Source organism: Rhea americana, unplaced genomic scaffold (genome assembly GCF_003343005.1).
Source record: "Rhea americana isolate MKP2758 unplaced genomic scaffold, rheAme1 scaffold_111, whole genome shotgun sequence".
Classification (NCBI taxonomy): domain Eukaryota; kingdom Metazoa; phylum Chordata; class Aves; order Rheiformes; family Rheidae; genus Rhea; species Rhea americana.
Window position 1 is genome coordinate 1,638,377 of NW_028185162.1, and position 72,089 is coordinate 1,710,465.

The window sequence follows — 72,089 nt, forward strand, 5'->3', positions numbered from 1 at the left end:
CTCTCAGGTGGGATTTATGTCCATCATTCTACAATACAAAGGAATTTCAATGTGATATCTCACTAACTCATTTGGATACCCTTAAAAATTCTGCCCCCAACAGAGAAAATTTCAGGTAGTTGTATGTTTCTTATAGCCTTTAAATTGTTTCTTGAGCTCTTTGGACATAACTTTTTTTAGCAACATCTGATTATTTGAGAAGCAATAAATATGCATTCAGATGAATGTAAAGAATGATAAATAAGATACAGAGCAACTACTCCAGCAACCATAAATTTAGCCTTATTTTTCTTTCTGAGGCCTCTATATCAGATCTTATCTCCTTTAGGAGACTAGTTTTCCTTCCCCTCAACTCCCAAACATACATCCATTTTTTGAGAATGAAAGTCTGACAGCAGAACAGGACGTCCTTTTGGGAAGGTCCTCACATGTCTGATATTTAGAGCAAAAATCCTACAGGTGTGGTTTCATTAGCTTCAAACTATTTAGTCCTTTACTCCTGTCTCCGAAAACCATTTCATCCCCCCTAATATGACCATACCCTCTATTAAATCCACTGAATCTTGGTTGCATTCACACCTGCTACACCCTCTTTAGTCATAGTAACTCTGGTATTACTTAAGAGTCACACCACTGCTACTGCAGAGTCTTCGTCTTTACTTACTGTGGTATACAAAGTGAGAGTAACTGTGAAAAACTTGGTCGAATTGTGAAAAATTCACCTTGATTTCAACAGATATTTCTCAAATATATTTTCTTAAAATCTCATTACCTTCATATTTATAAGAAACCCACAAACCCATACCAACATTAGAAGTAGATTACAGAAGAACTCCTCAACAAAAGATGAGTTAATATTGATTCTTTTCTGTAGCAGTTTCTTGTGCAAAAGAACTTAATTTCTAACTTGATATTCAGAAGGACAAATCTAGTGAGCTCACCGTTTAAAAAGTACCCACTGGTGGTTTCAAGCATTGCCTATTTGTTCATGCTTTTTTGTATCTAGAGCACTATTGCATTTAAAAATGCAGTTTTACCCCCTAAAGGTACACACATGTATCTTAAAGTTCTCTGGAAAGCCAAAGCTATTGGGAGCTTCCTGAAGTACTTGTTATCACTTTGAAGCATCTGGCTCGTGGTCAGCTGTTTCATGTTACTAACTTCTACATTTGCTTCTAAAGAAATTAGCACAGCTTCCTTCGGTGCTACATTCTGCAGCGGTTTTGGTTTTGATTGTAACATCTCGTTGTTCGTCTTGAAATCAAAGTCATTTATGGAAGCTGCAGAATTTTAATATTCCTCAGACTCAAAAGCATTTGTTTAACCACCACCAGACAAGGAGATGAATAAGAGAGACTGTCTGCTCTTGATTTAGTGGGACCAGATTTTCAGAAGAGCTCAACAGCTAACGTACATCTTCAGCGTACTAACTTCTTTGCACAGTCTGGCTATCTATTGCGGTGCTTAAATGAGAATGACTCTCATGAATATTGTGACTCTAGAGAGCTGGGCCATTAATACACACAATATATTCCTGTATTTTCATCTAAATCATGAGATTTATTCATAACTAACCTGTATTTCAAAAGTGGTTTTTGATTCCTATTATTTCTGCATCTGTTTTATCACTCACCCAAGAGGCCTGTCTATATGATTGTTGAGCTCTAAGCTGTGTTTCAGTATCACTGCCTAGTACAAAAGATATGCAGGACAAAAACAGAGAGACAGTATCTTCTCAGGTTACTTTTGTTTCAGCTCTACACAGAAAATAGAACAGATTAAAGCAGTGGGAAAATAAGACATTGAGTCTTATGATGTGGCATAGGGTGCTCCTTGCAGCCAACCGCACTTCATTTTTCTCCACTGATGCTTCCAAGTGGTTTTCTAGAATACCCCTGAGCAGATCTCATTGTAATAACTGGAGGAAATAAATTAATGGAGAATTACCGCAAGGCTCATCTAAGAGAAATTTTGATAAACAACACTTCCAGGCTGAGATATTCAGTGCAGCCTAAGGAATATGGACTTTCCCACTCCTGATAAACCAAATGGGAATCAGTACCTCTGAGCCAAGCTGCCACAACCACCAAAAGCAATTTTGGATTTCAGGTGCAAAGACCAAGTAGTATCCTCAAACTGAAAAAAATCTGACAAAGGAGAAGGTGAAATAAAAAGTGTTTGACTATCCTACTGGCATCGCTACTAGACTGAGACTTAGCAAGGTAACTCTCACCCAAGTCACCACCTCTGCTCTTTGAGCCTCTGACAAGAAAACTGCGCAATCCGCAAACAGAGGAGACAGAAAAATGCATGGCAGGGACATCACAGTGCTGGTGCAGAAAACCTGAGATGTCCTGCAGGCATGCAGGAAAGGGATCTCCTCAGAACCGGGGCAAACGAGGTGCTATCGCAGAGCTGCTACCTGGAATCTCCTAGGGCAAAATCGCCCCCGTGCAAAGGGAGAGCTCAGCACTGAGCTCTTCCTCCGAGAAGATTTAGACAAACTTTAATTAGGGCCTGGGCATTAGGTTGACTCTCTGTAAGAATAAAATGTTTTCCAAGGGAAGTGGCTTTGAAAGCACCGCTGACACCTGTGCCGTCACCCAGCTATCACCTCCTCCTGCATCTCTGAACCCAGATCCCACCTCATTTGTACCCACGGGATGCTGGTGATGCTCATGACTGCACAGGACAAACCGAGGTTGAAGCTGGCCTGTTTAAATTAGGCCTTTTTTTCCCCTCTCTCCTTTTAAACCTGTATATTCTTCCCATTGCTAAATCTTTTACAGAGGCTACTAAGGCAGAGAGCTGCTGAGCTAATCCTCTTTGACTCCCTGCCATCCTGGCAGGTACAGCAAAGCCTAAGGTAAAGCGGAGCATCAAAAGGAAAATTAATGTCTTCTAACAGCAATTAGAGGAAATTATTTAGATATAAATCTTGTTTTATATCTTCTCATACTTGTTTTCAATCTTTCTCCTTTGATTTTTTTTTCCTTTCAGGCTTTTCAGAAAGAAACATTTAAAATCCCTCCTGTAAACCAGTGGCATAATTAGCTGCATGTTACACCTGGTATTTTACCCTTCTACAGAGCAATTCCTTTGAGCTTGCTTTTTTACTAAGCCCCGAGGTCTCCCGAAACCGAACCTACTCGTTCCCTCGCCGCCCGGCTGACAGCAGCTAGAGTGGGGGGGACGCAGAAGAGGGGCGGCAGCGCCCCGGCGCAGCCCCGGCCCGCGGTGCCGGCCGCCCGCGGGGCCCCGGACCCGCCGCGCCGTCGGCTGCGCTCGGCCCCCGCCGCGAAGCGACGCATGTAACCTAATTGCACGCAGATAACATCAGACAAAGTCTCTCTGATCCCGCAGCTGGCGGGCGGCCACCGTTATCGCGGGGCCCATCTGACAAGCTCGCCGATTGATCAAATCATTATCTGCTGGTGTAGGTGTAGTGTCGAACAAGAGCCAAATTCCTGCCGCGGCGCTTCGCGGCGGAGGCTGGGCGACCGCGAGAGGCACGCAGGAGAAGGCCTCGCTCTTCGGCTTTGCTCGCGCGGCACCAGGCTGCTCAGACTCCGTGCAGATAATCTGGGGGCAAGATTTCCTTCCGGGCAGGAACAYCCGATTGCCACCATTTTTTTGAGATGATTGATCTGGCACTTGCAGCTGGACAGCTACACCTAAACCAGCCGACACGAGGAGACTGAAGCTATCCAACTTATAGAGAAGCAAGGCTGGCACAGACTGCGGAGCCCGGCTGGCGAGCCTTCGTCTGGAGCCACCTTCCTTTGATCCCAAGAAGCAGGTGGAGCACATTGGGATCCAGAGTCTCAAGTGGCCACTTCTTGGAGAAGGACCTCTGGCTGCAGACCACCSCTCAAAACCCTGTGCGTGTCATATCTCTCTGTGCCTGCAGTGAAGCCATTCTGCTTCTGACACATCCCCCTTTCTAATCAGTCCCTAAGGAACAAGGCAGGCATCGGTGGATGTTTTTCCTAACTGCCTTTTCCCTCCCTTTGTAATCTTCAACTTCTGAGTTAAAGAAAGGGCTTGGCAGTGGCAGGAGATGGTATCCTCATTTTAGCACCACCAGTTCAGGTCAGTGTTTCATTTGGCCACCTCATGGCACTTCCCTGAGTCTTATTTCAAAGCAAGCTATCCAAGGTAATTTATTTGGTTTATATGCTTTATTTTATCCACATAAATCATGGAACAAAGTCCATAGGGAACAGGCACTCTATACTTATCATAATATGTAACTTAGTTCCCCAGAGACTGAGTATGTACAGAACAGCTAATAAATGGTTCAAAAAAACTGGGTCATTAAATCTTGTTTTATATCTTCTTGTTTCCATCAAAGTATGCAGGAGTGGAAATTCTCTTTCTAAGACAGGCTCCTACTTTTCAGCCAACTGGGAATAGAGCCAGCTGAAAAGAGAGAACCCCACATACAGCCCTGACAGCTGTGCACAAAATTCATGAGCTCGAGAGACAGACTGCTGCAGAGACAGGTGTCCGAGATCTAAGTTTAGCTTGAAAGATTAAAACAGCATCTACAAAGAATGTATTTATTCTAATCCTCTCTGTGCTAGAAACTACACATACATCACTGATGTGCACATCCTGGAAGCATTTGAGATATGTCTTTCTTCTGTAGGGTTTCATCCCATTGTGTCCAGGGATAAAGTAGGTTACAGCACTAAGACCACAGAAATGCACAGACCGAGCAGAGAGAGATGGTCCTGTTGCCTGAGGAAAGGTTTCCTGTGGTGAGATCCAGGGCTACAGCCTCAGCAGGATTCAGGCTTACACAGCAGCGACTGCTGCCCACCCTGGAAGTGAGTAACCCCACCCTAGATGTTCTCAACACAATGAGGATGTCTTATGTAAATAAGAGCTGGGAGGCAGATCAGGTGTGGTTCTTGCAAGACAAATGTGCTCGGGAATTATGTATGATTCCATGTTTAGCTACCCTGGTATAAATCCAGGGTAATTCTTTTGATCTTAAAGCAGCACTGCTCCGAATTTACATTAGATGGAAGAACATACCCACTATCCCCAAAAGGTACAAGACTCAAGCTTGTAGCTATGGATTTGAGGGGAGTTTATCTTCCCCTCACTGGCATAACTGGGTGTAGAATCAATCTCCTTGTAACAAATTATAGATATGGCAGATTTTGATCCTTAGAGCTTGTAGTCTCTAAATTAGAGGCAGTCTGGGAAGGAAGGAGACCCAGTTTTTGGATTCACAAAGAGCAAAGGATGAATCACTCACTTATTTAGAATCAGGTGATACAGTGCAGTTGCATATATAATTATCTATCAATACAGCTAAAAATTATCATATGTTAATGCAAATAGAATTTGATAATCTGGGGGACATCAAAGTGATGAAATAAACAACAAGACACCAGACTTAAACTTCACCTCCTTCACTTGATAAAGCAAGGGGCTGGTGCTCAGCTTTGGAAAGCTGCAAAACAAAACTCCCGGAACAACCATAAAAGATTTACAAAGTCTTTCCCCCGCATGGTACAGAACATACTGAACAGTGATGCTAGAACTTTTAGAATAATTCTGAAAGAGTAACAAGAATAACAGAGGGTAGTTTTTTTTTCAAAGGGCAAAGAGTCACTCCTTAACCACAGAATTCTTCTACATATCTAATTTCCACACATTGAAGAAAATTCCCTAGTTTTGTTCAGAGAGTGGAGTTTCACTGTCATGACGATTTGCCAATACTTGGTTAAATCAGCACTTTCTCCAGGAGACAATACATCATTTCAAAGCTCTCATGGCAAAGCTGCTCCTAAGAGCAGAGATTACTAAATTGGCGCCAACCAGGACAAAATTATAATGCACGACTGGAACTGCCATGCAATTATTGCAAGTCAAAGTAATCTCTACCCTTGCATCATCAAATCTACCAAGCAGGAGGTCATGTGATGGGTGCTCCAGACAATCTGGGGGAGGACAGAATTAAGGAGGATGTTTTTAATTTATGTACTTAATGTATCTGCAATGGGCACCTGAGAACTGAAGCCACTGAGTAATTTCTCTGCAGCCTCTGGGAAAACCTCTTGGGGAATTGACTAGATGGAGTTGGGAGGCAGAAGACAGGAACTGGCCACATCTGCCACTGCTAAATCAACCTACTAGCAGGTGGTCGCCACCACCCACTGCTGCCAAGCTTACAGTTTTGAGCATCTTCACAGCGTGCAGTAAAACCCCTTCTCATGGAGGATCATCTCCCACATATCCACTTTACCTATCACTCTAGATTGAGTTACGTTCTCCCTAATGTAACTCTCTTCTGCCTCCCTAAACACCTCCACACTAATGGCTATTTTCCTCGCAAAACTCCTGCGCAGCAGGGAAGCGCTGGCAGAGTGCCTTCCTTTGCAGAGAGGGACCTAGCGCACACAGACTAAGCATCTTGCCTCAAGCTTCCCCAGTGCAAACATGACAGATCTCCAGCGTCTAACGCTTTAACAGCAGGATCACCTTTCTGCGCCGAGGAACAGTTTGGGGCGAGGGTGGGGGGAGAGAGCAGTGGGAACTCCATGAGCTGTACGTCTAATCCTTCTCCAAGGGTTTTCCCACAGGCAGATGGCAAACTAGCTCTCAGTTAGCAACTCATCACAAAATGAAAAACATGTTCCCCTTCTCTTCTCATTCGGGGCAGACTCATGTGTTAACTGTTTAGCTTTGTTTAGAAGGTCCTTGAGGCTGAGCCTTTGTTTTTCCAGATCTTGCCTTCATACAATAGCAGACACACACAAAGATAAAAACATCAGACCAACGCTGAACTCATGAGCATTGCTTTGGTTTCCACTAAGCTGAGTGTTTGGGCTTTGCTGAAATCTCTTGATCATTGGCAGTTGCCTGTCTGCTCTCCCTCTGCCCCGGGACCCCAGGCACTCACAACTTCGTGGGAGCTCTAGCACAGGACACCCCAGGGCAGTCCAGTGCCTGCGGCACCGAGACACTCCCAGTCAAGACCTCATCAACATATTCAAGGACAAGATGTGGTTTCATCAGAGGTAAGAGATGGCAACTTAGGGGGAAGGAGCATTAGCATTAATTTTAAAAGGAGAAAACCAGGCTCAGTGGAGAATCTAACATCTGTATCCTAAAGTTAAGGCCCAAGAGCCGCTTTGTGTTAACAGCAAGCGGTTGTTTCTTCCTTCCAAGGCTGAGGACACCATTACCATCCTGCTCCACCCATCCTGTGTCAACACAGGAAATGCAGACCCAATCCAGCCACCGGGCTCATTCTTTACTCCTCCTACTCAGTAGGATCTTACAAGACCACTAAATTAAAAGGAATGCTCATTAATTCTTTGGCTTTCAACCCTTCTCTTCCTAAGCAGTACCTCTTTATAGATTTCAAACCAGTTCAACAATACATTGTTCTTTTGGTACACATGTTGGGTTTGGAGTAATATTTAACAACTAAATTATATATATGTGTAAAATAATACTCAGCAGATAGTAGGTGAGGTGTTTTATATATATAAAGGCAAGAACAAAGACCATTTATATTACAGTAAGCAAAACCAGTATACAGATTTGCGCACAGGTACATTAGTTACAAGTGAATAGCGCATGCATTTTATGTAGCACTCTTCATGAATTCATATTATGCTCTCCATATTCTTTTAAATCCTTTAATGCTAGCCATATTATTTTTAATCCATGCCATTTAGTACGTCTTAGTGGAAGAGGTCTGCACTTCGGCTTGTGATGAAGTCTCTACTGCACAGCCACATGTTTGGCAGAAGATTTCCACTATGCTGAGTGGGCAGCAGTGGGTACGTGCACCAAGATCATCATCACTTGAGACATAGCACAGCATGGCATTAGCTCAGTGTCCTCATTACGTGTTTGCGAGTAAGAAGGGGCTCACTGGCCAGAGGCCAGCACTCTTCAAACCATCCTGCAAATGGCCTAATCAGAGCTGCGATCTGTTCTGTATACTCAATTTGTTGAGTCACATCAATTTGTTGAGTTTCCTCTCCCATTAGAAATATACGCAAGTGCCATTTTCTAAACATATTAGCTCTCTTCAGGCAATTTTGTTGTGTAAACTGAAAGACAAGTGACTGGATGTTGCATTCCAGAAAACTGTGTTCACCATAGCATAACTCTTTTACAACTTCACCAGTTTTGCTAGCCTAGTTTATATGTTATATATATAAAACATACTACACACACAAATATTTTATATATATATATATATGTATATATATATATAAAATCTTATTTCATAGTAGCATTTGGGGAATTGGGCTGTGCCACCTTTCCTAGACAACTGTAGCTTAATTGCAAATGGAAAATAAAATGGTATGCTATGCAGAGGAAGGACTTGCTTGAAATAATTAGAAAAGGCTGCACCTTCTCAGCTGTGCTTGAAACCCACCTCAATACCCAGAACCAGAGTTGCCAAAGGCACAATTTATCAGTAGTCCCATCACGATCCTGGGACCTTCATTCAATTACAGATCAGAGAGCATTGCCACCTCTAGCAGTCCTGCAGTTGGGCCGCTGAGCCATGTCTGCTGCTAGCACAGGCTCAGAGCACAGAAGCCACCTCATAACCATGCTGCCATTCCCACTTCTCCCCCATCCTTTGTGGCTCTGCCTCTCTCTGCTGCTCATGAGAAAGACAAGCTGTCCTCAAAATTACTCCTAGGAGGGTCCAACTTACAAGTAAGGAGGGTAATATAACTGGTTTTGGTGCAGGCTGCCAGAAACAACAGACACAGAGTAGCTGAAGGTAACTTGAAGGTCAACACTAAGTAYGGCTGTAGACATACCCTTTCTCTTGAATTTTCTGCCAGTATCTTCCGTCAACCTCTCCCCATCACAGCCATGGAGCAACCATCTCGATTGCTATTGTCCATCGAGGTGGCTGATTTTGGAAGGGCTCTGCAGGCTGTTTGTGGAGCAAACCATTAAATAGTATTATTCATAGGTCTGCTGCCTCACAGGATGTTTTCCATGCCACCATGCACAGCTTGTACAAAGGTAAAAACCTTCAGCTTTCTTCCCTTTCCCAGTAAAGACTTAAGGCCAATATGTGTTTCTTTTGGGGTTACAAGATCATAACCAAGCTGCCAATCATCTGGCCAAGAGGGTTATGCAAGAGTCAGGTTTACAGTAAAGTTGTACAAATTTTATAGCACCACAAACACTTTAACTACCATGATGCTTAAAACTCAAGAGCTTTTGGAGAACAAGGAGAGTTATTCAAGCTCCACACCGCTTTGGCTGCATGTTTTCCAGGTGTATGATTTCACCACATGGAAAAACACAGCCATTGCCAAAGTGAACTCATAAAAACCTTTGATGAGTAAAGTTTGGATAAGCACAAATCATTTGAACCGACAGTTGGTCCAATTCTCAAAGGGGTTTGGCAGACATAATATAATTCATGGTTTCACACACAGGCCATTTTTCCCCCTTCTTCCCCCTCCCGCCCCAAATCTTCATGAATTCGGAAGACGTTGTTCTAGAAGGTGTACTGGGCCGGGTTTGCTATTTTTTCTTTTCCCCCGAAGGGTTAGGCACCACACTACTGCAACTTAAAGCCATTTGGGGCTCTGAGTAAGCTAGCAAACAGGTTTTCCAGAACTGTGTTTAGATAGTTGCATGATCTGCCTAATGGACAGGAAAAAAAAATTAAACTCTAGGTCTCTCACCACCCATTTGCTAGCAGGCAGGTAATATAAGGCAAATGCTTTAAAAATCTCTTCCTCTGACACATTTGGACATGTTATTTCAAGATGTGTGGCGTCATTTCAGGCTGTGCCATGAGATAACACAGTATTTACCTCTCTGGGCTGGGAGCAATATTGCCACAGCTTTCAGACGTTATTGACATAATATTTGATAAACAACCTATCAGAAAATGGTCAAACTCCTAACTGAGGCGAAGCCATGGGTTTAGCATGCCTCACAGTCTGAGAGACAACAGAAATAATATTAGAGAGCATAAACATGAGGAAGATGACTCCTGCTCCAAAGAGCTTATGTTAAGCCCCTGTTACGGACGAACGTGTGCGTTTAGCTTATGCAGGCTGTTCTCTGCCTAAACAGGTAGATCAGAGAGACCGTGGAGTTATTCCTGATTAACCTGCTGTAAGCAAGAGCAAAAAAGAAAAAAGAAAAAAACCACACCCCAAACAGAAATGAAGCTTTCCTCCCTCTACAAAGAAAATTTACAATTTGCCAATAATTAGCGACCTTTGGGCACTTGGATGTATTTGGGCTATGAGAATCCTGTGTTTTTGCACTCCAAGATATAAACAGGAAGAAATTAGACTTTTAACTTAATTTCTATAACATGAATCAAAGTTTTCAGTCAACTTTAAGCATCTTCAAGTCACTATGTCCCCTCACACTCGGGTGAACAGACTCACAGCAAATCAGTAGCTGTTTTCCCATTCCTCGCTTTATGACTTCTTCCATAGCTCAGAATAATTTGCAAACTGCTGCTTGCTGTTTGTAACTTGTTAATGTCAGTAAATTCACCGGATGGAATAGTCATGGTTAGTAAATGCAATGAAAGATGCTAACTGAATCACCTGTTTGTCTTTTTTTTTTTTTTTTTTTTAAGTATTTGCAGTTTGTCGTAATCCTCCCCTTCTTTCCCTCCACAAATAAATCAGATTTCCTCTTAGAGGAATTCCATGGATGTGAGAAGAGGTGCTCTTATGCAAGTCAGAGGCCAAAAGGAAATCAATTTTGAAGCACACATCACCATCCCGAAACATCGCCGTTGTGCTACCGCTGCCGACAGCAAAGCCCTGCGCTGCAGCACAGCTACATATAATGGTGTTACAATTTCCCTTATATTTTAAGATATCCATGTATTTTGGATACATGTTACGGACCCCAAGCATGCCACTTTAAAACACCCATTGAGTTCATCCCCATAACCCACGTGTCACAGCTGGCACAGCTGCTCATGAACTGGGCCGTCACCCTTTCCCTAGGACTTCACGCTGACACGCTCGCGCTGCCTTCCTCGAGCCCCGAAGTCGTAACATGCTTCCACGTTCAGCTTCTTGGTTTGTTTTTAAGTGATCAAGCTCGCACAAGCCTAACAATTCCCTTCAGTTTTACAAGCATATTCATGTTTGCTGTCAAACGCATGAGTTAGTTTTCTGGAGGCTATTGCAAGAGAGCAACCATTAATTACTGCAACTGCATAAAATGCCTTTTTATTCACAAATGTATTTCAAAATGTTTCCAGTGATTATACCATCACTTTCCCAAACTAGGTAGTCACTGGCAAACTGTTTATTTGCTCTGAATTAGCAGAAAGATAGTGTTACTTGGATTTCCTATGGAATAATATTTCCTCTGCTCTTCCCTTTCCTTTCTGTGTGAACTGATTTTTACGTTTTTTTTTTTTCAATTTATTTTATTCTGTGCCTTTAAGAGCTTAATAGATTTGCAAGCACAAGGAAATGACTTTAAGGCTAGCAGAAATGTGTATTTGCATTTTTTACTAAAGCTTTGCAACATGATTTGCTTCAATAGAGAGGAACTCAAAAGCACGGTCTCCAGCGCGCGCCCTTGGGAAAGGTGCTTCCCTTCATGCACTCATGATGGCACCATAGCTGATTTCGCAGAAGTTTGGCTTTCAAATACCTTGCAACTGCAGTTTTCAAAAAATCTCAACATTTTTAAATGCTCTCCAGTCTGATGCACACTTTTGATAATCTGACTTTTACTTAGCTCTGAACTCCTTGAAAAAGGAGTTCAGAGCCAAGCTGAGCTCTGAATACCTTCAAAAAATTCCCCCCCCCAACAGCTCGCTCACTCTCAGAAGAGACTCCAACCCACCAACAAAGAAAAAGAAGTTCAGGAAACAAAGGTCTGTTTCGTTTCAATAACTTTCCATATATATAAAATCAGCAGAGATAACAATAACTATATGTATTTTTATATATAATAACTTTACATATTTATATATAATTAGCAGATAAAAATCTTACAGCTCAAAGCTGTCCCTTCCAAGGGGTCTCATGCTTACCCTCATGCAACCTATTTCTTTGGCCATCACCGAGTTGTGTAGGTCTGTCCCAACATGATAAATAAGTGCAGGCTTAATCCCTGAATGATATCACATTTCGTAGAGGACTTAGTAACTACATAAAATCATATTTCTCTAATTTGCTATTAATCAAGCACCAGAGAGTGAATGTTTAAACAGCAGAGACCAGATTCACCTTTTAAAAATTTGCTTCCATCAGCAACTTACTTTGTAAACCTTTCCTGTTGCTCTTTTGCAAGAAGAAACCACTTGTTATGGGCAACAACGAATGAGAACCTTGTCTTTCACCCTTAGGTACGCATAGCGAATACAGGACCCTTTATCTCTGCACAGTCGAGGCTCAAGATCTTTCAGTTTTGAGTCTGAAGCCTGGTTACTGGACAACTGAGGCCCTATTTTTGCCATTGCTTAGAAGATGTTGGGTGGTGATGACCTACAGCTGGTGGCTTTGAAAAGTCAGGTATCCTCCCTCCTCTGCTGCTGTACACAAATGTGTACAGCATTACAGAGGTGCAACACCATCCCAGCAGCCACGGTAGCACCATGCAGCCTGGCGACAGCTGGGCTCATCCAAACTGCTAACTTCCTTCAAATACAGGGTTGCTAATGCTTCCTATGAAAATTATCCCCTAAATTTGGCTCTCCAAAGCGGTTTAATTAATGCCACGGTGTCTGGTTTCTTTCAATTGCATTTTTTCTTGGTTTGTGTGACTTCCTGGATTACATTCTCATCTAGTTATTTTTTTCTCTTTTATTTATGAATGAAAGCATCTTTAGGCAGAAGGTGTTGTCCAGATTAGAAGCAGGCAGAGTTTCTCAGCTCAAACTTTTATGCCTGCCCAAAGAAAACAGGCATATTTGGGTTAACAAAAACATTGCAAATTTATGTTGGATTTGTCACTTCAGCTGAAAAAATAAGTCATCAGCCTGAAAGTGCTTACACATTTTCAATTTGAAATTAATTTATTAATTTCAATTAACAAGAAAAGATTACAAGCATGTTAGTGAAAATGAAAAGGAGCATTATGTATCGAGTCAAACAATATATTTCATTCAACTAGAAGCGATTCCTTTCTTTGGTCCTTTCACTAATGTCGTCATTTTCTCCTTTTTTTTTTTTTTATATATATATATATATATATTTTCCTCTCAGCTCTTCAGAGCAGATGGTTCAGCTTGCTTTGCTCCCTGCAGCATTTCAGCTCCTTCCTGCCTGTTCCAGAGCAATTTGTGCTTACTAGTATCAAGACAACTGGTGTTTACAAAGCAGGAGGAGTCTGAGACTCTTGCTGGAGAGAATCATCTCCTGTATGCTAGCAAGATCCTGGATAATCCAACAGGTTATAAACCAGGATAATACAGTGCTGCAGTGGAAGGTGTTTTCTGTCCATGCCCAGCCTGCCAGGAGTGGGACAGGCACCTCTGAACATGAACCCTCCATACCCCAAAACATTTTGACTCATTCCAGTCAAGCAAATAGTGCTAACACACAGGAGAAAAAATAAAAGGAAGAAAAAAAAGGTTGGTTCCCCCTTAGTCACTGTCACCAAAGGGTCAGAAGCTACTTAAAACATATAGATGGATCTGAAGGAGTTTAATGGTCTGTGATGACAGATACAGAGACCCTCCAGCAAGATGTCACAAAGATTAGAGTGAGCACTCTACATGGAGATGTGGGAAGAGGGATCCCTTCCTTCACCAATTCTTCAACCAGGTAGTCAACTAATYACCAGTCAGACGGGTGCTAATGTGCTCAGGAGGGCTTGTTGCATTGAAAGGAGGCATTTAACATAACCCTTGCAGACACCAAGGGATGGGTCAGATGCTGCCCACCCCTGTGCTCCAACTTTGATTTCACATATATGCTCAGCTGAAGATGCCCAGTGCTCAGCTGTGACTCTCCCCATCCCTTGAGAGGACGTAGGATGTGATACAGATCCACTGGCCGTTTCAGCAATGCCCAGGAACATTTCTGCTCAGAACTTTGCTCTTTTAGCAGCAAGTGACTCTCTAATCTGTTCAGCTGGGCTCTCTGGGTTAATCAGGGTCCCCTCACAAGTGTAGGCCTTGAACATTGAACTCTCCCTTAGCAGCTACATTTTCCTGCATAGCCATTAACACAGCCTTTCCTGGTTGGCACAGGCTCCACTCTTGGACACACAGCAGAGAGGGACACATGTTTGAGGAGGTTTGGCCCACAGTGAATCACGAAGGAAGGGAAGGCTGGACCACTAATGTCCATTCACAACGCTTTCTCTAGATACACCACTGAGTGTGTCTAGAGACACTTGCTCTTTTGCTTATAACCCATGAGAGAAACTCCAGGTGCTCCAACAGTTCTCCATACACCTCCACCTTTCCAGCAGAACTGGCTGGAATGCTTTATTGGAAAGAACTGGGAGATACACGTTCTCTTTCTGCATAGTACAGCAAACACCTTTAAAACAAGACAAAATCCATCTCTGAAACAATAAATATATGGCCTGTTAACGATGTTCAAAACAGCACGAATAATTTCTCTAAGGTTTATGACCCTGTCGGAGGCTTCCCCCGTAACATCCACAGAGACTCTGCAACACAACAGACGTGGTCAAGCCAGGCCGACGGCACCGTGGCTAGTCCGAGCACAAGAGGAGCATAGTCGGGGAATATCTGCACATCCAGCAAAGTTTGAGACAAGGTTTCTTGCAAATCTTTTCTCAGTACGGCTCTACTCACAGTTGCTCAAAAAAGTCTTTTCATAAAAGAGAAAGCAAGATGGAGAGAAATAAGAAATATCTCTGGGACTCTACTCTTACAACATCTCCTCATCCTCATTGTGACCGACCTATTATCTTACAGCCACCGATGCTTTGCAAAGTTCATGCACTTCACCATGGCTTGCTGGACTACAAGAGACGGCATCTGAATGTGAAACAAAACCTCACCATCTCAACAAGCACCTCACCCTTTCACCAAGTCAACTTTTGGCCTGGCAAGTTTTGTCCAGTTAAGCTGAGCAACATCATAAATTGCAGTATGCAACTTTCTTTGAGACCACACCTGAAAAAACGAAAGCAATTGATGTGCAGAGCCGGAGAGTGGAAACCAGACAATAATTTCTATCACACAAAAGCTGCAAATCAAAGTTTAACTTGTCTAACCAGCTCCTCTACATCACACCTAGAGCACAAATCTAATACCACTCCAAAATTTATGCTCTCACATCTAAACTCCTGGGTTGCCAGCACTTACTGCATGTCTCATGTGAAACCAGAAAAAAAAATCTTGTAAAATTAATCTTCACCCAAGTGCATAGATGTAAGGTGGTAATTCGCTGGGATAACTCAGAAGTCGAGGGTTTGTGGACTGGCTCGATGGAACAAAATTCGCTTCATCCAAATTCACAGGAGATCAAACTCAGATCCTCGAGCAAAGTCTAGAGGGACCCAATGAAACCAGTGGAATAACTGAAGATTCATGGCAGAATTTGACTGAAGATGGTAAACATTACTGTCTCTGGAAGCGGCAGAATTTTACACAATGTCTGTCTTGCTGAGAGATCTTGCGGGACACAGAGACAGCAGAAGCACCATGAAAAACTAGCATGAGAACTCTCTCTGACGGGTACGATAAAATATCCAGAAATACACAGGTGGATAATAACCCTAGTAGAGGACAAAAGAAACTATTCCAGTCACACCTCATCTTTCACACAGAGCACCCCTCCTTTAGCAAGGTTTTGCTGACTAAACAGAGAAGTTCAAACACCAACGATCCAGGTAGAAGCCAATTTGGCTCAATGGTTTCTGATATATGGTTGACCCAGAGCTAAACTAATTAACCCATTTCCTTTTAAACTGTTTTCAAATACTATTTGGCCGTGTCACTCCACGCTGGAGAATACTGAAGTAGATTAATTACACTGGCAAGCGTTGTTTGACTACAAATTACACCAGAACCATGTAGACTGCAGAAGGTTATCTCCTCCCAAGACAAAATGCCTGACTCAGGGGCAGCTCTCCTTTAAAATCAGTGTAGTGCTGCAAGTCCAAAAAGCACAGTAACAGAGACAAAGTAAACTTATTTTTGGCAGACAGGTCAGATTCATTTTGCTAACTGTCCCCTGCTGATGGCGATGGGGTCAGAAGGAGCCCGACGAGCTACAGCTCGGATGCGGGCAGCAGGAGGGAAACACCGTTGTCCATTAGTGACAACGGCCCAGAGGCACAGCTTGGCGAGACTTTTAAGTAGTTAAAATGCTAAGTGTTGAAGTGAGATTCTGTCCCAAAACTTCCTGTGGGTTACTTTTGCACCTCAGTTTCTCTACCTGTAAAATAATAATTACCCAACACACCAGTTCTTGTAGGACTTAATTAGCACTTGTCAACCTCTTTGAGATCCGCGAGGGAAGAGGAGCTATGCACCACAAAGTACTAATTAATGGAAGAATCCTTTGTAACAAAGTATACAATTCTGTTGTTGTCAGATCTAATAGAGTCATAAAAAACAGGGCTGGAAGGGATATCAAGAAGTAACCTAGGCTGTTCCCTTGCCCTGAGGCATGATCAAGTATATCTAAATCATTCTTGATAGATGAATACCCCTAAATCTTGGGATGCTCAAATTGAGGATTAAAATAGACAAAGATGGGCTCATGTTACATGCACGTCCACTCTTTGGCCCTGCTGAACTGAGATTAAGTTCTCCCTTACATGTGGCCTCACAAGGGGCCTTGCTTAAGCGCTCTCTGCACTGGCTGGAAGAAGCTTTACTGCACTTACAGAGAAAAATGGATTGCAGGATCCTTCCTCACTTTAACAAGCAATTCCCAATTCTCAAAATCTGAATAAAGGAGACACACACAAAACGGGGGGGGGGAAGGGGGGGGAAAAAAAAAAAAAAAAAAAAAAAAAAACCTCCAGATGGGGGAACAGAGCACAGAGGTGTTCAAAGGATCTGCTCACGGTTACGTGGGGCTTCAGTGAGAACCAGAAATTCACCGCAGCTCACCCAAGTCTCACACGCATGGCTGAACTGCAGGACTTCCCTTCCATAATGCCTTCAAATCATTTTTATTACATTCTTCCCACTTCTTTTCTCCCTCCTTTCCAACCTCAAGGGTCCATCTAACGTACAGTTTGGCCTAACGTATAATTCAGACGTGGCTACTGAAGCATTACACAGCCTTAACCGTAAATTTCCTTGTTTTTCCCCTTCCTCCTTCCTTTTTTAAATTTCTTTCTTTTTTTTTTTTTTTTTTTCAAGTTAGGCGGGTCAGATCAGGAACATTAACTAAACAATGATTTTCAGAATTTTTTTTCCCTCTTTAATGCTTTAATTGTAAAAATGTGTCAGTTCAAGCAGCCTTTCCAAGTCACACATGCAAAGTACAGTAGGAGATACCTTTTATTTGATTAGCTTTGTACAGGAAAGCTTTTGAAATTTATACTTTCTTCATCAAGCTAGTGGATAAAAGCTAAGCCAGGCAACTGATACAGCACTTCAGAAGTTTATTAAATTAAGCAATTAGGCTGCGGCAGTATACAGTACGCCGAGGCCAAGGCAAACAACAGAAGGTGGAAGGAGCTCTGGGGCTGAGCTGCAGTCGGAGGCCGCAGCGTGGTGTCAGCGTTTCCACGATGAAGCAACTGCAGCGCTATTGTGGGAGGTGTACAAAAAGGGAGGGAAAAAAGAAAAAAAGAAAAGCTGAAACCACAGAATTCAGTCATTCTAAGGGACTCCCAAGCACGCCCAGGCAGACGGAAGAGCAAGAAAACTCAAAACGGTTTATGCCGATTTTGTCACCTGAATTAGGAAGCAAGGTTTGGCGTGGAGAAGCAGGTTGGCACGTCTTGCAGGAAACGGATTTAAGAGGGATTCTCAGGAGCTCTCCTGTGCCCAGCATAACGCAGCCCTTGGTGGCTTGAAGACACTACCGTAACGGACCCGACTGACCAAGTTCAGCCCGTTTGTGGGGGCCGAGGTGCACCGAGCTCCCGCAGTGACAGGCGGTGCTGTACAGCACCTTGCACTCGGTCTCAGCAGCCCTGCACGGCACCATCGTGCCTACGGGAAAACGAGACAGATCCCCGGTGCTCTMGTCGCGTGCACCAAGTCAAACCAGACGCGTGACTGACTTCAAGATTTGTCATGTCTTAAACCATTAGAGAAGAACAAAAGCAAGTACTTCTCACAGCAGAACCGAACTCCCCAGATGTTTTGGGGGCTTGACGTTCCGCTCAGATCCGAGTTTTGGAGGTTGCTTCTTCCCTGTCCAACCTGCGGGAACCCTTTGGGTAACAGAGTCTCTCGGTTTCACATTACATTTTGCAGCACGTGCAACCCTTTTCGTTACACTTACACGCAAACCTTTTCAGCTAGTCCTGAAACAACTCACGGAGGGGTGGGGAGAGGGGAGGAAAAAAAAAGACCAATAATGGAAACACTGACACAACATTTACTGTAACAGCACGATCAGCAGCAACTATAATTCTTCTGAACGTTACACCCACGCTGCTTTCTTTGGCCTGTATACCTTGTGTATTGCCTTGGTCTAATTGGTTAATTTAATAAGCTTCAGAAATATTTAGTCGCCTGGCTCGAGAAGTTGGACGCGATTTCCAAACGGGTAGCCTCGTTTGCGACCACAAGCTGCTCGGGGGCTGGCGCGCGCGCGCTGCGGCACGGCATCCCGCTCCCGCCTCTGCCGCTTGCTGCGTTTCCTCTCTGGAAAGCAAACAAGTCCAGCTCCGTTCCCAGCAACGCGGGGCGGTCGCTCTGGATAGGCAAGCGGCTCGACAAAGGTTAACCTGAGTTAGCTGAACCCACTCAGCTTTCCAGGTCTGCCACAGCGTTTCAGAAAGGCTGGGGAACGCCGAGAGCACGCGTGAGCTTTTTGGAGGAGTCGAGATGCTGCGACAGATACACAGACTGGCCAGGACCCAGGAGACCCTCTTCTAGTCTTGTCTTTGCCAGTGACCTACTACATGACCTTGAAGAAGCCACTTCACGTGTTTTTCTTTCCTCTTACCCTTTTTCTTGTTTGATTATGAAGTTTCCAAGTGATTGCATCATCCTGTTTGCACAAAATAAGCATTTGCATAACGTCTAGCACAACAGAGCCCTGATCGCAGCTGGGCCTTCTAGATGTGACAGTTATGAAGAAAAATATTAGCAAACTCAACATGCTTAAATGCCTATTACGGGTATTTTGTAACCAGCATTTCTTCATTAAAGATTCTGCTATGTTGTTTCACCAGAGGACAGGAATGAAGGGGAAAGTCCTGGTTGGAAGATGTTGACTGAGGCCATTTCTTGAAGGCAGAACCTGAACCTCTCCTGCCATGGGGAGACAGAAAAGGGATGGACTGTGGTGTAAGCTGACAGTAAAAAATCCAGAACAGCTGGTTGGCAAAACTGCCAGCCACTCGAGATATTAGAAAACATGGCTCTGATACCATAATACAAACATTTTCCTACTCCTAGTACCGGTTTCACTAGGTCACTTCACAGGACATTGGTGCCTTCAAACCCAAATGCTTTGGTTCAGCCTTATGCAGACACACAACTGTGTCCTAGCCCCRTGATTGAAAAAATATCTTTTTGAATCATTTATAATGTTAATATTATTCCTATAGACTGTATTGCCCTTCACACCCACCTCCAAAATGGCTAAGAATCAAATAAAGAGATAGCTGAGGAAAAAAAAAAAAGACAAGAAGTGACCAGTCTTCCAATCTTCTACACCTGAGGTTTGCAGCTTGCAGCTGTCTTAAGTAGAAGGCTACAAAAGAGGCAACCGAGCTCACAGCAGGAACCTCTAGTTCTGGCAGCAGCAGTGGCAGTGCCCCAAGGACAACCCTTCGGAGGAAGGCGGCCAGCGGCTGCAGCCGCTTGGGCTGTTTAAGGGCCTGGATCGCCTCCTCATTTTCTGACAAAGTGCAACAACACTCAGTGCTGCACCCAGAAATTTGGCCTTGCAGCCTGGAGGAGGGAGTCAAACCAGCTGTGACCCTGATCCTCTTCCAAAACACCACACATCTCCTGAAAAGGAAGGAGGGAGAATGGGACAGGCAACACATGTTGCTTAACAGCGAGAAAGGAACAGCACCAGCATCAATGCTGCTTTTCCACACCCATTCCCAAAGCTTGGATTTCGGCCTTTTGTCATGTGAGCTTAACAGGCAAATTGGGTCTGAATGAGATCATTCGACACAGCCCAAGAAACAATAACGAACATGCAAGATATCATCATGTCTCTTGTCTTGTAGGTGCCCAGGCCCTCTTCTGCAAGGCACGCACCCGTACGGGGGTGAAGAACCCCTCCCAGGGCTAAGCCAAACAGATTGAAACGCAGCACTGTGAAGCACCTTGCTCTAAAGTTCATTAAGCCAATGTCAGACTCTGGCTCTCTTGATCTTCAACTCGGGTCCTACATCCTCACACTCACTTCCTCAGTTCTTGAGCCAAGATCAGATATCGCTGACCAGCTGCCACCAAGCTCAAAGAAAATGCTTCCATGATTTCTGCAAAACTGGAGATTTCCAGAGCTGTTGCGTATTCCCTGCATGTGCATCATAGCACAGCTACTTGCAGTAACAGCACTTACTGTTTGAGAGTTGTCGCTTCCAGGGGTTTTAATCCCATGTGCCACGATGTCACGCAACATTGGGGTATTCCAACTGCCTGGAACAAACCCCCCAATGCCAGCCATTCCTCCTCTGCATGCTCAGACTGACTTTGAGTGCTCTCTTCTTGTTCTCAGCACCTTGCTTTTTGCTGCTATTTTGAAATTTTTAAATTAAAATTCAAGGGTCTTTTCTTTTAAACAAAGGAGAAAAGAAGTTGCAATGTGTAAAACACTTTAACGAGCTGCAGCACAGCCAGCTGGGGCAAAGCTGGATATGATGTCAGGTTGYTGGTGCTTTAACACAACAGGGCTGTTTCCCCAAAGTATTTCTCTAACTAAGCAGAACTCAAAGATTTCCTTCTCCAGCAAACACCTGAGCTGAAATGACTCACCCACTACGTCAGCAACTGGCCCAGATCTCTCAACCCTCAAGCCAAACCTACATACACTGCTGAATTTTCCTTCTGTAGCTTCTAAAAATGTCTATCCATCTATATTTTGCATAAAAAAATAACCCTCTCCCCATTTGCTTTCGTGCAGGTGAAGGAATGACTGGGGAAAAGGATATTTGTAAGACKGGCTATAAAGCAAAGTCATTTTTTCAAGCATTATAATGTGTCCATCTCTAATCAAATCACTTCTCRTTTTTTCAGCCTGACTTCCTTCAAAAACAGTGCATATATGATCATGGTGTGCACGAGCACGCATCCCTAATAACTTTTGAATGAGTTAGCTGCTTTCAGCTGCATTCGAGAGAGAGGCCAGGACTTTCCAAGCTGTCACGTTGCTACAAGTTTTGCAAAAACAGGCAGATGGGTAGAAGAGAGAGCTCCCAGAGACAGGAAAGCTGCAGTGCGCGTTCAGCTGGCGCTGGGCACCAGAAAAYGGCGTTGTAAAGGCGGCAGAGCCGCAGTGGAAGGCTGCAGTCAGCCAAGTGATACCCAGCTGCAGGACACCAACTACTAGCTGMATTTTTTATTTTATTTTATTTTATTTTTAAAAAAGGACATGGTAATGAAAGTCACCAGTCAAGAAATGAAGGGCCTTCAAGAGATTGCACTCAGGAGAGCAGACAGGACAGGCCAGTACTTCAAAGGATGCCTACAAGCAAAAGTACTATTAATTTTAACTAAATCCTGGGCTAGACACTCCCTCTTACACTGGTGTAATCATTAATTTCAAAAGAGTGACTTCTGACATACCCCACGGTAAGCCCCGGATCACACAAATCCGCTCTTGACGGCCGGCGCAGCGCCGGTGGAAATCAATAGGATTACTCATAGCGGTGAAGTTAAGCACGTGTGAAAGCGTTTGCGAGATTGAGGCCTAAGGCCTGGCCTAGGCACAGCTCTTGTACTTGAAGAACTGGTTCACTTCAAGGTTTGTTTTGTTTTGGGTTTTGTTTTTAAAGAAAACAACAGAATAATTAAAGCCATACAGGCGCTTTAAAGCGGACGCGCTCGCACTGCTGCGGCGGGACGCTCCACCCGCGCGGCCGCCCCCGGCAGCGCCGCTCCAGCTTTCCTCGCGCTCCAGGCGCTTCTGCCCACGCGGTTGAAGCAGCCCCGAGTTTTGCGCTTTGAGCRGCTCAGCAAGGAGACGCAAGCCCACTACTTCTACTCAAAGCTGTCCAGATAACTCAGCCGTGGGAGGCACCACGATGGAACTAGCAATAGATCCTAGCAACATTTGTTCTAGAGCTTGCCGAAAAGCGGGACTGTGTTTTCTCATGATTTCCTTCCTATCCTTTTTCCCCACCCCTCAAGCCCCACGGCCAGAGTCGGGGGGGAACCCACAACCTTGGGAGCTCACGATTTCCCGTGTGCAGAATTAAGGATAGTGGAAAAGGTCAAGATTGTTCTGCGAGAAGAGGACAAAAGGGAGCCTCTGCTTTAAGCAAAACACCTCAGACTCTGGGAGATGCTGCTAGGAAGGGGGGGAGTGCAGGGAACATACATGTCTGGACTGCTAAGAGGTTAAAAAAATTGTCACACTTTCAAAGAAAAAGACAAAAGGCATTAAGAGTAAACAGGAAACTTTGGAAATCTATTTCACTCAAAGTAGCAAACATCTGGAGTAAATTGTCAACACTTAAGACCATCAAAGCAAAGTATTAATGAGGTTAAGAGGCAGCTAGACTGGAGGAGGAGACCCAAGAATACATTGACAAAGGCGAGAGGTGGAGCCCAGATAAACCTAGAGGCATCAGGCTCAGTAGCCTACAGGGCTTAGTTTTTCTCCCTGCCCAATAATTCCTTATCTTTTCCTTGCTCCAGGGTCAAAATAACTTCTTCTACCACTTTTTCTTTTGTTTGGTTATGAAAAGCGAACAATACTTTATGCTAGTAATTCTGTGCTGGCATATGTGACACGGTGCTTCAGTGTTGATCCTCCAAATTTCGAAGTTTAACTCAGGAGAGCACAAGAACACAGAGTGCTCCTTCCACCCWGTAGAGCTTTCTGAAGTCTGGACTCCTTGTGCCTCCCTTCCACCATCCCAACTAAGGATTCTTCTGACTTTTATTACAGAATGTTTCTTAAAGAATAAAAACCTTGTCCCTCTAATCAAAAGGATTTAGTAAATCTCCCTGTGGATTCAAGAACTGKTTTTTTTACAGACTCATTTGTTTTAAAGTAATTCAAAACAGGCTGAAAAACACCTTTAAAGATGTCAAAAAACAGTAGGCATAAATGAATAAAGAGTATAAGAAGGAAACACTTAGCCTTATCCCTTCATATCCAGATCCCTCTCTAGAGGGGATAATCAGAAAGCTATGTTGGCTCTTAGTCGAAAGAAGAGAGCAGTCTCCCATCTCTGCCTGGGCTGTTATTAACTATATTGGTTACATTCATGGTCACTGAAATCCCAAGATCAGCTTTTAAAGGATGTTATTTTCCACCTCCCATTATTGAGCAATGGAACATTCATAAAACAGTAGGAGGAAACAACTGGAAAAGAAACAACAAAGCCTCCAAGCTCCCCCCRCCAGTTAAATTCAGCTAAGCTGAGGATTCAGCACGGCGTCGATTCAGAGCGCGCACGCATGTTAGAAAGTGTACCTGGGGGGTGGGACAGAGAATAATAAAACACGCACTTGCCTGTCCTCTGCTCCAACARCCGCCCGCAAACCTCAGCCGAGCCTGGCAGAGCAGGAGAGGTTTCAAAGATTCAGAGATCCTGGGGGTTTCCACAGCCGGGTAAGGGATGAAGATGCTTTTAACTGCCAGTGTATTAGACATATGAGAGTCCACACAGAGCACCACAGCTCATCTAATAGCAAGGGCCAGCTGYGCAGCTCGTTAGCAGCTGAGCACCAAGGTCCAACAAGATGGGGCCTGATTGACAACACCTGCAGATGTTCACAGTCCTTGCAGAGGACAGCTTAGGCTTTGCTTTGCCCTTGATGGCTTCTCCATTAGCTTGACCCAGAGGGAGAGCTGGTGGGCACTTGCCCACCGTGAGCCACCTGCGCCTGTCCCATGGCACCAGGACTTTGTTTTTAACCTGTGGCAAGAGGAATCTGTCCTGGTACTTGCAAAACATGGCAAATACAACTAAGAGTTTTAAACGAGCGGAGGCAAGACCTCATGTTGCTGGTGAGGGTAGCCACCAGCCATCTAAGGCTCCTTGAGCCCTCAGCAGGGAGCAGGTCTCCTTTGGAGGCCAGCTCAGGCCTGGGTCCTCGTCCTCCAGGCCCTTTCACAAGGCCAAGTGAGCCAAAAGCACCGAAAGCACTTTGTTTTCCAGACTAAACACACAGCCTGCAGCACAGCTCCAGCACCCCGTTCACCCAAGTGCTATTTTTCSAGATATTAAACCCCATCTCAGCCTTTACGCTTCTGACCAAGCTGGGAGGGCAGAGACTTTTGCCAAAAGTAACTGATTTCCTGTCCTACAAAAAAAACTTAGTAGCTGGTATTTTGCTGCATCCTTTTAAAACATAATAGTTTAAAGGCTTACCAGCATGCCTGCAGATACCTCCCTGCTCCTGGCCTGTTGTGGATAACTTCAGTAACACCCGCACCTGCGACCAGCACCAGCTCCTCAGCCTTAAAGGCACCAGGCAGGAGAAGTAACATCAGCCACGGTTTTCCCCAGTTTTGTGTAAAACAGCCTCTTTCGGAGCTCTGCGAGTAGYGTTTGCAGCTACCCAGGTAACCATGCTTGCGCTCATTCCCCAGATTACGTAACTCTAAGTAAAAATCCCAGGTGCACCTGTCAGAAACCTGCATTATTTCAGATACTGTGCCCACATGTGCTTCTAGGATCTGAAGTCTTCCTCCTTCAACTCAAAACCYCATTTATGTCATAAGAAGTCTTGAGTATGGGAAGAGGCTTAATACCATGCCAAGGGACTGTAGAAGCTACAGTTGTACAGATGCTTATGCACAGCACCAACATACCTAGGGAGGTTCCCTAGTAAACCGTGAACCCCAACTACAAATCACATCTGTGGGCTTTGGATTCTTTTCTGGTGCAAGGCACAGGCTTGCCTTTAGGAATCCAAGTGAATTTGCTCTTGCATATAAATCAGMTTTGCCCGGATGCCTTTGGGATGGGTATAAGCATTATTGTGGGCTGACTTAGAGTGATGTGGCTGTCTGTGGTTCATTGGGAACAGCTGGCTGGTGACCACTTGAATTTAAACAGATTGATATGGAAATGAAGTAAGGTCCACAGGTGTGATATTTTTCAACATAGTTACCCACAGGCAGGTTAAAGACCCATGATCTAAAATGCAGTCAAATGAAGTGTTCAACACTAATTATCATGGCTAAAATCAAAAGGCATTTCAGAGATGAACAAGGAGGAGGAGGAGAATTTCTGGGGTCAGATTCTGCCTGGTATTAACAACCGGGAGGGCAAAATAGAAAGCACATAAAATCAGTGGATGATGGGCAGTGCACTAGGGCAACTTATAAGGAATTTGGAGGACAGGGTATATTGGAGGAATCCAATATCAACAAGAAAAATCCAGAGAATAATTAGCTAGACATTAGCCCCTCAAAAAGGAAACTGAGGTTCAAAGTGAAGCACCAGCTGATCACGAGTCAATACTGCAGGAGAGTAAAAGGCAAGTGTCACTGCAGAACATGTTAAAAAGCTGCTGTATGTAAGATCACAGAATCACAGATTTGTTGAGGTTAGAAGGGACCTCTGAATATCATCCAGGCCAACCCTCCCACGCACAGCAGGTTTCCCAGGGCCCTGTCTAGTTGGGTTTTGAGTAACTCCAAGGATGGAGACTTCAAACAGCCTCTGAGCAACCTGTTCCAGTGYTTACACTCACTGGAAGGGRGRAAAAAGTGTTTTCTTACATTTAAAGATGTTTAAAGGGATTTTCCTGTATTTCAATTTGTGCCCATCGCTTCTTGTCCTTTTTCTGGATACCACCAAGAGCAGTCTCACTTTATTTTCTTCCCCCCCCCCCATAAGGTACTCATACATATTGATAAAATCCCCCTGAGCCTTCTCTTCTTGAGGCTAAACAATGACAGCTCTCAGCCTCTGCTCATGTCAGATGCTCCAAACCCTTAATCATCTTAGTGGCTCTTCACAGGACTTGCTCCAGTACAGCCATGTCTTTCTTACATGGGGGAGCCCAGAACTGGACCCAACACTCCAGATGTGGTCTCACCATTGTGGAGYAGAGCAGAAGAATCATCTCCCTTGGCCCACAGGCAACACTCTAACGTATCACAGGATGCTGTCGGCCACCTTYGTTGCAAGGGCACATTGCTGGTTCATAATCAGCTTCTTGTCCACCAGGTCTTCTGCAAAGCTGCTTTCCAGCCAGTCAGCCTCTGCCGGTGCATGAGGTTATTCCTCTCTAAGTGCAGGACTTTGCATTTTCCTTGGTTGAACTTTATGAGGCTTCTGTCCATCTCTCCAGCCTGGCGACATTCCTCTGAATGGCAGCACAATCATCTGTGATATCAACCACTCCAACCAATTTTGTACTGTCTGCAAACTTTCTGAGAGGGTACTCTGTTCCATCATCCAGATCATCAACAAAAATGTTAGACAGTATTGGTATTGTATTTTCACACAGAAAACTCACACTTCAGGCAATCTGCACCTTTTTAACATTAGTGGAAATTCAAGATGCATCCTCAGATAACCCATGCTGACACACTACTGACAGAACAGAGGTAGAGGGGAATCAGAGCTATGGAAATTTCAAGGGTAGGAAGAGCAGGCTATGGAGGATCAGAAGCAAGAAGAATTACTGAGAGAGAGAGAGATGTGGAATAAACTCCCCCCCACACACACACACATTGCCTAGACATATACATAATCCTCCCTGCTGCTGAATCTCAGGAGGGTTTGGGGGGGGTTTTTTGGTTTGGTTGATTGGGGTTTTTTGGTTGTTATTTTTCAGATAACCCCTGAATTAATTATTCCATTCTTGCAGGTGCTGGAATTTTGTGTCCAAGTTGGCATATCAAGTTTTAAGAAAAATATACATGAAGTTAAGGTAATCCTACAGAGAGAAAAGAATTGGAAGTGTAGAAAAGATTCCTTAAAGGAAAAGCTAGAGGAGGGAAAAGTGTTTTTTTAAAAAAACCTAAACAATCTTTCTCTATGCTAATGTTTATCTCAAAGAGAATGGAAAGGACGAAATTGGCTCAGTTTGCAGACAAAGATTTCAGGAAGATAGTAGAGGAAAAAAAATGAGTAAGTATATGGCCAATACTTGAATAAGGTTTGCTTTGGACTTCAGGCCATCTAGAAAGTGTAGACAGGTCAGACATTTCTAAAAGGGATCCTGCCTCCAAGCAGAACGGACAGGGGAGCTCAYGAGCGCCTTTCTCTCTGCCTTTTATAACAGTGTATTTCAAAAGTTACTGTACCTATCTGCAGGGCTTCWGCAAGGAGGACTGAAACGAAATTCAGATTGATAAGAATTCTTAGAACAAGCCTGTAATATTTCCATGGTATTTATCTTTCCCTATTATAAAAGGGCAAAGTCACAGCTCCARGTTCTCCTGCTTGATGGCTCAAGAACCCAAGGTGCAGAAGCCCAAATGAGCAAAAGTTTGATGGTGTAGTCTCACCCAAAGATCTCCAAGTCAGTTCCTGGCAGTAAGTAAATGCCTACTGTGCCACCTCTGAAATGCAGCTATCATTCTGAGATGGACAAGAGAAAAAGGGAAAGGATTTTGAAAAAAATGTATGGATGAGGAAGTGACAGTATAATCGCCAAAACCTGAAGGCAAATAGGAAAGGTCATGTGGAATTTGGACCTTTATGTAGTGCATAGAGTCATGAGAGCTCTGGGTTGTTGAGCACTGTCAGCATACACATGCTAGGCATATGCCAAGGACCTCGCAGTGTGCAACCTGCACCTTGGGTCAGTCCCCATCAGGGGCTGGAGGGCATTTGGACTGGATCTCAGGCAGATTCTCATTTAGTTTCCTCCAAAACCAAGCCAGTTTACTCAAGGTCAGTGGAGACAGTCAGGWGATTTGCTTCAAAACTGCACTGCTCCCAACTAGATTGCTCATCTAGACRCAGCCTAGCTCAGTGCAATCTGCACTGAAGTGGTCTTAGTTTCCATCCTCCCCACCAGCTCTATATTCTGCCCCACCTGTTGCTGCCAGGGAGCAGCAAGTGCAGACTGTTCCCTTGGGGGAGCAGGAACCAACCATAGCAACACAGTGGCAGGAGAGCATAGTATCCCACAGTACCAGAGTGAGGCAAGCAGAGCAGAGCCAGAGATAGTAACCACCTCCAGCCATGAGTCCAGATCATCAGGCACCTTCTTGGTAAGAAGACAGGTCCAAGGTCAAGCTGGGAAGTCAAGTTGAGGTCCAGTGACAGTAGCCAGGCTCAGCCACAGCACAGCAATTGCCAGGCAGGTCCAAGATAAGCTAGGAAGTCAGTCTACAAGTCGAGATCCATAGCCATGCACAGACAAGACTGCGACTGAGCTGCAGAACAACACTTCCACAACACAGCTCAGGAAGGGAATAAAGGCCTGGGCTTAAGTAGGGCTCCTGGGCTCATGAGCAGACGTATGGGTGGAGACCCCAGGTGAGACTGGTCAGGGCCGTTAAGGCCTGTTAGGTCTCTGAGGGCCCTGACAGTTGCAAACAGATGACAATGGATTCAGGGAGCTGATGTGGCTGACAAGCGAGGAGTTTTCAGCGTGATCAGCACCCTGTTTGTGTGAGCTGCAGTGCTGACACGAGGGAGGGAAGGTCTGCAGCCAGGGAAGGAGGAGGATGTGGAAATGCTCACCCAGACTTGTATCAGCCTAATATGCCTCAGAACTGCACTCTAAGAAGTCATTTAGCCATTAATAACGGATGAAAAAGAACCTATCAAAAAGTGTGCATGCTTTGATGGAAAAATAGGTGACCTCATCTTTCAAGCACAGTATCCTCAAAGTTTTTGCCTTGAAGTTTTTAGCGCATAGAGGGAAGAATACACTCCTCTGGGTAGGAGGCCAAAGGTAAGCYTGTGTGCCATTTTATCTACTCTTCTGTCTCATTCTGAAATCTTTAAACAGTGCAAAACTCATGAGTACCTCCTTGATACCTGATTCTCAATGACTTTAACCTACATTAGTGAAACTGTCTGGAGTCACTTGGTCCAATATGTGATTTTGTGGAGCTAATRTAAGTCAGTATGAGACTTTGCATATGTATTTGTGCTACAGAAGAGTATTTTGCAGATCCATGACCTGAGCAGTTTCTAAATGAAGTCTGTAAATGACATCCACTTTGGAGCTCTCTCCTATAAGCAGATCCTTTCTTTGYAGAGAAGTGCTGTCACTTGTGCCCACATAACAGTCCAGAGCAGAAGCTCATAAATCATCCTTTATGCCACTGAAAATGCTCCAGCCGCATTACCATGCATTGTATAGGTACAGCCTCATCCCATAAGCAGTGCTCCCACACCTATGAGCAGAAACACATTCAGTGGGGAGAAGAGCCACCATGTCAAGCAGTGGTAGGATCTGTGCTTGTACAGGAAAGCTCAGCTTCAGGCAGAGGTGCTGCAAGGTGGAAAAGGAATCCATGCAGACTCTTCCATTGCATGGGGTATTATTAGTCCTTAAAAACATAGTCAAGTTGCATACTCCAACTCGCATTGGGAGGGAGGGGACTGTGTGACTGGGCAGTCATTTCAAATGATGCAGGCACATGCTCCAAACAGTGTTCTGCATCTTCAGCAAGATTCAGGCGAGAGAGGGCTAAATTTTGCTTCTAGTTGTGTCCACGAATATTTAGAAGAGAGATAATTCCTGATAGATACATATGGGAATCACTTGCTTATTTCTAGAAGAACACTGCTGTTACAGGAACATGCATACTGCTTTCTGGATATAGGGGCAAGGAATGAGATTTACTGTACCAGCTCTGAGCATGTCCTTGCTAGGAGCCTTCTCATTCCAGTATTACCATATTACTGAAGTTCACTCAAAAAATGGGGCTGAATGTCACATCCGTGAGCCAGGCAGATGATAAAGATTTTGAATGTAATTTTTACCTCTCCTGATGAGGGCGGAATTTGACATCTTGCCCTCAAGCTACAAAGACCAAGATGGGAATAGAAAAGAAGTAGCTGAGACCTGCTCTCAGTATCTGTGCGGCTGTAGTGCCAACAACATTGATGCAAAAGGAAACCATTCTCATTTGTTGCTAAAACAGCAGAAACATATTTTTTCTTTGGTTGCAGTGTCCCTCTGACTCCCATGCAGAAGGTGTTCGTGCAGTATTCCACATAAGCGGAACATGTCCAGTTCCTAGAAGCCCAAGTAGGAGAAACCGAAGCCCATTTCAGAAACTGCACTAATCTCAGGTTGTAAATGTGAGAAGTAGTTTGCTTTCATGTGTAACCCTGTTCTTTTCTTGTCTTTGTCCCTAGGGTTTTGAATGACCTTGGGCAAAACACATCCCTTCAGCATGTCCCACATCTGTAAAACAAGGATCATGACCAGCTAGTGAAAAAAACTAGGTGCTATTGTTACTTCATGGGACTTCCTTACACTTACATATCTCTGAAGGGAGGAAAATCACTATTACAGGTTTCTAATAGAGCCTGGGTAATTCTGTTACAAGAAAATAGGAACGTTCCACTATTTTCAATTGCACCAAAGCAAATGAGCCAAGTGACTTCTGAAACTGAGCACAACACTAAGACAGAGAAGGCATCTTGCATTTTCGCAGGATCCTAAGATTGTTTTATTTACACTTTCATTGCTGGGGGCTGTGAAATGGAACAGAATTCTACTTACAAAGTGCTCTTCCTGGTGCAATAAGAAGATTTCTCAATTAGCACATGGAGCTTATGTATAAAAGACAAGAGGTTAAGCAACACTGCAGCGTCCAATGGGCCATCTGGTGAACATTAGGACTGTCAATAAATCACGAAAGCACCAGTTCATCAAGAAAATTCCATTTCAAACCACCAACAGGAAAAAAAGGATGGGAAAAACTCACAAAATTGGCATTTTCAACTTTTATAAAAACAGGAGCATTAAATAACTTTAATCTAATTTCAATTGTTTTATTAATTCTCTTCTGATGACCACATTGCTTCACATACTGAATGTTTATTCCTTTGTCTTGCACACAAAAGCGCTATGAAATAATTTAGTGTGTTGGCTCATCACAGGAGAAGTTCATCTCTTTCCTCTTAGTCTTTCTCCTCACCATGGGTGATAACGTAACAGAGGTTCTTATAGTCAAGATTACCAGAGACATCTGGAGGGAAAGCAGCAAACATCTGGTCAATCTGCCAAGCAAACAGGAGATAAGCATTACAAACATGGGACTGTGGAACAGCAACATGCACKGCTTTACATGTTCTACCCAGTTCAGCTGATCTGATCCTTCTGCCCTGATCCTTTAACTAACATTAAAGATTTTTCCCCCAGTTTCAATAAAACTGAAATAGAAATCAGGACATAACTAGTTAACATAGTCCTGTTAGAGTCCAGAAAAGTTCCCTGTCAAAGAAACCCTCTGCCTAAAGTCCAGGTAAGCCCTGATCAAATAACGTATTCCCATCAGCTCTGCAGCCTGTTCCTGCCATGAACAAACTCCACTCTGAACCTCCTCTTCTAGAAACAAAGTCCCTCTAAACTCCTCCCGGGCAGCAGAGTCCATGCTCCATCTCACACAGCCCAAGTCAGCACCTCAATTCAGAACTCACTGCAGATTTCAAACAAAATAACTCCCACGAGAAATGGGAACCAGATCACAATCCCTGCCCAAATGCATGTGAACTCTAGTAAATTCCTTGTCCGGCTCACCACAGGAAAGGACGGCAAGAGATAGGCCATGCTCACACTTGGATGGAAATCCAAAGAATCTGTGTGACTTCGATTTAACCATGGAACTATTCAGAAGAGATACTTTGAATTGTTCCTAATTGCTAGAGCTGGCATCAACCTTCTCACAGTCTAGACTTGAGCCGAACTCATGCATTTAAARAGGGGCAAATGCTTATTGCTGAATAGTTGCTAGAGATTTATTCCTATTTTGAATAAGGCAGAAGGTCCTTACCTCTTCTTGACTGAACCGGTCTGCCTGTGTCATAAGCATTTCTTTGATGCTGTTCAAATAAAACGAAATAACCTGATTAAAGGGCGATAATGGCACACGACAATTCAGATGGCAAGATCCCTCCTGAAGTTGCATGAAAGAAAATATGTGTGACCGCATAAATTAGAGCTGTTAATCCTTACATGATATTGTAAGAGATTTTCTGTGGACACCCATCAGTGTCAATGCCTCGCTCTGCCAACTTATTTTGCTTTTGTGACATTTTGTAGAGGTTTAAAATTGTTTAAGGTTATTACTCTAATTGTAATACAGCAATTTTGTATGCTTATCTTAACCTAAAATGGTAGGTTTTCTCACTTGCTGTTTAAAGTTTGGATCACTTAACAAAGCCAAAAGAGAGAATATTTTCTGTAAAATCTGAGGATGAAAGGAACAGAGCATGAAATGAGAAAGAGGACTTGAAAGAGACCTCCAGCAGCTATTCCGAATCATCATCTGAGAATCCCTTTATTTGCATGCAGGCGTTCCCAGARGAGACTGTAAAACTGCGTGAGACCCGTTGTATTTCATGGTACAATGTCTTGATCTGGAGTTACAGAACTGTAACAAGGACCTTATCCCACACACAATCTGCAGCCCATGCAATTACATCAAAGAGAAAATTTTGGGGAGAGACCCTCCGCTGATTTACCCTCTGTTTTCAAACTGGTAGTGGGAAGTCAGATGAGTGTGTGATTTTTTTACCGAAGTTTATAGGTGAATAGAAAAGTCAGGAAAAAATGATTACTGCTTCTAGTCTAACCTCCTCTAGATAAAATACCTTTATATTTCACCCAGTTACTCATGTACTGAGGGCAGAATATTTGCCATATGCTAAAACACCTGCCAATATGAACTCACAAATACCACATTAACACCYCTTTCACTTGCACTGATAATTTCCCCTTCCTGTAGAAAAACTCTTCTATTAATCCTAAATAATTTGYGTTCACACTGAAGAGGCAGAGAGGTTGTCTCTTTTTGTTATTGCCAGAGGTATTTGTATGTTATCAATTTTTTTTCTAGATCAGTAAAACAGATTACAAATCAGTGATAACAAATGTACCATCTGATGGACAAAAACAAAAGCTGAAACAACTAAAGAAACCTATTTCAGTAGCTTTGAAAAAGGCTGCTTTGGGGGGGGAAACTGGCAGTGAGGGGAGTGCAGTAGCTCTTCTGAAAATAGCTCTTTCTACTTTTTAAAGTGAATATTTTAAAATAGCTGTTTATAATAGAAATCATGCCTACACAGGAACACCTTTATATGAGCAAAATTCACCTAATATGCATGCAGATATTCAGGCAAAATAGTAAAGCGGTTTCCCTTTCTGCTCTCATACAACAGGCTTCTYGAGTGAAACAAGTCATACAGATAAAAATGTAGTTTTGATGGCAGAGTTACAGCTGTACTTCCTCATATCTCTAACACACATATTGTTTTTTCACTAAAAGGCTAAAACAAAGATATATCTCAATTTGCATAAGAGGCATACGTACTTCTGAATCTCTTTCTTACTGATACGAAGTGCTCATTTGGAAGGGCAGAAAGGGAAAACTGGAAAAGGAAGTTTCTGGGTAACAAATAAAGACCTTACCAGAAAGGACAAGAGTGAAAATATTCATGTAAGCTTGGGGAAATACTCTGAATTCATAGACAGAGCTCAAGCTACAGTACATATTTTCCCTGCATTACTTTCCCATGCTCTTTGCTTAGCAAAGTCTTTCTCCAGCCCTTTCTCTCACATTGCTGGGTTTGTCTTCTTACCCAGGTCATTTGTTATGTGACTGCAGTTTTTGAAGCGGAATTCTCTGATGATCTGTGGTTGCAAGAGCTACAGAGATCATTCTCATCAGCATAAATTGATTATTGGGTGTATGTGCACTGGGACAAACAGCATTAACAAATGTAAATAGGAAGTGTGATACAGGAAGGAGCTTGGTGAATAGAAGGAAGCACTTACAGCAATTTTGTCAGAAGTCACAAATAAACTTCATCACAAACAGGACTGAATTAAAAAGAGATCTGGGTGCTATGTGTCTTCTATTCACATGTTTGAAGTATTTAGGAGGAAAAAAAGATCAAATGTCTAATTATAAACTTCTGATGCATAGCCCAGTAGACTCTGGCACACTCACAAGGAAGAAGGACTGAATTAAGGACCAATGCACATTTTCCATTATTTATTTTATAGGGAAATGAACACTTGCAATTTCCAAAGCTAGATTATGTACTTTCTTCTTTTTTATGTGTATCTTTTTTTTTTCTTTTTGAAGACTGTTCCTCAAAAAAAAAAAAAAAAAAAAAAAAAAAAAAAAAAGTCTTCTGAGCAAAAAAGAATACTGATTTGTTTTGATGTGGGTGTCAAAATGCTGCTTCTTGTCCTGGCTAACATCAGTTGCTTCTACAGTTACAAACATTTTGTTGCCATCTTGTATTTTTTAAATATTTTTTAAAATAATCTGTGAAATCTCTGGGCACTTTGCTTTTCCCCTAGGATTGAGCCTCACACAGAGCTGTCTTGGAGAAAACCAGTTGATTTTTAATGAGAAGTGTTCTACACCTATGATGAGAAACTCCACTAGCTCAGCCAAACTGATTTCCAAAGGTCTAGAATACATTTAAACTCCTTGGGCCCCATATTCATCTGGTACGAATCTGCAAAGTTTTATTGGCATCAGCATTAGCCACAGTTGATGTTGGCCTGACTCACTTTATCCAATGAATGAATGGTGTTTAGCACTGAATCATCTAACCTTTCCAAAAGCTATGCCAGTTTACACCAGCTGAGAATTGAACCTAAAGCATTTTCTCTTTTTGACATCATGCTATAGGAAGGAGTTTATGTGTGGTATAATGACGCAGAGAAACAAAGTCTGTCATCAAATTTGGAAGTAAGCTATAAACTCCTGGAGCTTCTGGAAAGGTTAGAAGACTTCATCCCAACTACCATCAGATGGACTAAGTGAGTCATTTCCAGACTAGAGGTGAAAACACGCAGAGGGAAGAGACATAAAAATCCCCAGAAGGATGTTAACTCCATGAACATAAAAAGAAGTTCTGATTAAAAGGTCAGCGTGGCTGGTTTTGGAAAGAAATATTCCAGGATTTTTTAATATGGAGAAATATTATTTATTAACATTAACAGTCAAATTGAAAGGGCTGCATGAGCCAATATAAAAATTATTTCAAAACCTTCAAATGTCTAAATTTTGGAAGCATATGAATAGAAGTTAAACCTCAAAGACATTCACGGAATTGATTTAATGGTTTGTTCTGTAATGATCAACATTACCCTCGGGTCTAATAAGTAAACATTATGCTCTGTTGTGGTGATGAACTAAAACAATTGTCTAATGCTAGCAGTGCTGTGGGGGTGGGGAAAAGGTTGACCTTTTCCATCAAGTAAGAATAAGTATTTCTCTCTCATCTTCATTTTAGAGTCTGATTCTGCATTCCTAATTTTCCCCAAACTCCAACTGGCTTCAGTGGGCTTCCGGCATGCAAGGAATTTAGAACTGGACATAGAGTGGTAAGCTGCAGATTTTGTATGCAGCAAATTGTTACAGATAGTGGCAGAAAATAAAACATTTCGTGGTTCTTGTATCATTAGAAGGTTGTATTTCATGGTTGTGATTTCACTGCCGTGTGATCTGGCCGGTTTGGTAACAGGATAAATTTTACTCTGATTGTCTTGAGTCACTTCTGATGTACTTCTCTGACTCTTCTTCCCAAGCTATGTGGATAATGTTACCTCCCCTCCCTACGCTACTCTACCCCCAACAAATATGAGGAATGTTAACCCTCAGCTCCTTCCAACTGTTTGCGCCATCCACCTATTGAGTCTTGATTTAATTAAGTTGGAAGTTCTTCAGTGAAAGACTGCTTCCTGGTTTTTGTTTGCATATTGCCTACCAGGATGGGACTCTCATACCAGCCAGGAACTGAAGAGCCACTGTCATTGAAATGCATATTGGTAGTGGAAGGAAATATTGTACCTGTATTTACTATTTTTATCTTACTTGCATAAGACATCAATAATTGCAGATAACATCCCGGAAAACTCGACCTCAGAGGTTCTGGTGACAGACTTAGGGTTCATTTATCACAACATCAGCAGAATCCCTTGATGCACATACTGTTTTGTAACTCATAGTTCCCTAATTAGCTAACTCTACATACTGTGCTTTATAAAACTTATCCRGACCGGCTGCTGCACGAAAAGTGCAGACACCAAATTCATCAAGAAATTTAAGAGCACATGCATATATCTAGGCACATAAAGCATTTCACTGGAGTCACAGGTCAAACCTCATCCATTGCCCTGATTTGATACCATTTATCTCATTTACCCTGCATACACCACTCTGGCAGCAWAATGAGGATTTAAGTTTGTATGATTAGCAGTTAAAGTCCTTTTACCGTGCTTTGTTGGTGTAACAAGTTATGAATACAAATTAGATGCTGCCTCTTTACTKTAAAAATAGGTTAGGGAGCTATACTGATAATAATTGTCCTATTATTAATAGTAATACTTGATTTGGCATCCACAGTATCTACCAAAATTTACAGTAAATTATTCTCTAGATGCAGAAGGCTGCAACACATAACAAGGGAAATGTCCTTGCTAAAACCATGTTCCAGAGTTAATTAAATTGATCACTTTTTAAAAAAGGGGACTAGCCTTCTCATTTTAGTCAAGCACTCTCAGAGTTAGGCACCAGACATGCATTTTAATTTTACATATGGAGTTAATCTACAAAGAGTCGTGTGTTGATTTATATCCAGACCTTCAAAAAAGGCTATCTAATGGCCTACATSTGATTATATTTCCGTTGCCTCTTGCAATGTCTGAAGACAATAACTTCTCTTTTTGGTATACAAATACATTCATACAATAGTCTAGTCTTTTAACTCTGGCTTGCAAAGCTAAATGCTTCTCTGTCTGCCAGTTCATCTGCCTCTTACAATACTGTAAAAAATATAGCTTTTAAATGGTCTTTTAAACTGTAAAATTATTATTATTATTATTTAAAAGATTTGAAATAAACTTACTAGTCTGCCTTTATGTGGCCTTTTCCTTCTGGGTCGAAAATCTTAAAAGCATTCAGAATGGTTTCTTCTGGGTCCGTGCCTAAAATTAATGAAATATAATTTAGAAGCCAGGGTATATCTCTATAGCTGCCACATACTTGCTAGGCAATTGCGTTCACTTGAAAACAGAGCAAAATGGCGAATTCTGCAGTTGTAGGTTTGAAGACAAAGGTTTCTTGAGGCGGCAGCATTTGTCATGTCAGATAAACAATAGAGGTGAATAGTTCAATGCTCAGAAGCTTAAAAATAATAACTCATATCTATTCTATGTCTGCAGGAGAGAAAACTTCCAGGAACTGGTCTCCAATATCAGTACCCAGAGGATTAGTGGCTTTCAGAAATGAAAATATAACAAACTGTTTCCCTGACTGGCTTCCTTTAATCCTTTACTGTACATTTCTTGTAAAAACACTTTTTTATGTTACTTGTTCTTCACAATATAGAGAAGAGGTTATTTCCCTGCTCTAAAGGGAACGGAGCTCATCATAAAATCAAAATGTCAGTGGAATGCAATGGAAACAGGATGATCAATGTAAAATGGTGATTTGCACTTACGTTCTGTAGTGCACTTCCACTTAAGGATCTCTTCATTAAGTGTTACTTACAGAAACAGGATGGTTTAAAGCACTAGATTATGGCTCCAAGATTTTGCTTCTGCTCATAGCTGAGCACAGATTTTTGGTATGACTTTAACTTCATTGCTCCTCTGTTCCCAGCAATAAAATGATAGTGATAGTCTTCCTTTTCTTCCATCCTTTATCTGTCCCATCTATTTACACTGGAAAAAAATTATTCAGAGACTAGCTTTCACAGTGTCTTAATCTTGACTAGAGTTTCTGAGTATTCTGTAATACTGCAAATTCTGAGTATTCTAACTTATAGTCGGTTTCTATCCACACTGAAGTATACCCTATACACTCCATTTCTGACTAATCTTTAGTATTTCACAACATTATGGTACCATAATACAAATCATTATTCCTAACTGTAAGAAATCAAGTTTACAAACAGGTTACCTGAGCCATGCACAAATGAAGCTACCTGGGATGCTGAAATTTTGAAAATGTAATTATAAAAGAGGATAAGTATTCTGAGAATGTCAATACTATTGTGTTTCTGTTCCAAAGTTTGACCGAGATGGAACCAGAATAGAACCCAGGCAGGGCTGCCTGCCCTAATTGCTATATGCACTCCTGACACCTTCCCAGTCCTTTTATTTAAAAGATTCCTCAAGGATTAGTAGCTGTATCTTAGCAGATATAGTGGTCAATAACCCCAAATACGGCTTCCTTCTTGTCACACTCTGACCATGTGTATTCTGCCAAACTGCAGGCAATGTGATCAAACTGCAATGAATATGTGATCAATACAACAAGCTCTGGTATTTAATGAGTGTTTTGATTGTCCCATGAAAAGAAACTACTTCCAGCTCCAAGGAAGGGGCTGCATTTTAAGTAGTCACCACTGTGTGAGGGATTTTTTTTTTCCTTACTGTGTTTTACATTTTCTACTCTGTCATATCCTTGGACTTTGGCTTTGAAGAGAAGCAATGCAACAAGCATTCTTTATTGATTAGCTGGTAAATAAAGTGGTTTCTTTGATGTGCGGCATCTCTGTTTTCTGTACAAATTGTATTATTCTGACTCCCTGTAGAAACAGCTCCATGTGGTTGGCATTAACATAAACTGAGTTTTGTTAGCTGTTCATCTGGCATCATAATCTCGATACACAAAGCTAAAGCTCGTCCCGAAAATCCCAGCTTCCCCTTTATGACAGAAATCAATTATAGCACAACAAATTTTACTTAGAAAGCACCTTTCACCAAATTCTCTGAGTGGTACTTAGCTAATAAAAAGTGTTGCAAAATTGCCATATCCACTTCCTCTAGCCCCTTCTCCTTTTCKAATTGCACTACAAAGGCTCTTCATCCCAATTAGTTTTGATTGGGAATGTGCAGTCTTTTGGCTCTGCTTCCTTTGCATGACAAACCCAACCAGAAGGGCATGACAAGCACAGCTGCGATTTTCCCTTCACCAAATGGAAATTTAAAAAACCTCCTCCTCTGCTAGTAGCCAACAGGAAACCTGCAGACAAGAGGGGTATGCTTCACCATTCACCCTCCTGTGCTGGCTCTGGTTTTAAGCCACACAATTGGCAGGGCTGGACTCTCTGCCAGCTTCAGCAATTACAAGAGACAGAAAAGAAAAGAGGGAAAGGAAGAAGAGCTTGCTTTCACGCGCTGTGCGATCACAAGCATTGTGAATAGACAGCAGGAATGTGTAGCAGGTCTCTCCACCAGAAATAKTCACATATGGAGACAGTCATTATCTGCTGTGCAAGACAATATCTGGAATATAAAGGTGCAGGTACCACTATGATCAGGACACTCCAGTGTTTGGGTAACAGCATCCCCTCCTCCATGTCTGTCTAGGGCCTTCTCCATCAGCTCTTACACTTCCCAGACAGGCTGTATTCCTTAGCAGTCGTGTATTTCTTTGAGGACATCATTTACCAGTTATATTAGTTCTTCCTTTCAGACCTCTCTACTTTCTATTCTAAGGGTAAAGAATATTTCATTGAAATTGTGCTCAGTATAAAACTTGAGCCCAGTAGCAATACATGTTTTTCTTTTAAGAAGATGAGAGGGTTTTTTTTTCCATTTTTCTGTTCATTTTATTTGTATCAGTATAATTGCTACCCCCAAGAAAAAAAAGGAGGGGGAGGAGAGAACCAAATCATGTTAGTTACTTTAATGGACTTCTGGGATGTGCTTGGCTAAAGCCTGAAAGCAGCAGAGAGAGGCAAACTACCTTGCTCTGAAGGTCAAGGCTTTCACCAGTCTTTAATGCATACAGAAAGATGATTAGAGGTTCCTCTTGGCCTCACACTTCTTCTCTTGCAGTTTTCAGCCATGTACAGTATGAGAGATAAGACTAAATTACTAGCTTCCACAAATAATTTAGTACCAGTGTTTTCTGAAGTTCTTACAGTAATTCCTATATATTGTGTGGCAATGGACCAAATTCCTCTTCCTTATTGTTCTGTTGAAATCCACTGAAATTAAATCAGCCTAATTTATCCACTAATTAGGAATTATACCATCAAATCTTCATCCAGCTGAAGCCCTTGGCAAAATTATTATTGACCCCAAGTCAGGCCAGGGCAGGGGCTTTGGGTTACAATTAACCCAGAAAAAGAGGGAAGTCCATGCTGCTCCTAGAGCTCCTTCATGCCTTGTAATTACAAGGAAGGTGCAGAGGTCAAGTTTGCATAACAAGCCAAAAGAGTGCCAAAAGATTTATTCATAGACACTGAAGATAGCTTTAAACAGCTAACCCTCGTAGTGATACCAGTATACCATGAGCAACAAGGACTTCAGACTAGGGACCTGTAGATRGTGAATAACTCATCTGCACTGGACTCCGGGCTGCCATGATTTCATTACTTTCTGGACTTGAATGTGCCACTTTCATGTTAGCYTATGCAAGCTGAAATCGCATCTTTGAATTGTACTCTAGACTGTCCCTTAGCCTTTTCATACCTTAGCTCTGTCTGCAGAAATGGAGATCACTCCTTGCCTCTGAGCATTTTTCTGTGGATATATTATTATAATTTGCAAGGTGCTGAGATATTTCAGTGCTGAGGATCTTTGACAGATACCTCTCCAACCCCCCAAAGGTACTTACCTTTCAGCTTTTCCCCAAACATAGTAAGGAAGACAGTGAAGTTAATGGGACCTGGCGCCTCCTTCACCATGTCTTCTAGCTCTTCATTCTTGACATTCAGACGACCTGCAGCAGAGATCATTTTTCATAATAAATCACAAATTGTGTTTCAAAAAAATGATTCCCATTTACCTCCTCCCACTGGTGAACTCAAGGCCCTGTGCAGCTTTGCTAATAGCATGGCAGAACACAACTCCAGAACACTGTGATGTAAAACAAACTGGCAGAATTGGCTCTAAGATCAAATAGTGAGCAAAGGAGTAGGAAGGATAAGTAATACAGACCAGGCCAAAAGACCCGGACAAAAGAAGAGGCCACTTCCAAATAAATTGCTATGGTTTGTGTGTGTGTCTGTGTGTGTGTCTGTGTCTGTGTCTCTGTGTGTTTTTTTTTAACCTCAGGTGAAATACTAGCCCCAGTGATATTAATTGCAGAGCTCAAAGTGACTGAAGTGGATCCAATGTCTCTGTTTTTGCCCTCTTGTATATTAAGATGTCTTTGTGAGYAGAGAACAGATGGATGAGCTCAGTAATCCTATCTCTTCCCCATCATTGTGCTGGACTATTGATGAGAGCTTAGATCCTGGCACCCCCACTCAAACTGAGTGGTAATTTGCTGTGACTTTACTTCATAGGCATTCAAGGATTTCACTGAATGGGAAGGATACCAGAACTTGGCCTTAAGAAATAAATACTTCAGGATAGCAGTAGCTACAGGCCAAAGTTTGAAAACCTCATTGTCACAATAAAGAGCTCAGGAGCTGCTGCTCTTTGCACTGACTCTGCTGGAGCCTGATTCCACCCCAGGGAGCACTAAAGATTCTTATCAAGCTCTTTTTAATAAGATCCAGATGGCCAAAGCCCAAATGCCTACATCACTGTTCAAGCCTCGAATGTTGCAACAAGGATACAGCTCRAAGTTTGGGATCATGAGCATTTTGACTTTTCCTTCACTTGGGAAGATTTTCTTTAATCTGCYGATGTTGGCAGAACTGTGATGTACACGCAATGCACAATACTTAATCTTATGACATGCACATTCCACCCCACATCAAGGCACAACAGCACAGAACCTCACATGAAGTCTTCCTACTTTGGTGTGGGCAGAGGGGCAGCTAGTCCATGACAGGAACGTTAATTGGTAGCTATTGCATGGCTCCTAGATGAAAAAGGTACAGCTTGTGAAGCCTGGATTCAGAGGCAAATCAGAAATGCCTGGYACAGACCCCTACTTGGGTGGGCTTTTTATGAAATGGTTGAAGGAGAGGGATCAGTGCCTCTGGAGAGTTGCCAGGCACACAGCTCTGTAGMACCCACCCGTGAGGCCCAGAAGGACCTTCATTTAGTTTCTGAAAGAGGCTGCTTGATAGACTTTTCAGCTGGAGGTATGCTGTCAAGATAGCAACCACTATGAAGGAGGAAGATAAAATTGAACAGGTTTCCTTTTGCTTCCTGCATATCTCTTGAATCCCCCCACTCCAATTCTAATCTAAATCTTTCTTATGTGCTTGAAATTTAACTGCACTTTTCATTATTTWATTATTATTATCAGTTTACCTAGTGCAGCAAATGTGTCTCTCAAGTCTGCTTTGTCAATAAAGCCATCTCTGTTCTGATCCATGATGGTAAAAGCCTGTTGGAAGAAAAGGGGCAATTTACTGTCAATGCCATGTTGCACTGGACAGTGCTACAGTCACACATACCTGTCCAAGGGGCAGTAAATCGATACTGCAAGGAAGAATATTTAACATCCTTTGATTCGTCCACATCATGCCACATTATTGTACTTTCCTCACTTTCAACATATTACTGTATCTTGGCCAGGAGCTTAATTAAACCCTCCCAAACCTCTTCTTACTAAATTAATGCTCAGTGCAGCGTGGAGCTGGTCTGAAGCCAACACTGGCAGCTTGAGCCATTCAGGCCTTAACCCTTAAAAGTTTGAACTAGGGAAGCTCTAGTCACGGGTTACTCTGTGTGTTTTGTACCTTTCCCACATTCCAGTCCTTTGGTCATCTATCATATTCTGTAAAGCATTTAATTACTGTAGATATCTCTCTACTATTAACCTAAATTCAGTTTCTTCTTGACCTTAAAACAATGCTTCACAGAAGGAAAGCTGAATTTAAAAGAGTACACAGAAATTTAGGTTTCATGGTATTATTTATTCAAAGTTTGTTTCCCTTTCCAATAAGTTGTGTCCTTTAGACGCTACTAATTGTGCTCTGAATGACCTTAATGTGCTGACCTTAAATACTTCTTGTCAGATAAAATTCAACTTTTGATTTTGATTCAACTTTTTTTCTATTTTCAGCCAACACAGAATTTATGTGCTCTACCCATTATTTATCCAGCTCACTAACCGTCTCTCTACTTATTTGCATGTCTGTCTATTTGCTGCCATCACACTTTTCATGTTTCATTGATTTTGAAAGATTTTAATGACCTGAAATTCCCCTGAACATACTATGAGGAATATTAGTAGAACCAGTCATGTCTCTGAAGATGGTTATCTGTCTGACATGTACATCAATATCAGAGTGTATCTTTACAACGACCAGGAAACATTTTACTTCAGGATTATTATGAAAGACAACATTCCCATGAGAATGCAGCCAGTCCATTGCAACTACAGTAACTTGYGGAGTTTTAAAATCTACAGGGTATACTTCTTTCCATGACCATATTATATTAACACATCTTCCTGTAATTTTACCTCTAGTTTCTTATAAAGCCTTACTGCTCACATTTCAGTTTGCCCATGTGATTACTTGCAGCATACATGCTCATAACCCTTCATTTACCTGCCAAGCCATCACCTAATAGAAAAATTAAGCCTAACTCTTTAGAGTTGCTTTCATTCCTTTTTGGGAAACTTGCTTTATGGGATGATTAAGCATCCTCAGAATTTGGAAGCAAAACAGACAGAAATATGAAGACCAAAGTAGAGCCCTGCAAGTTCACAGAAGAAAGGAAGAGCTTTAGAGCTTTAGAGTAGTGAACTTAAAAATAACATAATCACTACAATGCTGAAACATTTTCTAGTGAGCTCGTTGAAATCTCTGGATGAAACTGTTCTGATCAAAACCAACTTTTCAACCAAAATGAAGAAATACTTTTCCCCCAAGTATACATTTTTTTTTTTAATGCAGCATCACTTGAGCTCTTGGTTTTCAAGACATTGCCATCATTCTGCCACTGTCCCCCTAGAAATGTTCCAAAGGCTATCTTATTTAAAGTAGTTCAAAAGTAGCATTCTGACCAGTATTTATTTTTGAAGCTAGGTCTTGACAGTATTCCTTGGAGAAAATAAAACTGGAAGTTCATAGGATTCAGATGGGAGCTGGGAGAAGAGTATTAAACACGTGCCTGTTAACTCTGTGGAAAAGGTCAGCAATCTCAATTAATTTACTTGAGCCATATTTACAATCCTTTGTATGGGTTTTTAGTCTCATTCACCATTGAGCTTTACTGSTGGGAATCCTCATGAAAAGTTGAAAGCCAGGTGTACAAAATTTACAATACCTATTTATCACATTGGATTTTACCTTGGATACGTGYGTGTTTATGTGTGCTTATGTGACCAGTCATAACTAACCAATAGCTGAAAATGCAATAACAAAGAGTTAACAAAAATGGAGAAAAATTATAACGACAAACCAATGGAAACTATGATGGCCTCATGGACATTTCAGAATCAGAACAAGAGTGTAAGCTCATCAAACAAATTACSTTTCTTTAATTATGTATCAGCTTTTACACCAGCCCATTAGTTTAGCCTCCTCACAGGTAACTGATGAAAGAATCCACAATGTCCAGTAATATCAAATTCTTTGGGGGCTAAAAGATGCTTACTTAGTTAACCTCAGCATGCTGTTTTCTTTTATGGGCATTCAAGGAGCAAGCAGGCTGAGGGCCTCTCAGTGTGTTTGTTTCTAGTTTGTGGGCAGTGTTAGTAGGGCACAGAAGAATATTTTCTATTCCTATTGTGGAACAGTCCACTAATTAAAGTCCTGGTTCAATAAAGCAGCTCTATTCAGGACACCACTTGAGCACTTAAGACTATTCTTATTAAAATACCACTTAAACTTAACTTTAAACATGTGCGCAAGTGTTTTCCTGAATCAGGGCTAAAGTAGATGAGATAATAATTTTATTTTTTGTTGACCTTAGGGTCTTTGGGTCTTTTTAAATAAGCCTAGGGTTTGAAACAGGAGAGTTAGGGAGRGACAGAATGAAGGAATGAAAGAATGAAGGAAAGAACAAACAAACACACAAGGAAAATGATATACCAGCCAAAACCACAGAGATGATTCAGAGAACAACTGTGTATTCTATTAAAGCAGACGGAGGATCGAATAAAGATTACAGACAAAACCTGTGTTATCCATTAGCAGTGATGGGACACTATAGCGAACAGCAGAATAGTGACTAACCTCTTTGAACTCCTGGATCTGGGTTTGTTCAAACATAGAGAATACATTGGAACCACCTTCTACCCTCTTCTTTGCCTTTTTCGGAGCCTGTAATATAAGGTCAAGTATGTATTAGCTTGTTTGTTAAGAACCCATGAAAACAAATTCCATCTTTAACTGAAGGTAGAATATATACAGTCAAATAATACAGGAGGATTGTGTTTTGTCATGATGAATTTTTTATTCTTCAACATATATATATATGTGTGTGTGTGTGTGTGTGTGTGTGTGTATGGCATATAAAAATGCTGGTTTATTTACAGATTAATCTCTCATTAAGAGTTTCTGCCATTGCCTTGCTCTAGACTAGAACCTGGCAGCTCAGAGAAACAAGGACAGCTCATCACTGTGCTGCTTAGAAAGCAATGTGGGACCCAAAGTATGATGCTGAGAATCGCAGCTGGGCCACTGCATGCTCCCTGGGGAAAGCCTCTGCCAGAGCCTTTGACATAGGAGTCTGCTTCCCTTGCTGCACTGACTTTGCTGAGCTCTCTGCTAGCGGAGGAGTGACACAAGCTTATAGTCTCACTTGGAGATGTAGGCTGAAATTCCCATACCTGCAGTTCTCAAGAAATACAAGTAATTCAGGTAAGTGGCTATGAGAACTCCTCTCGCGCAGGGGTAGGTAGCCAGGCTCAAAATGAGGCACTGCATGAAGATTCAGCTAGGGAGCTATAATGGGAAATTATATCTTTTCCTGGTGACGCAGAAATGTTTAGAAGTCTATTCTATTTGGACCAACACTGATTGAACAGATTCTTCCTAGGCAGGAATGCCTTCTGCACTTGGAGGAAAGTCTATATTCTTGCACCAAGCCCTGATAATACACTACATTGCCTTACTAGCCTAGATAACTACATTATTTTCAATAAACAGAAGGCCAGGCTTTTATCACCAGGCTATAGTCTGAAGGCTAAGGCACAGAAAGATTGGGGAGAGAGCTGTGATTATACTGAAAAATCCAATGTCCACTAAAAATGAATCAGAAGTAGGCATAATTATATACCTCTGAATAAGGGCCCAATCAGTTTGCCTAAGACAACAGAGTTTTTGTTTTGCAGTAAGGAATCRAACTGGTGATTCCTGTGGGTTACAGAAATGTTTTAACCACAGCATTATCCTTATTTGGGGCAGGACAACAGGCTACAAGGTCTCCTGAGTTCCCTTCCAGATAGATTTTTTTTTTCTGTATCATTTCTACTTTTAAACTTCATTATCACAGTCCCACCTGGTTCTCATGTCATGGAAAATTAGTTTTATTCAGTTTGGGCTATTCTGCATGAAACAGAAGGTAACTTCTACTGTCTCCTTTCATCAAAATAAAAAAGCCTGTGAAGGCTCAAATTCAATACTGATTTCAAATATCCTGAGGAGCAGAGCAGCTCAAGGAAATATTCCCACTTGATTCTGTTAGAAGCATACACTGTCTGATCAATTTAATTTGCCAGGCAGATTTCCGCACTTAGCCATCCTATTGTAGATCCCAGGTTGAAAATTAGGGCTATGGTAGACATTCACCCACATGCCCACCCTGCATGCCTGTCAATCTCCAGTCGGTCAATGCAAAGAACTAAAATCTGGAAATAGGAATACAAATGGAAAAAAAAGTATTTGTAGTGAGGATAAAAATAAGGATAAGATGCCATTGGAGGCATGGAAAAAAGTGAATAAATGGAATATTTAATGAATGTGGAAATATTGATTTTGGAATAAAGAGATTCCCTCCTCCTCCTACACATGAAATAAGTGTTATTTTGAGCAGCAATGGGCAGCCTTCCATGTATCGTGAGGTGCCTGGTGGAGGCTTTCAACACTTCCAGATTGAATGGAAATATTAAGGACAATCCTACGTATTTACAATGTATTTGTTCCCTGAGGTAAAAAGAAAGCAGATGTGACCCAGTGGAATGTATTGCGAGCTGTCTAGGGGAACGGACCACACGGCACAGGGCTGGCCTCAGCTTTTTCGGGTGCAGCAGCAGAACTGGTTCTCCTGTGATCTTGTAGTGATCGTTATGAAGGCAAAGTATATGCTTTCCTGTTCTCATACTCTGTTCTGCTGTGGCCAAATATACCAGTGATATTCAACATGGTAAAAATTTTCCATGCTAGTTAACAATTTGCATCTTTTAAGATTAACACCATAAGGAAAGAGAGTGTGCGCCAGCTCCAGGTTTTGTGAACTTTATATGCCAAACACTGGCAATACGCACATTCTTCCTCAACAGAGCTTGATGGGTTCCCTATGCAGTAACACTTTAAACAGGGATTACAGCGGTAAGGAAGGGTCAGACAAACACAAAAGCTGTGGCTCATAGTCTATTAGAAACAGATCATCAGCAGCAACAACCACCACCCAAAAGTTTCTTAAAGTTAGTGACGTTCTATTCTAAGCAGAAGAGTTTGAAGCCTATTTATCCAGAGAACAATCACCGTACTAGGACAACTTCATTCCAGCACGATACTTGTTGTGGTTACTCTTCGTCCGTAATCTCCAGGGATGATAAAGGACATCGGTGCCCATGTGGCTCATTCTATCTTTAGTTTTTCTGCTGAAGCTCTGAGTGCAGATCCTATTTATGATCTATCTGGTCACTTGTGGAATGGGACTAAGACCACCAGTGCATTTCACAGGGGCCAGCGAACAGCTGTTGGGTGGGAATGGGTTTCCATCACCAGTTTCAAGCTAAGCCTGTTGGCGTCAAAGGTATCCAGCATTCTGGATCATCAGTTGCTTGTCTTTTTGTAGTTGCAGTACTGGGAACATAATTTGACTGTTCTAAAAAAATATGAAATCCGTAATTAGAGAAAGAAACTGGGACTTGATTTTGCATGACTAGTAGATAGGGAGCTGAGATGGCAAGTAAGGATGAGCAATAAGGAGGTGGAGCAGGAATATTGTCACTGCCTTTCTAATGGGTAAGTCAAACACAAAGGCAGCTCTGGGAGACTAGAAACATGTCTGAGCTGCTGGCTGACAGATCTAAACTCTCCAGAGTTCTTTAATGAACAGAAACAGGATTCTGACTCAGGAGTATCTCTCTGAAAGAGTTACCTAGCAAAAAGGGCAACACAGAATTGAGCAAACACACGGGTTCTAAACTGAGACCTGTCGAGTATGTAGTARGTGACCTACAGAAAGGCAAAGAGGGGACTGAGACATCACTATTCTCTGTCTTGATTTCACTATTTGTAAAATGTGAAGGGTAGCTAGTTGCACTTTGCAAAGATAGTTACTCTATCTTTACAATGTGTGCTCTCAGACTGACGTACAAAAGGTGCCAGAAGAGGCTGAAGAGCTGGGGGTCCCCTGGGCTCGGATTCCAAGGCCTCGGTAGCACAGCAGTGGGAAGAATGTTGCAACAACTGAACAAGTCTATTAATATTCCTGCCTGAGTGTATTAATCATCCCATTGTGAACAGAACAACACTTCACTTTAGAAGAGAAACTGCAGGCTTGTTGCACATCACTCATTTGTCTTACCAGTGTTAGTGCTCTCTCAATTAGCCTGAGTTTTAAATGGTCTCTTTGCTTGTTTTTTTTTTTTTTTTTTTTCTTTTTTTTCCTGGTCCCAAGACAGCTCTACTGAGCCAGGCATTTGCTTTGAGTTGTGTTTCCTTCACTGAGACTCTTTACATTTCTCCTGTCCGGTAGTTTCAGAGAGTCTGGGAGTACAAGAATAGGGCATGGATCCTTACTTCAGAACATAAGCCCTTGTTTACCCTGATAAACTTAAAAAAGTCTGGGGCTAGAGTAGGTTCATGACATCAGAGATAAGAACCAGTTAGCTCCTTCAGTGAATTTCTCAGACATCCCAGAAAGCAGTGCTAATACAGATGAGCTGCTGCCAGACAGCAAAGGTACAACTGCATGAGATGTTAGCTACTCTGCACTGACTGCTCAGGCACGTGCTTCTGCCTTGCTGCAAGTACAAAGCAGCTGACTCCTACGAAGCCTTTTTTGCAGAGCAAGAATGTCTCCATGGACAGTCAGGCAAAATAGGCAGTAATTTGACCATGAGCTGTATCTTGGTTGCCTCATGATATTCACGTAGACATTGTCTTTTGGGGAGGTCAGTCCCCAGTTTGGTCCTCCATGTCCTAAAATGCTCAGAAAATAGGCTAAATAAAATAAAGATGACACAGTGTGATATTGCTGACAAAGTTAAAACACAAGCAGAAACCCCTCCCTGCTCAACAACTTACTGTGCATTTTCTGTTCTTTAACTGAAAAGGACACAAAATCTTTCCACCAGTGGATAAGCAGGTCTCCTGGGAAGGAGTTCTTTAGAGAAAAAGAGTGAAGTACACTATTAAGAGGCTGCTTTGGTTGTCTTTTACCCTGACTCATTCATTCAATCTGGGGTAATGTAGGCCTAAGATGCTACCAGCTTTGACTACACTCTTTAACATTTTATACTTCCTTCCTTTGCAACTACATCAGTGGCTACAGAAAAAACAGAATCATCCATCATCTTGTTCTGTCCACCACTGTGATCCACAGTACCATGTCAGCTCTGAGTTACTATTACTTTTTCAACCAATACACCTTCTCTTTGTTTTATACCTATTCTGGGATCTCAAGACTGATGCTCCCTGTCTTTGAATTTTGGTTTTTACTGAATCCAGCTTCTGAATTAAAAGTTACATCTCAGGCTCATCCAAGAGATTTCTGCAGTGTTGAAGAGATTTTTTGTTGTTACCGCCACATGAGTTTGCTCTATTGAGATATTTTACATTTCATCTGTACAAAGATCCCATAGCATGGCTTAAGTCCTTTTGGGACAGGTGAGCAGAATATGGCCAACCCAAGTGCTTGCCTTTCAGGGAAGAGTCTAGAGGAGAAAGCAACAGAAACTTCTCTAAGGGCACAATTTGCATTTCAAACAGGCAACAGCCTCAGATCGTTCAAATAAAAACCCACATTATCAGAAGTGAGGAACACAAGATCTTTTTATTACCCACTCTGCGCTCACAAACAGATCCCTCCCCTCTCATCCTCACTCCATTTCATATGTAGTCCCAGCCTCCCACACCCGCACACAAACACACACACCTTTGATCCCTGCTAGATACAAAAATCTGTTGGACTGCATCTTCCTTGCTTCAAGCTCATGTACACAAACACATTCTCCTTTGTCCCACATAATGTCTTTTCCCAGCCACGGTCTCCTTTTCTCCTCATGCACAGCTACACTGAGAGCATGTACTACCTCCCAGTACTTATCTATGAACGGCAGATAACCTCTCCAACCGCAGATTGCTTAACCTCCGTGACCCAACATTCACTAACTGCTTTCCTCACCCAACAATTTTTTTTTCTCTAGCATATACATACCCTCCTGTTTCACGTGAACAAACAGCCCCGTCCACCCACACAGTCCTCTGTGCTCACACACACACACTCATGTAYGCACACATAGGCATGCATGTGCACATGTGTACACAGCTAGTTCAGCAGTGAAGCAGCAGGCCACATTTTCAGCTAGTGAAATCAGCCTGGCTCCACTGAGGTCAGTACTTTGTTCAGTACAGGTGGTACATTCCAGGCAGTTACACAGGCTGCAAACCACATTCGATTAGAAAGCGATCTATTTTTGGGTACAGAGTTCCCTTCAGCCTGCAGAATTTGCTACAAGGTGTCACTGGAACTGAATAAACACAGGGATGTTTGGGGATATGAAAAAGGCCTCCCTCTCCTGTCTTTCACCTTTCTTCCTTCCTTCACTCCAGCAGCATCGTGCATGTAGAGACACCGCAGACCCAACTTTGCTGAAATTCCCTGGAATTAACGGAGAGCCGCGGAGCCGCAGTGCTCAGGATTCCATCCCGCAGCACTTGTGTGGTCTGCGCTCTAGAAAAATTATCTCCCTGAACCCTGCCTCTCTCATTCTCATCAGCCCTGTATGTCAGATCCTAGTAGCACTGGCTGACTTGTAATTATTTTTTACTATGCTGCTTTGTCTGCACTAATCCTTTGAAAGTAGCTTTACTGCACATCTGAAATATTATGATGCTATAAAACCTCTGTAATATTTATAAATCCCTTAAGACATCATAAAGAGAGAAAAAAACCTCCCCACAGACTTCATCTAGCATAATTACATATACATTTCCCTCTGATTAATAAAAAATGATCACTTCCTATGTAAAGATATTCTTCAGCTTTCTTTCATTAAGACTATTTTTTCCTTCCCATTTTAAATCTGCTTCATGTGTCCCTGTACAGTAAGGTATCTCAGAAGATATTTTCCCAAAACAAAAGGCACAATGAAATGAACCACCACAGAGAATCGTCACTTGAACTGGGAGCAGGGAGACCAAATAGAGCCTTTTGCTATAGTTTCACATCTCCTAACTTACGCAGTTTGGCTACAGAATGTGCTGAAATATTTTAGAACGTCAAGCAGTGTAGTGTGTCATGTCACCAAATAGGAGGGAAAGGAACTGGCAAATAAAAATAAAGAGGAAAGGAAAGGAAAAAGAAAGACCCAGCACTCTCCCCTCAGCAGCCCCCAAAAGGGCTGGCTTAGACTTTAGTGAAGCCGATTAAAGGAAAACCTGTAAATCCACAACTGAAGAGGCAGAATCAGCACAGACACTGTTCGTCTCTAAAACGGTGGTGAAGAACACGATTAGTGGCTCGTGTTCAGTGAGAAACTTTACATAAGGCTTGCACAGGTGGAAATCGGAACCTAGTTTTGTGCATGGGTTTCAGAAACGACTTTGAACATGCTTTTATCCTGCTCAGAACAGCACTTGGATCACATTCATCACCTGTTTAAATGGGATCAGGTTTAAACTAAGCTTTGAGAAAGCTTTTCACACACAGCTTCCTCTCCAGTATCCTCCGGAATCAAATAATGCATAGCCTAAGGGAGCCACTGGGTAGTATTATATTAAGACAGCCTGAAAAGGACCTGTGAATAGGAGAAAAATGAGGAGACAGCTGAAATCACCAGCTTTTTTTTTTTTTTTGAATATTGTTGTAGTAATTCCTCTGAGTTTGCAGAGCCAGATCTGCCTGCCGCCCCTTAGGCAGGGATTCTTTGCTCTTTGGAATGACTCCGAGTGCACCTTGATGCCGAGGTGGCATCTGAGTCCCCGAGCTAAAAGCCAGGAAGCTAAAARCAAGACAGGAATCTCTGCAGTACTTCCTACTTCTCCCCCCATCTTGAGAGCAATGTAGTTACAATTACAGAGATATCCCTTTCCCTCACTCCTTGTCAAGCTATACTAGACCTTAGGGCTAGTTAATACCAGCAGTGCCAGTCACTGCTGCTCCACTGGATTCGTTCTGGAAAGAGAGGCATGAGCTCTTCCCTTTAGCAAGTGCATCTACGTTGCATAAATCAAGACTGTCATCTTTTTCCCTACTTTCTGCATTTGTTAAACTGTTGCACAAAAGTCCTTTGAAGCTTGCAGCTCACTCTATGGGCTATATCTTCATTMTGAATGTGATACTAAATATGATATTTCATGGGGTCCAATGTGATTATTACTGCTCTGCTAGGATGGTCATGGTCAGAAAGAAAGAGAGACAGACAGAGAGGTAAACAGACAGCCATGGGAAAAAATAAAACCTACCATGCTGCTGCTGCTCCTTCCKCCCCTTCTCTGCCAACTAGTCAGCCAGCAAACACAATGCCAATTGTCTCTTTATATAGTGTCACCATGGAATAAAAATATGTCTGCTCCAAGTTTAGACAATAGATGTAAGATTGGAAAAGTGCAGTAATTGGATCCCAATACCATTCCAAGCATCTGTTCCACGCAGGGCTTTTGCTTTCACAGAAATAATGCAGTAGATAAGCAGAGTAGGCAGTTGGGATACAATTGGACGGCACTCACAGCAAGCTAGAGCTGAAGGGGTTTTCCAATGTACTTCTAAATAATGAACATCACGCACACACTAAAGAGATTTTAAATGGACAAGGCATCCTGAAGAAGCAGAAAGAGAACCACACTCCTTGAGAAAACAGAGAAGAAACTAGCAGTAAATCCTGGCCACTGAGGCAGMTGGTTGCTTCAGAGCCTGATGCCCTCTTTCAGAGCCCTGGTAAAATCAGTGAAGTTCTGTATAGCTGCAACTGTAATTGGRATGTATGCTGGAAAAAAAAATCTCTACAGATGGCAATAAAGTGAGGCTGATCAGGTCTGATTTCCCTGAATCTATCATACATGCCTGAAGTCCAGGAATCAGATCTCAAGCTACTGCAAACTGATGAAGAGTTACGGACTTCAAAGCATGAAAAGAGAGATGTGTAGGAATGAACATAGCGCTGAGAGTAGAAGAAAATAAAAGGCAGCATAGGAACCACATGGGCCATGTCTCTCAGGGAGACACACATGGACATTAATGCATACACATTCCATCCCACTCGTAAATCATTTTTGGCATTATAACAATGGCCCAAAACTTTAACCAGTCCAAACTGGCATAATTCCACAGAAGTGAAATCATACTTACTAAAGGTCTAGTATGTGTGTGTGTGAGTATCTATGCAGGACAAATGGTGCATTAAAAAAAGCAACAACAGGTTTTTCAGGAACATGCGCTAGCATCTGAAGTGCAGGTCTACAGCAATCGCTCTGACTTTGGGTCAGAAAAGTGCTTAACCAATTAACTGAACTTGGAGACAGATGAACGTTTAAGGATCTAGCTGAACAAGAACCTTGCTATCTCTTCAGGTCCAGCCCCTTACTATGCTGTCATTTCTAATCTTAGATTTGACTGCATGCTTTTTAGGGCAAGGACTGTTTTAGGTGCTATGAAGTATCTTGAGCACCTACAGAGATAATTAAGTATTAAATAAGAATAATACAATTACTCTGGCTTCTGCAAAACTGTTCTGGATACAAGTCAGAATTTAGCCTACTGTTCATTGTTCCAACATCAGTGGAGTTGTACCAAAATCTAGTGTAATGCAGCATAAAAATAAATCCATCACTCCTCTCTCCTGGAAGATAGCAGACCCATCTTTGTACTTCAGACTGAATTTGGTAAGCTGAAAAACTCAGAATAAGGCTTTTGAGGAAAATCTTACGGAACTTCAAATATTTCCTGTAAGCAATGGGACAAAGACTTATAATGTTCACTCGTTTAGGTCCTGCTCAGCAAAGCTGTTGAGCATGTATTTAATTTCAGGGAAGGAATAGTCCCACTGAAATCAATGTAACTGCTCACATATTTACATTTAAGAATGTGGTTACACATTTTGCAGGATCAGCGCTCTAATCCCGACACCAGAGCCTTACAAGCAGCCGCTTTGCCATTGACTTCACCAGCCCTAGGATTCCATCCTGTGACTGCTCTGTCCTTTTTTTGGAAGAATACTTATTTTTTCATGCAGCCATTTCATGTGTTTGTCCTAACAATTCTATTAACAGATGCTTTGTACTGTTTCTTTGAGACTTTTGTTTTCTCTTATCTAGTATATCATCAATCACGATTATTATCGCCAATATGCTCCTTAGTTTTTTAGCTTGATCTGCAGGCATATTCCAATAGTGCATGTATTTTCTACATTGATCTTCATCCTTTCACAGAACTTCTATATTAAATGAATTCTGCCAAACCATTTTTTAATGAAGTGACATGTTAGGATAAAAACCCCCACAATACTGTGTATTTGTAATGCACATATACTGTGAGACCAGAACCCTCTCTGCTTAGTCTATAAAACAAATCCACAGAGGAATTAAGGGAGACATACATCTTGGATTTAAAGGTCTGCTTGCTTCTGCAACTGCCTCCAAATTATAGAAAGGCTCCAGACTGGAGAGGGGAGGGAGAGAAGGGGGGAATAACATAAGGACTGGAAAAGAAAGGCTTGAATTTAATTGCCCTAAAAATTTCAATCATTCAATCTGGTAATTAGAGAGCTGGCTGATTCAGAGACAATTTCATTAAAAAAAAAAAAAAAAAAAAAAAAAAAAAAAGATAATTGATGCTAAGTGAATATTTTACCTGAAATATTAAATACCAAACTTAAGTCTGCCTCCAGGGCCCTTTCTGCTACCCCTTTTTGATCTGTCTTTCTACTTCTTTGTATTTTTCTCTCACATGACTCAACAGAACAGGACATTCCTTTAAGAATCAGATTTTCATGGGGACAGGTTTATTTGAACTCTCTGTGCTGTGAAGGAGACTACATAATGATTTATTAGTAAAGAAAATAATAATAGGAAGTCTCCTGAGATCCAGCCTGGCTGCAAAGCTGAGTGAGATTTTCCAGCATTGAGTCCCTATGTCTCTCTGGCCATAAGCAAGGTTTGAAGTACTAAGGGGAATGGTTTTCTTATGAAGTTAACAATACTTACCAGAATGTCTCGTGTTTAATTCTGGAGTCTCTGATGCTGCAAAATGATACTTAAAGGCAGATCACTGCACTCATGCAGAGCGCTGTGGATGCCGGTGTCACAGGGGTGTGATTGCACAGATCTCTTTGCAGGATACAAAGCAGGCTTATTGCACACTGTTCAGAAGTAACTGTTAGTTTTCTAATATTTAAGAGTCTAATAAACCAGAACAGCATCTTATACACCTCTTCAAGGAATGACATGCCTAGAAATCAGGTAGATACCAATTTCTACTAAATGTAGAGATAGAAAAATGATCCCTATGCTCTCCCATGGTCAGCAGTATTGAATCTTAACCTTAAAAACATCTTTTAAAATGAGATTCCATATCTCTTGCTGCTCAGGAATATCACRTCAAATGTATTCATGTGCCTCTATGACATCCATCTTTGAGACTGGTCATGAAAATGTGTTCTGATCTTTATATCATCACTAGCTAAAAAGATGCAGAGAACACAATTTAGTGACAGTTCTTGTGCAGAGATGAGAAGCTGAATGGACTGCAGCCTTTTTCCCTAGTCAATGAGGAGGGAAAAAACACTAATGCTGCATGTGTTCCACAGCAAATGTATAAAAAAGTACCTTGTATGTAATTCCAGCTATTGTGGACTGAGTTTCGAGAACTTCTTACCACAACGTTCCACTTCATTCTGCACATAGATAGGTTGCTTTCATGTCTTCAAGTGGCATGCCTTCAAAAGAAGACAAATGATAGCTAAACACAATTGGGAACTGAAACTTTCCATATCCTGCCAATAAGTAGGGTCAATCCTCAAAACTTTTAGCAAGGATGTGTCTCAGCCTTTGCGCCAAAGGACTCCATTCCCTATGCACTGTCCAGTGCTTGATCTCTAGGGCTGATAACTAATTTGTGCTGAGCCTAAGGACAAGGCCAGACATTGTCTTAAAACAGGACTCTTGTGAGCCCCATCCTGGCCCTCTGCATTCTGGCAAAAGGTACCTTCTGGGATTGCCAACTTGTGCTGTTTTCTGGCCATGTAACCTCTTTGTTCATTTCTATATGCTTCTAACATACTCTAAGTCACAAACGTTCATTTATTCTGCAGGTGGCGAACAGATATACGCAGTGATTTATCCAAATTCAGATAGGAATCTGCAACAAAGCAGCAAACTGAAGCACTGTCTTGCAAGCCCTAGCAAGTGTGCAAACCCTGGCTCATGAGCACAGACCAAGTGTCTCAGAAGTAGGAACTGAAGGGAGAACACCAGTTTATTCCATCTAAACAACCAGCAAGAACTACCAAGCTAAGGTGGATTTCAAGCCCACTAGGGAGAATAAGCAAGTTCCTGTGAACCACCCACTTTTCCTTAATCACCTTAAACTAATGAGGACCTTCCCTTCCTTTCAGAGACATAATGATCCCCTTTTCCTTTCTCCCTACAGTAGTTTTGTTAGTAGCTGATTAAATTATTGATACAGAGGACAGGTTTCTTTCTGACACTGCTGTTCAGAAACCCCATCGGTTAAGCTTGGAGCCCAGCAACAAGGTGAGTGTTAATGCTGCCTGTTTATGGAGCTGCCTACATTTCAGGTACAACAAAGAAAGAGCTATTAAAGATACTTCTGCAGAATTTTAAGAAAATTAAACAGTACAAGTCCCCCTGAGACTCTTCTCTTTCTTGAAAAGACACACATAGACCTATTTGAAAACAGCCAGGGCTGCTGTAGTTGTTAATTAAGTTTTTACATTTGTTGTTCAGGATGCCAAATCCTGATCTCCTTCCCTGACTTCCCCCTCCCTCTCTGAAAATTCATAGCAACTATCTAATCTGACAAAAACTGTGTTCTCTTTTATACTTGGAGGTCACTTTATGTTACTTACAGCATGTTGCATTGTGTCAAAAGGCATAATACAACATAATGAAAAGCAGACTAATGTAACTCAACATGACATGAATGACATAATACGATGTGGCCACTGAAAAATGCACTGTTGTCATTGTTTTGTGTTTTTATTTGATACCTATTTGCTATTCCAGCTTTGGGCATTTGTTGTAGAATTTGAGGAGGAGATTATGGAATGAGTGTGCCTAATCCTTCTGTGTCCTTCTGTGGCTCCCACTATCTTTGCACTGGGATCACTTCATTGGCTTTGTTGGATTTCTTCCTTATTTACACTAGTAAGAAATAGGTTCTAAGAAAATCATCACATAAAATACAATTATATTAGGAGAGCCATTAAGTTGGAAAGAGCAGCTCCTGGGAGTAAGGAAATGACAACACTGTTACAGTCCCTGTAACCTTAGCTCTGCCCTCTTGGGTAGCAAATGAGACTGCACTATTTTTCCTGCAGGATGTCATTTCATTTTGTAGAAATGTGTAGCAAAGCAGCTGTTTAATATTTCTTTAACTTCATCACGTAGTCTGTGGTCCCACATCTCATTTGCTGCACATCAACCAAATCCTTTTGTGGGTTAGGTACTCTCCTTCTTCCTATTTGTATTCACTTTTGTACTGTTCTAATTACCGCAGTATGTGTGTGTTTCAAAATCAAGGCTGAATCTGTCTTCCCAACACACCGACAAGGTTCCTCATTTCATAGACAGAGAGCAGAAGCACAAAAAATTCTTACTATGGGCCCGATGGGAAGTCTGTCAGAGGCAAGACAAGAACCCAAGGCAGTAGAATCCTAGCCTTTTCCATTAATTCTTTATAATTCATCCCCTGGCTACATTATATTGCCCAGTTTCACACTGAAAAAAAGCAGATGTATATATGTCTTATTTCTGAAGAAAAACCTCAAACAACAATAATAATTGGAGTTGGAGTGTTCTGGTGCAGCACTGAATCTCTCACAACAGCTCTGCCTTATTTTCCATCCAACAGAACCGAAACAAAAGAGACCAACAGTAACCAAAATGATGATGGTTTATAATGAAATCTTCCATAATTTTCTCTAGACTTTTATAGATCAAACTATCAAAGAACCATCTCTAGCCTCTTCTGTCTAATATGGGCCTTAGCATTTAATGTTCGTGTATCAAGCCTACAGCTTGTGGTTGAGCTAGAACATATTTTTAGAAATTGTTATTATTATTACCTTATGCTGATAGTAGTCAGCCAAGACAACCCAAGCAATGACATCCTCAGTGACAGCATTTAGCTGTCTCTGACTTCCAGCCAGTCTGGTTAGTGGACTGTCCTCACCGTTCTGCACATAGTTACATCTGCAGTTTATTTTATCCTCCATATCCACCTAAGTCTGCTGGCCACACAGAAGGTCTCATCTGTACAGGTATGATCAGAGAGGGACTGGAAGCAATGGGACAAATCACAACACAGTTGCTGCAAGATAGGATTTGATGAGAAAGTAATTAGCTTCTGTTGACAATGCCTGTTCTTTCTGGCAGCAAGGTGCCGCTGGGAAGTAAGGTTATAACAAAGGGACTAAATTAATGCCAGATATTTTGTGGTTTAATTGCAGATGAATCCCAGAGTGCATTGGATCACATCACACTGAGTTTTGTAGCCATTCATGTTCTGTTGTGGGTTACAGCACACATACATCCGAACAGAAGACAGGTAGCAATAGTATTTGAGTCCAGCACAGATTTTAGGCTGTGCCATCTGTAACAGCACTAGAAAAAGGACTGCCAAATGAGGGACAGTTCAGGAACCTAAATGCAGTGACAAATGCCAGCTAAATTAGTTGTTTCAATCAGAAATGATGAGTGTAGTAACTTGGCATTGCTTTGTAGATGTTTAATGTAGGACATGGTAATAGGGCAATATTCCACCAGCACAGTAGCTGCAAAACCTGGGAACTGCAGAGGCATTTAGCAATTCTTTGTAAATGTCACAAATCCCTAATTCAATTCTTTGGCACTTTTMTCAAACATCATTATGGGAGCAACCTCATATGGCACAGCAACAAACCCTCCTGTTGGTACTTAAGAAGCAACCCACACTCATTACCTTGGCATAAAATAATGAAAAGCAATAGGAGACTGGCATACAAGAAAGGTGTTACAATCTGATCTCACAAACAATATCTTAAATTCATTGCTATCTCATTAGAATGAGAAGGATTATCTGGGACTGACCATCATGCAGCTGAGAAGAGGATCTAGCCTGGTATCCTTTTTCTCTGTGGAGTTCATAATGCTGGAAACTGTGGCTCCACTCTAGCCCAGGAGCTGTAAGTGAAATATGCAGTTAAGTGGCTTGTATTGACAGTGAAAGCTCTGTGGGCAGCAGCTCATTCCACCAGCACAGGAAATCAGGATGGGACCCAGCCTGGCCAGACAGTGAACTCTTSTGAGACAAGCTGAATACGTGAGTACCTTCAAATTTACTTACTTGGGACTTCGTTCCTACATATTTTGGTGACTGTGGACAGAACTTTACAGAACTGGAGCCCCAAGACATTGCAGAAGGTCTCTGCTCCCGTCTTTGCCAGTCTGTGGTAATCTTTACTCTGAGCTGAAACTAATCAAGTTCTTTTAATTTAGGACGTCCCCAAGCTATCCTCATGTTGTTGGGTGAATTATGCTGTTGTGACATGTCTTGACCTGCTGTTCAGCTAAGTTAGTTAGCTAGCCCATTTTACATTCCTGACACTTCAAAACACAGACATTAGTTATGCACGCACGTGAGCCAACTCCAATGTACTCAGAAATGCAACACAGAATCCCATGGCAGCTTGGAAATCTGCAGTACAGTCACTCAAACACATGGAAATGCCAATGCCACATTCAGAAATACACACTGTACTCCAATATACTCCACACCAGTACACCCAAATCATGAGTAAAACCTCCCCAAAATCACATTTTAGAGGAAGCAAGGTTTGAAAAATAATTATAAATTTTAGGAATTGCATTTCAAGTGGGCTGAATTACTCCCTGATGCTCTAGTCTTCCCCCCTTTTTTGTGAAGGATATACCTCTTACTTAGGTTTTTTTGTTTAAAAATAAATGAAACAGATCCGGGCCGTGAACTGAGCCCTTGGGCATAAAGAAAGACTCCCTATAGCACAAAGTCTGACATCCGATCATGAGAACAGACAAAACTGAAATGCTCTGAATGCAGATAGAGCTGAACTTTTGCAAGAAACAAATTTGACCCACAGAGTACCTTTTGGTGGAAGTCAAGACTAAGGCCCATAGAAGCCAAAATCTCTCCTGAAAGGAAGAGCAGCAAACTGCTCATGGTACCTGCTTTGCTAGTTAGCTGCAGGTCAGAGTACACATGTGGAGATACTGCTTTACAGGCTGTTTGTTGTACCCTTTGCAGACATGAAAGCTGCTCCCTGCTGAAGGAAACAAATGCAGGAGAGGACTGCTGTTGCCTCATCTCTTCCACTGAAGCACAGGCAGCTGCATCGTTAGATCAGGCCAGGTTCCTTCAAAGGAGTGAAACTAAGCACACGATCTATTCTCAAAATGAATTTAGATTAGACACTTCTGTGATACTGCTCAGCATAATTATGGACACTAAGGTGCTCCATGAGTGAAAAAAATGTTGGGAATCTAAACAGCAGCTGCAGAGGTAGGACCACCATGACCATCTATAGCCAGCAGATATTTGCAAGCCAAAAACTTAACAAACTTACTTTCACTCAAAAGGTGAAAGTAAGGAAGAGGCCTTTTTCCGACTTTTAATTTTCTTATGAAGCGTGAATAATGCTTCATTACTCAATGACAGACATTGAACTCTTGTGCTGTATTACAACGCAAAAATGCATAATAACCCAGTAAGTTCTCTATGTTCACTTTCAGACATAAGGATGCCATTCAGACCTCATAGATCACATGTATGTATCATCATAGAGAGCACAGAAGAAAAATGAAAGTCCCTCAGGAGAGATTCTGCTCTGAACTCCTAGCCTAAGGTTTCTCTAAAATATACCAGGCAGAAAAAAATCCAACTCTCATTAACCTCATTAGGCCAGACACTGTCTTTTGCCTACTGAGTGCATATTTGCTGAGGTAGGTAAATGTACAGTCTATTTAGACCCTCTTTTCACCTATGTGTTTTAATGTGTTTATGTAGGGTGAAGTCCCCTTCACTCACTCAGCCATTGCAGTTGTGCACTGTGCAGAAACTCATGTAGATAAAAGCAGGTTAGTGAAGAGATGTCATTTGCATTTGGATATTTGTCAGTGTGACACGAAAACAGCTAATGTGCAAGGAGGCGTTAGCTGTCTGTCATTCTGTATTTTCCTTTTACTATTTATTATTTCTTAGGAAAAGGAAATACCCACTAAAATACTCAAAGCTAATAGAGGTGCAGAGAGAAGTAACTTTAGCAAATCCAATCATTGTTCAACACTAAGGCCCAGTCCTGGACATTTTGCTTCCTTCTTACCAGTAAGCTGACAGACCTTGGAAGTTAAGGTTTCCCTGAGAACAAGGAAACTGTGGACAGATTATTTCTACACTGCCCTGCTCCAGCCTTTAGGTCAGAGAATATGTTCTGAGGCTTCAGCAGAAGCTCCTGGGTATTCATTTTTTTTTAATCAGCTCGCTTGTCTACTTGACAGAACATACAATTTAAGTTTCTAATGTGTAAGATATGATATCTTGGTGTCCTATAATGTTAAGGGGCTAAAAAAAAACAACCCAGAGCTCTTTAGGCAGTTTTTTTCTAATTGTAAATCATACTTGACTTCCTAATTTGTTTTATGAAAAAGCCACTGAGTATATAGACATCTTTTACCCCACTTAGCCACATTTCCTTTGAGAAATCCYACAGAGAAGGTGGATGCAATTATTGTAAATAGTGCTGGACAGAACCTGAACAAATGGAAGTAGGAGGACGGAGCTCAGCAATAACAGAAGTGGTTTCTAGTGAGAGAGGGAATTGTCACTCTCAGCTCTGTTGATGTCCTACTCATTAATTCAGCTGAGATGTCTTGAAGTAACGGACCAGGTTTCTCTTCACTGAAGTGGCAGGCATGGGCATGGTTGCCTTCACTACCAGTCCTACAAGACTATCAAGACCTCTTGATTACTCCAGTAAGGAAGTATGTGGCGGATTAAACCCTGCAAGGTGCTGAGCACCCAGTAAGCTCTCAAAACTTCCACTGGAGGCATATATTGCAGCCTAGTCTATTCAAAGCTTTACTTATTTCATTTCAGTTTTACTTTTTTTTCTCTATTTTACTATGATTGAGAATTATGAGATAGGATTTACCTTCCTGAAAAAAATAAACTCTATTAATTCCAGCAGAGGTGTCAGTTCCCAGGGTCTCCCACTGTTGGCTAGTTTCTTTTTTTCCCTACAGTTCCCCCTAAACTGTCCATTTGCCCCCGTGAGTACCCAGCACAGGAGATGGTGTAATTGTTTACCTTAAAATCCTGAGGTTTCTCTCCATCTGTCTTTGAATTAATGCCTCTTCACCGTTCTTTAATTTTCTAGGCCTTCTTGGCTTCTGCACAGGTAGCAGCCACCAGTCCTTCCAGACAAAGTGTGAGTAACCTCCTTTTTTCATTCCCTTCTAACATCCTGCAACACTGCAGGGCAAGGTTACTTTGCTCTCGGTGCCATTTATGAGCAACTCTCTTCTGCTGCTTCTCAAACCTAGACAGAAAAGTGACTAACAAGGCAAAATGAAGTTAAGTATGAGAAGGAAGACAGGAAGGGTAAGGGGAGTTATGTCCACGACAACGGAGGTACCCATAAATGATTGCTTCTTTGGTTACAGCCCTGCAAGGCCTCCAGCTCCAAACAGGAACTTTGTGTTCCCAGACCAGCCAAAGTCCTGAAAGTTTGAAGTTGAACACCGTTATGATACTATTTGGGAGTTAAACTTTAAGCTGAATACAGCCTGAGTACTTGGTTCCTAAAGGAAACCTATAAATCCACCAAGGAATCATAAGTTCTTGTGCCATCTTCCATACCACACGAGAAGCAAAAACGTCCYGCGCTCCTCCTTCTGTATATTTTTCTTGTCTCAAACAGATTTTCAGTTCACTGGGGCAGGGACTGTCATTTTGTTCTGTAGCTGTGCAGCACCTAGTACGGTAGAAACTGGGCCCATGACCCCATGTTCTAGGTGCTAGTGCAAGATTGATAAATAAATGAATAACAGYGATCAACAGCAGAACAGGCTGCTTTGAGGCAGTGCACTACCGAAAGCGAAAGCCGAATGCAGAGAGGGGCCAARTGCCCGCAGTTCTGCCCGGGCTGTGGTAGCTCAGCAGCACTCAGCATCTCCGCGGATTTATTCAGCAGTGTGTTTGCTTTTGCCTCCAGTGTGCAATGTGAGGAAGCCAGTAGTGTGGCTCTGAAAACCACAGCTCCCAGCTACTTCTCCCCTCAGTGCTGAGTGAGAGAGTGAAAGCTTGCAGACTAGCCATTACCTTTCTCAGGCGGGTGTCGCAGCGGGAATAAAAACAAAACATGGAGCTGAATTTATTTCTAGCCAACGGAAATTTCATATTGAGGGTTACCCATGTCCTGTGCCTCTTAAAAGCAAGTAATAAAATGCTGCTCTCAATTACAAGTTGTATTTACATTTTAAACCCGCATATGGTTTGGTGAGAGAGGGGGAGGTTTCCGAATGCATTATCAGCAGCACTGTGCCATGATTAGTTGTAATTTTTTGCTCTTTATAATGAGCAGTTAATGCCTCCACTTTTTTTCCCCTCTGTCTTGCAAAGTAGCCCTATGACTGTGCTGGGCCAATAGTCAGTTGACAAGACACAGCCCTTGGCTAGTGATGTAAAACAAAATAAACTAGCAAATATGTTGAACTCACCATTTCTGAACAGCTTCTTGTAACAGCATTCACTAGTTACAAGTGAACCAGTAACTCCTGGTTCACTGCAGTGAACAGAACTGCCGAACTCCTTTTTTCAGATTCTGAATGTTCATAACATTCTGGACTAAGCTTTACAACATGTAGGGACATTTCACAGAGAAATGCAAAAATGCATGCAAACATGCGCACTTCATCTTCCTGTGCTACAAAAATCAAACTCCCTTCTGCCCATCCCTGAGCTGTGACAGAGGAAGAGCTAATGCATGATGGTCTTAGATGATGCACAGGTCTTGTGGCAGTCCCTWTGCTCTTGCAGAGCCCATGTGTGTCATTCAGTGTCACCTGTTCCGGCAAGAGCATCTTTTCAGAGGCAGTTTCTGARTGGAGATGTTCAACATTGCCTACGAGGCCTCAGATATTTTCATGGAATTTCTGCTCACCATTTTAGAATATCTGCTCCCGCCCACTGCTATTGCAATGTTTTTTTCTCTTTAACAAGGTTAAGCACGTAAGAGGACCTTTCTAAAGATCTTGAAGACTACTGAAAATTTGATGTCACAAGCTGCCCTCTCGGAAGCCTGTAATTAGAAACAATGTCAAAATGTKTTTTCACATCAGGAGCTGTTCTATAGAAATGATCGGTAGATCTTGTTGAGTTCCATTCAAAACTTGATATGGATCTGATAAAACATTCCTACTCTGAAGTTTGGGGAGTTCCCAATGTGAAGGGGAGTACTTCCTTTCTCTGGTCATAAATACATGACCAAGAGCAGTGCCTTATTAGCTCTGAGGCTAATCTGCAGTTCTACTGGGAACAAGCAAGATCTCTGAAGGGAGCAAGGTCTAGAAGCATAACTTACAAGAAAAAATCAAAAGGACTCAGGAGAAAATTCTTTAAAAAAGCTGTGATGGTCATCTCTAATTCCCAGGGCTTACTGATGACAGTAAGAAGTAATGGGCTGAAYTGCAACGTGGGAGACTTTAAGTTAGGTACTATGAACCATTTCTACTTGGAAGGATAGACAAGCAGAAGAAGAGATTGTCCAGAGAGGATGTGGAATTTGAAAGGTTTTCCTAAACAGTGGTTTAGCAGTCTGATCCTGTGTTGGTTGTMATGATGCTCACACCTAGGTATTGCTGAACAAGCCTGAGGCCTCCAAGGTGAGAGGATGTTCTAGGCTGAGAGTAGATGAGACCCATGCAACGCTTCACAGGCATGGCTCTTCCTCATCGTGCCTCTGCTGACGCAGTGACAGCTGCACTGGAAAAGACTGGGCCAGATTCACCTCTTGTGTAAATCACATTTGCAATCAATGGAGCTGTGTCAGTTTTCTCCGGCTAACAACTCTGTTTTGCCTTTATTTATAAATAACACATTTATGAAACATGCATATAAACAGTATTTCATTAATTATATTACTTATTTATACACTTCCCTACAGGGCTAATAGGAAATTTGGGGTTTGTTACTTTTTCTGATCCTGTTCTTTCAAAGATTTAGTTTGCAGCTAAACCATACAGGCTACTTGGGGTTGAGGCTAAGCTCAGCAGCTCTGCTTTAGATGAAGAGCACATTTAGAGTAATTAGATTTGTGGGTTTAGGTGTTTGGGGTTTATTTTTTTAGTGTTACAAGTGTAATAAAAAGAAATGGCTGTAATTTATAGCCTAGCATTTGGCAAGTAGCTTTTCTAATCTAAACAACTTGGATTTGGAATTAAAAAAAAATTTTTTTAATTGCTGAAAATTTGAATTTAGGTTAGAATTTCAAAAGAGCTGAGCACTCACAACATAGGCAAATGTTCAGTGTTGCAAAGCTCAAGCATTTAAAGATCATGAATCAGGCTTAAAAATGCCAATATTAACTTAAAATTAATGAAAATGCATAGGCACAAACTCGCAGTTATATGCACACATGCATATACAGGTATTTTTGGATAAGGCTGATGTTTAATTCTGTATCAAATTCACTCTGGATGTGAATTTAAGCTATTAATTTTTTTTTTATATATACAGAATGTGACATTTCCAAAACTGAAATCTGATCTCATAACAAAAACATTTCTGTGTTTGATCAAGTATCCTTAAAAGCAATAAATTAAACATATTTTTACTTTGCTTAATAAATAACAATCGGCGTCACAACCTGGTACTAAATTATTCTCTATGCCACAATATTGCAACAGTTTAGTTTAAGATTTTGGGTTCCTTTCTTAACATTCTGGTATTTGCTTTCTGCATGTATTTTTTTTCCAAATTCTTCTCTACGATAAGGAAAGCTAGAAAATTCCTGTTCTGAGTTTCACCCAAACTGAGATTCTCAAGTGATCAGTCTGCTCCAGGGACTCTAGATTTAAGAAAAACACTAAAATCAGGAGAAACAGAAATAAGATGTGTTGTTTTCCTTTATCAAGAAAGCTCAAGCTCTGCTTACTTTGCAGTAGTTCAATCCCTAGCATAATGAACATCTAAGACAAGAGCTTTCTGAAAATGTAACTGCACTTTTAGGTGCTGAGTGCCTTTGTGAAGCTGATAGGCATTAGTTGGTATGGACAAATGCCAACTTACAAATGGAAAACTTTAGTCAAAACATACTACGTGAGTTACAGCATACAGTGTATTCTGGTACTGTGACTGCTTACATTACATATGGTGAAAGGGGGACTCCTTTGAAATGGAGGGGAGTATTGATCCAGCTGAATGCAAAGCCATGTAGAAGCAAAGGAAGAGTGTGCCACAGACTTCCACTGATCCTGGGATGAAGACCACAGAGTGTAAAAGTAAGCACATGAAGAAGGCTTTGCAGGACTTTCGATATCATGGCTCAGATTCAGGCACAACATAAAAAGAAGTGCTAATTTTATCCCACTGTCCCAGTGCATAGCACTACTGCAAAGACTGGCTTGCTCTCCTTTCTTAAAGCAGAAGTCCTCTTGCCTGTGTTTTTGTAATCCGAAGAAGTGATGCCTTGGTGCTGAAATACAGAGAAGCAATGGCGCATTAACACCATGTTACTGGAATACATCAGAGCAATTGTGCTCTCGTGCTGTGTTACTTACTATGTGGTGTCTCAGCAACAACACTCACGGCGATGCTGAGTACTCCTGCTGAGGTGTAAGAGACATCTTAATGGGAGACCCTGACATTTCTGCAGACCCATCTACATTCCTTCAAATCAACACAGCACTTGCCCTAGCACAAGGTCACAGAGAGCCGCGCAAAAACTTTCAATCATGAAAAAGCCTAAACCGCAGGTTAAAACATAACTCACAGGAGTACATGAAATCATACTGGGCTTTGAACTAACTAAAATGAGAACTAAATACACAATAGTCTATTCCACTTGCAAAGCTTTCACTTGGGGAAACAACACATACTATCTTGTACAGTTTAAATTCACACTCAAACAGCCTCTGTACTGAAAGCAGCAGAAAAGATTTGCAGTGATCTGGCCTTTAGACAAACTGCAAAGGTCTGTACGTGGACAAGGTCTGAGTTTCAGCTCACAAGGAAGCAAATGCAGATTGTATTCAAGACTTTACAYGGAGAGCTGGATTCATTTTGCTTTTGCATTTGTTTGAACCTAAAATCTCAGGGCTTGACTCTCCCCTGCATTACAGCACGTGAGGTCATTTCCATCAGGGCAGGAGGTAAGAGGCTCCCTGCTGAGAGTAGCAGTGATCCTACTCCCCCGCCTACGTGTGCAATGATTATCCAAGGTGCATATCCTGACGCAGGATATGCAGGATGCTGCCCAATGTCTTAGTGCAAACCTGCCTTCCTCAGCAATGCAATCTAACATGCCACACTGTGAACACGAATGGCCGATGCACTGGCCCGGGTCCTGCCCTGCCATCCCTGCTGCGAGGTGCGTCACCTCTTGCAGACAGRCAACGCAGAACAGTAACATCTCAAACCACTGCAGCTGGAGCAACTGGAGTCCATCTGTCAGAGGCACATGCCCTGACCAAATATCTGTTATGTCCCAGTAACTAGTTGCTGTTGTCTCGCTACTGGTTAATATTTTATCTGTGTTACTTTTACTCATTAGCCTTTTTAAGTACTCTGCCTAGTACTCAGTCGCACTTTGACACTCATTATTGCTCCTCAGGTGACCAACTGCAAGCAGATACCTATCTCTAGTAAACTTGAGGCAATCTCATTCAAGCAAACCTATGATGTTCACAAGCTTTTTCCATTTATCTGGAATTTCACGGAAAAGTTGCAAAGTCACTAAAAAAATGAAGACTATTATACTTAGATTTCTTTTTGTGGGTTGAGTTTGCACAAGGTGTTTTTGCTGATAAGGGTGGGGTTATATTTTTGTTGAGCGAAATCTGATTAATCAAAATAATCCTATTTCTGAGGAAAGATTTTAGGTATTTTCAGATTTCCCAGGCTAATTTGGAAAGATATCATTTTTTTTGCTGAAACATGTGAAAATGTGAATGTTCACATTTCCGTGTCAAAAGTTAATATTGTGTCAGCTTGTGAAGAACTGAATGCAAAGCAAGCAGCATCAAAACRTGAACATTTTATCATGAAACATGTAAATATTACTTTTTACCCAGTCCAATCTCTGATATGAAATCAGAGGAAAGCGTTACACAGTTCAGTCAAAGGATGATGCATCACAGCAACAGAGTCAACGAACATGGATGGGAGAATCCCCTCAGCAAGATCCTTAATCTTTAAATATTAGAAATACTTAAAATGCTGGCGTGAAAGCATAAAGGACAAAGAGATTTAGCAAACCACACATATTCCAGTTCTTCTTGAAAAGTTTATAATGTGACTTTCAAAGTGACCAAAAGAGAACTTTTTTTTTGTAATGAATGCACTAAACCTTAAAAGGCATGTTGCTATTTTATTGTATTGGGAACTGTTTTGTTCTGCATCTATGGGGTGATTCCTATCCAGTGCCCTGCACACAGCAATGAGGTTAAATTGGTTTGGATGATATCAGCTATGTGTAATTAAACCAGCAGCCCATGTCTGATCCCTTCTGTGACCATGTTAGGTGTTAAATTAAGGACTGATTAAGAGCGTGCTGCTGCAGTTAAGGTCAAGGACTAAAGATCACAAGCTTTGTTTCATCTAATAACAATAAAGACTGTCTGGCTGCCAAATACCACAACAGCTCTTGTTCTCCTATCAGACTGCTGTCCAGCCAGAGGGATCTGATTTCACTGGTATCCCTTTTTAAACCCGACTTCTAAGAGGGTTTGTAGCTATTTCATCTGTATTAAGGAGTAGTGTGTTACCAGAGGCTATATGGTACGTTCTATATGATCAAAGCAGAAATGCAGCAGCTTCTCACATATAGTTATCATGGCTGAAGGGAAAAAATATCAAGGAAGGAGAAAAAAATACAGAGCTACAAAATACCAGGTCATGCCACCAAAGTAAACACCCACAGGTAAGTTCATAACACAAGACCACACAATGGTGGAAACGGTGCACGTGTGTTTGCTTGGAACAAATCACAGACTTGCCCTACCAAGAGTCAGCAGGAGGGACGTGTTGAAAAGGAAAAACTAGAGATAAAAGCAGAGTGGTGAAGAGAAAAACCAGCAACTTATTTGTATGATGAAGAAAAGAATGAGTGGCCTCTCTGGTTCTCCCTGCATAAGAGCTTTCCACAATGACGGGTCAGGAGACATTACCAGAGCAGTTGCTTGTTATGAAGAAACAAAGCTCCTAACAGCTCGACAAAGTGTTCTCACATAACATGCCCATACTAACCCAGATGAGCACAAGRTACTGGGTCACGTTCGCCTCCCGAGGGAGAGTGGAGCAGAGTAAGAACCCATATGGCCCCAAAATGATCTGGCATAGCCACAACCTATTTCATGTTTCCAWACTTGGGGTCCTATTTCAGAGTAGATACTGATCCATTTTTCAAAAGTCATCTGAAGTATCTGTCATTCACTCCTGGTACAGAAGACTTAATGGATTACCAAAAGAGCACTCTTCATACCTGGAAAGACAATTTTGTTATTCTATGAGGCTGCAGACAGAAAATTCATCTTGGGGGCACATGAAAGCCACTACATGTTTAGASAACTCTTTGTGAGTTACGTTGTATATACAATCAAAAAATTTCTTTGTGGTGTCTTGGTGCTATGAATTTAGTGATTTGAGACGTAACCTCTCTTGTTCCTAATGAGCRCTGAGTGAATCTCAAAAGATCCAGTGACGCAGCTCAGTGGGGATAAGCTTCCGACTGCTAACTGTTGCCACTGAGCTGGAARTCTCCCTAGAACAGGCTTTGCTGGGGGAGTTCTCACACCTCGTGGAATCCAAGCCATCAGAATACAGTGAACACCAGCTGTCAAAAATGACTTCTCTGTGACAAGAGAAATATGCTCGTCATTAGGAATCAGTGCCTCCTCAGAAAGCAATCTTTCACTAAATTGGAAGTTCCTCTACAAGTTCCTCTTGTTTCCTGTCTGTTTGTGAAAGTACTATGGCCTTGCCAGTAGAACGGCGTGGTGGTAGAGTCTACCTTTCTATTGACAATAAGGAAACTTTTCACCTGATCACTTAAATTTCACAACCCTAAACTTAAAAAAAAATAAAAAATCCAATAGAAGTAAGATAGCAAGTTTGGTTCAGTTTGATTCATGTCCTGATCCTTCTTACTAAATACAATAACAAATATTGTGCACAGAGAAGCACAGTTTTATTTTGGTGTTAGAGACTATGGCCAAAACATTTAAACTGACAAACTTAAGTTGGAGCATGAAGACAAGGCTGAGCAGTCCTGATTAGATACTGACAGTCAGTGGAMGTTGCTTCTGAAAATGATCATTAGCTTTGAAAATTGAGCCATTATTGGTAAGGTGCTTTGCTACCATTTTAGATACCTCATTTTGGCATTTCACCCATTTAAAATCAAAGGCAAATCTCAGTGTAGGTGGCAGTTTAGCTGCTCGCTATAGTATGGGAGCAAAGTGACAGCATCATGTCCTGACACCTTTGACTTCCCAGGCTGAATGACCAGGGACCCAGTCACAAGTGAGTGGACTGGCAATGGCTCTTACATAAATCTGGAAAGAGGCTCAAAGTCCTGCTTTTCACTATGAAGCTGTTGATAGAATAATTGCTTTTGAAAACTTTCTAGCCTTGTCTTGGATAACTGCATTACATTATTTCACTATCTGCAGTATTCCCAAAACTACACTTAAGCTAGTATAAGAGGAATTGTTGTGCATATTTTGGTAATGTCATTTATTTATCTTAGGCAACTGGAAAGTTTAAGGGCAACCATTTTACTTCTGTGCTGTGTAGATTAGTGTTTGCAGTAACACCTGCTTACTGGACAGAYAGAAAAAAGCCCTTATATTCCTTCTTCATTGCAATTTATTATTATAACTTGAATAGTTCCTAGTGACTTCCTAAGATTAATGTTAAAATTCTGATCTGAGTCTTCCCTCTGGGGTTTTAATATGGGTTTTGAACATTCATTTCA

At 41.8% G+C, this 72,089-nt stretch overlaps 1 protein-coding gene across 1 annotated transcript; it reads right to left on the reverse strand.

Annotated features, from left to right (window-relative positions):
- Positions 1-31,166: 31,166 nt before the first annotated feature.
- MYL10 (myosin light chain 10) lies at positions 31,167-53,215 on the reverse strand. The gene is made up of 7 exons (XM_085315233.1): positions 53,113-53,215; positions 45,487-45,573; positions 42,608-42,683; positions 41,013-41,117; positions 37,288-37,366; positions 32,193-32,241; positions 31,167-31,419 (listed from the first exon to the last, which is right to left on the reverse strand). Exons 1-7 carry the CDS (start codon positions 53,113-53,115, stop codon positions 31,321-31,323), a joined length of 498 nt encoding a protein of 165 aa, XP_085171359.1. The 5' UTR covers positions 53,116-53,215; the 3' UTR covers positions 31,167-31,320.
- Positions 53,216-72,089: the final 18,874 nt, after the last annotated feature.

What these genes read in the sequence shown, in the direction of transcription:
- MYL10 (XM_085315233.1), bottom strand. An exon ending in GGCCACATAAAGGCAGACTA is followed by an intron (nt 32,242 to 37,287) that starts GTAAGTTTATTT and finishes TTATTTGAACAG; the next exon opens with CATCAAAGAAATGCTTATGA. An exon ending in ACCGGTTCAGTCAAGAAGAG is followed by an intron (nt 31,420 to 32,192) that starts GTAAGGACCTTC and finishes TTTGCTTGGCAG; the next exon opens with ATTGACCAGATGTTTGCTGC.